The sequence below is a fragment of the Aegilops tauschii genome, chromosome 4, assembly GCF_002575655.3.
Source record: "Aegilops tauschii subsp. strangulata cultivar AL8/78 chromosome 4, Aet v6.0, whole genome shotgun sequence".
In the NCBI taxonomy this organism is placed as follows: Eukaryota; Viridiplantae; Streptophyta; class Magnoliopsida; order Poales; family Poaceae; genus Aegilops; species Aegilops tauschii.
In genome coordinates, this window is record NC_053038.3 from 497747385 (window position 1) to 497819473 (window position 72089).

The 72089-nt window shown below is 45.3% G+C and overlaps 1 long non-coding RNA gene across 1 annotated transcript; it reads right to left on the minus strand.

Moving 5' to 3' along the window:
• Window positions 1-19353: 19353 nt before the first annotated feature.
• On the minus strand, window positions 19354-22859 carry LOC120962617 (uncharacterized). The gene is made up of 5 exons (XR_012182891.1): window positions 22703-22859; window positions 22404-22529; window positions 20681-20860; window positions 20122-20175; window positions 19354-20020 (listed from the first exon to the last, which is right to left on the minus strand). It is a non-coding gene; the product is annotated as an uncharacterized lncRNA (long non-coding RNA).
• Window positions 22860-72089: the final 49230 nt, after the last annotated feature.

Genomic DNA, 72089 nt, shown 5'->3' on the forward strand with positions numbered 1-72089 from the left:
TACATGACACCTGTGGTGACTAAAGTCGGGTCGGCTCGTAGGAGTACCCGCAAGTGGATCTTTGTGGCGGAGCGACAGGGCAGGTTGAGACCACCTAGGCGAGAGGTGGGCTTGGCCCTGGACGGCGTCCGCGGTTCCTTCAACATAACATGCTTAACGAGTTCTTGGTATTTGATCTGAGTCTGGCCATTTGGTCTATACGCACTAACCAGCTACGCGGGAACAGTTATGGGCACTCGACGTCGTGGTATCAGCCAAAGCCTTCGTGACGTCAGCAACTGAGTGGCGCGCGCCGGATTGGACTGGAACGCAACTAGGCTAGGTCTGCTTCCGGCCGCGTTTGCAACGTGCAGGTGTGCAATGGGCGATGGGCCCAGACCCCTGCGCCATAGGATTTAGACTGGCGTGCTGACCTCTCTGTTGTGCCTAGGTGGGGCTGTGACGTGTTGATCTTACGAGGACGGGCATGACCCAGAAAAGTGTGTCCGGCCAAATGGGTTCGAGCATGTTGGGTTATGTGGTGCACCCCTACAGGGAAGTTTATCTATTCGAATAGCCGTGTCCCTCGGTAAAAGGATGACCCGGAGTTGTACCTTGACCTTATGACAACTAGAACCGGATACTTAATAAAATACACCCTTCCAAGTGCCAGATACAACCCGGTGATCGCTCTCTAACAGGGCGACGAGGAGGGGATCGTCGTGTACGATTATGCTATGCGATGCTACTTGGAGGACTTCAAGCTACTCTCTTCTACATGCTGCAAGATGGAGGCTGCCAGAAGCGTAGTCTTCGACAGGATTAGCTATCCCCCTCTTATTCTGGCATTCTGCAGTTCAGTCCACTGATATGGCCCTTTACACATATACCCATGCATATGTAGTGTAGCTCCTTGCTTGCGAGTACTTTGGATGAGTACTCACGGTTGCTTCTCTCCCTCTTTTCCCTCTTTCCTTTCTACCTGGTTGTCGCAACCAGATGCTAGAGTCCAGGAGCCAGACGCCACCGTCGACGATGACTCCTACGACACTGGAGGTGCCTACTACTACGTGCAGCCCGCTGACGATGACCAGGAGTAGTTAGGAGGATCCCAGGCAGGAGGCATGCGCCTCTTTCGATCTGTATCCCAGTTTGTGATAGCCTTCTTAAGGCAAACTTGTTTAACTTATGTCTGTACTCAGATATTGTTGCTTCCGCTGACTCGTCTATGATCGAGCACTTGTCTTCGAGCCCTCGAGGCCCCTGGCTTGTATTATGATGCTTGTATGACTTATTTATATTTTAGAGTTGTGTTGTGATATCTTCCTGTGAGTCCCTGATCTTGATCGTACACATTTGCATGCATGATTAGTGTACGGTTGAATCGGGGGCGTCACAGAAACCTATCGCAGCAACGTAAAAACTTGCAACAACAATTAGAGGACGTCTAACTTGTTCTTGCAGCATATGCCGTGTGATGTGATATGGCCAAAAGGATGCGATGAATGATATATGTGATGTATGAGATTGATCATGTTCTTGTAATAGGAATCACGACTTGCATGTCGATGAGTATGACAACCGGCAGGAGCCATAGGAGTTGTCTTAATTTATTGTATGACCTGCGTGTTAATGAAAACGCCATGTAATTACTTTACTTTATTGCTAAACGTTAGCCATAGTATTGGCGAGACAACTTCATGAAGACACGATGATGGAGATCATGGTTTCATGCCGGTGACGATGATGATCATGGCGCCCTGAAGATGGAGATCAACAGGAGCAAAATGATATTGGCCATATCATGTCACTATTTGATTGCATGTGATGTTTATCATGTTTTTTACATCTTATTTGCTTAGAACGACGGTAGCTTAAATAAGATGATCCCTCGCTAAAATTTCAAGAAAGTGTTCCCCCTAACTGTGCACCGTTGCGAAGGTTCGTTGTTTCGAAGCACCACGTGATGATCGGGTGTGATAGATTCTAACGTTCGGATACAACGGGTGTAAGCCAGATTTACACATGCAAAACACTTAGGTTGACTTGACGAGCCTAGCATGTACAGACATGGCCTCGGAACACGAGAGACCGAAAGGTCGAACATGAGTCGTATAGTAGATACGATCAACATGGAGATGTTCACCGTTGATGACTAGTCCGTCTCACGTGATGATCGGACACGGCCTAGTCGATTCGGATCATGTATCACTTAGATGACTAGAGGGATGCCTGTCTGAGTGGGAGTTCATTAAATAATTTGATTAGATGAACTTAATTATCATGAACATAGTCTAAAATATTTGCAATATGTCTTGTAGATCAAATGGCCCATGCTAATGTTGCCCTCAACTTCAACGCGTTCCTAGAGAAAACCAAGCTGAAAGACGATGGTAGCAACTATACGGATTGGGTCCGGAACTTGAGGATCATCCTCATAGCAGCCAAGAAAGCATATGTCCTTGAAGCACCGTTAGGTGACGCACCCATTTTCCCAGCAACTCAAGACGTTATGAACGCCTGGCAGTCGCGCAGTGATGATTACTCCCTGGTTCAGTGCGGCATGCTTTACAGCTTAGAACCGGGTCTCCAAAAGCATTTTGAGCAGCACAGAGCATATGAGATGTTCCAAGAGCTGAAAATGGTTTTCCAAGCTCATGCCCGGGTCGAGAGATATGAAGTCTCCGACAAGTTCTACAGTTGTAAGATGGAGGAAAACAGTTCTGTTAGTGAGCATATACTCACTATGTCCGGGTTACACAACCGTTTGTCTGAGTTGGGAGTTAATCTCCCAGATGACTCGGTCATTGACAGGATCCTCCAGTCGCTCCCACCTAGCTACAAGAGCTTTGTGATGAACTACAATATGCAAGGGATGGATAAGTCCATTCCTGAGTTATATTCAATGCTGAAATCAGCGGAGGTGGAGATCAAAAAGGAACATCAAGTGTTGATGGTGAATAAGACCACTAGTTTCAAGAAGGGCAAGGGTAAGAAGAACTTCAAGAAGGACGGCAAGGGAGTTGCCGCGCCCGGTAAATCAGTTGCTGGGAAGAAGCCAAAGAATGGACCCAAGCCCAAGACTCGGTGCTTTTATTGCAAGGGAAATGGTCACTGGAAGCGGAACTGCCCCAAGTACTTAGCAGACAAGAAGGCCGGCAATACCAAAGGTATATATGATATACATGTTATTGATGTGTACCTTACCAGCACTCGTAGTAGCACCTGGGTATTTGATACCGGTGCGGTTGCTCATATTTGTAACTCAAAACAGGAGCCGCGGAATAAGCGGAGACTGGCGAAGGACGAGGTGACGATGCGCGTCGGGAATGGTTCCAAGGTCGATGTGATCGTCGTCGGCACGCTACCTCTACATTTACCTACGAGATTAGTTTTAAACCTCAATAATTGTTATTTAGTGCCAGCTTTGAGCATGAACATTGTATCTGGATCTCGTTTAATGTGAGATGGCTACTCATTTAAATCTGAGAATAATGGTTGTTCTATTTATATGAGAGATATGTTTTATGGTGATGCCCCGCTGGTCAATGGTTTATTTTTATTGAATCTCGAACGTGATGTTACACATATTCATAGTGTGAATGCCAAAAGATGTAAGGTTGATAATGATAGTCCCACATACTTGTGGCACTGCCGTCTTGGTCACATTGGTGTCAAACGCATGAAGAAGCTCCATGCAGATGGACTTTTGGAGTCTCTTGATTATGAATCATTTGACACATGCGAACCATGCCTCATGGGCAAGATTACCAAGACTCCGTTCTCCGGAACAATAGAGCGAGCAACCAACTTATTAGAAATCATACATACTGATGTGTGCGGTCCAATGAGCGTTGAGGCTCGCGGTGGCTATCGTTATGTTCTCACCCTCACTGATGACTTAAGTAGATATGGGTATGTCTACTTAATGAAACACAAGTCTGAGACCTTTAAAAAGTTCAAGGAATTTTAGAGTGAGGTAGAGAATCAACGTGACAGGAAAATAAAGTTCTTACGATCAGATCGTGGGGGAGAATATTTGAGTCACGAAATTTGGCACGCACTTAAGGAAATGTGGAATTGTTTCACAACTCATGCTGCCTGGAACACCTCAGCGTAATGGTGTGTCCGAACGTCGTAATCGCACTCTATTGGATATGGTGCGATCTATGATGTCTCTTACCGATCTACCGCTATCATTTCGGGGTTCTGCTTTAGAGACTGTTGCATTCACTTTAAATAGGGCTCCGTCGAAATCCGTTGAGACGACACCATATGAATTATGGTTTGGGAAGAAACCTAAGCTGTCGTTTCTGAAAGTTTGGGGATGCGATGCTTATGTCAAGAAACTTCAACCTGAAAAGCTTGAACCCAAGTCGGAAAAATGCGTCTTCATAGGATACCCTAAGGAAACTATTGGGTATACCTTCTACCTCAGATGCGAAGGCAAGATCTTTGTTGCCAAGAATGGATCCTTTCTAGAGAAAGAGTTTCTCTCGAAAGAAGTAAGTGGGAGGAAAGTAGAACTTGATGAGGTACTGCCTCTTGAACCGGAAAGTGGCGCAGCTCAAGAAAATGTTTCTGTAGTGCCTGCACCGATTAGAGAGGAAGTTATGATGATGATCATGGAACTTCGGATCAAGGTACTACTGAACTTCGTAGGTCCACGAGGGCACGTTCCGCACCATAGTGGTACGACAACCCTGTCCTGGAAATCATGTTGTTAGACAACGATGAACCTTCGAACTATGAAGAAGCAATGGCGGGCCCAAATTCCAACAAATGGCTTGAAGCCATGAAATCCGAGATAGGATCCATGTATGAAATCAAAGTATGGACTTTCACAGACATGCCCGATGATCGGCGAGCCATAGAAAATAAATGGATCTTTAACAAGAGGACAGACGCGGATGGTAATGTGACCATCTATAAGGCTCGACTTGTCGCTAAGGGTTATCGACAAGTTCAAGGGGTTGACTACGATGAGACCTTCTCACCCGTAGCAAAGCTGAAGTCCGTCCGAATCATGTTAGCGATTGCCGCATTCTACGATTATGAGATATGGCAAATGGACGTCAAAACGGCATTCCTTAATGGTTTCCTTAAGGAAGAATTGTATATGATGCAGCCGGAAGGTTTTGTCAATCCTAAGAATGCTGACAAGGTATGCAAGCTCCAGCGCTCAATCTATGGGCTGGTGCAAGCATCTCAGAGTTGGAACGTTCGCTTTGATGAGATGATCAAAACGTTTGGGTTTACGCAGACTTATGGAGAAGCCTGTGTTTACAAGAAAGTGAGTGGGAACTCTATAGCATTTCTCATATTATATGTGGATGACATACTATTGATGGGAAATGATATAGAATTTTTGGAAAGCATAAAGGCCTACTTGAATAAGTGTTTTTCAATGAAGGACCTTGGAGAAGCTGCTTACATATTAGGCATCAAGATCTATAGAGATAGATCGAGACGCCTCATTGGTCTTTCACAAAGCACATACCTTGACAATATATTGAAGAAGTTCAATATGGATCAGTCCAAGAAGGGGTTCTTGCCTGTATTGCAAGGTGTGAGATTGAGCACGACTCATTGCCCGACCACGGCAGAAGATAGAGAAAAGATGAGTGTCATTCCCTATGCCTCGGCCATAGGGTCTATTATGTATGCCATGTTGTGTACCAGACCTGATGTGAACCTTGTCGTAAGTTTGGTAGGAAGGTACCAAAGTAATCCCGACATGGAACACTGGACAGCGGTCAAGAATATCCTGAAGTACCTGAAAAGGACTAAGGATATGTTTCTCGTTTATGGAGGTGACGAAGAGCTCGTCGTAAAGGGTTACGTCGATGCTAGCTTCGACACAGATCTGGATGACCCCAAGTCACAAACCGGATACGTGTATATTTTGAATGGTGGGGCAGTCAGCTGGTGCAGTTGCAAGCAAAGCGTCGTGGCGGGATCTACATGTGAAGCGGAGTACATGGCAGCCTCGGAGGCAGCACATGAAGCAATCGGATGAAGGAGTTCATTACCGACCTAGGAGTTATTCCCAATGCCTCGGGCCTGATGACTCTTTTCTGTGACAACACTGGAGCTATTGCCCTTGCCAAGGAGCCCAGGTTTCACAAGAAGACCAAGCATATCAAGCGTCGCTTCAACTCCATTCGTGAAAATGTTCAAGATGGAGACATAGACATTTGTAAAGTGCATACGGACCTGAATGTCGCAGATCTGTTGACTAAACCTCTTCCACGAGCAAAACATGATCAACACCAGAACTCTATGGGTGTTCGATTCATCACAATGTAACTAGATTATTGACTCTAGTGCAAGTAGGAGACTGTTGGAAATATGCCCTAGAGGCAATAATAAAATGGTTATTATTATATTTCTTGTTCATGATAATTGTCTATTGTTCATACTATAATTGTGTTATCCGGAAATCGTAATACATGTGTGAATAGATAGACCACAACATATCCCTAGTGAGCCTCTAGTTGGCTAGCTCGTTGATCAATGGATGGTTACGGTTTCCTGACCATGGACATTGGATGTCGTTGATAATGGGATCACATCATTAGGAGAATGATGTGATGGACAAGACCCAATCCTAAGCATAGCACAAGATCGTGTAGTTCGTCTGCTAAAGTTGTTCTAATGTCAGGTATCATTTCCTTAGACCATGAGATTGTGCAACTCCCGGATACCATAGGAATGCTTTGGGTGTACCAAACGTCACAACGTAACTGGGTGGCTATAAAGGTACACTACAGGTATCTCCGAAAGTGTCTGTTGGGTTGGCACGAATCGAGACTGGGATTTGTCACTCCGTATGACGGGGAGGTATCTCTGGGCCCACTCGGTAATGCATCATCATAATGAGCTCAGAGTGACTAAGGAGTTAGTCACGGGATCATGCATTACGTAACGAGTAAAGAGACTTGCCGATAACGAGATTGAACAAGGTATTGGGATATCGACGATCGAATCTCGGGCAAGTAGCATACCAATGGACAAACGGAATTGCATACGGGATTGATTGAATCCCCGACATCGTGGTTCATCCGATGAGATCATCGTGGAACATGTGGGAACCAACATGGGTATCCAGATCCTGCTGTTGGTTATTGGCCGGAGAGATGTCTCGGTCATGTCTGCATGATTCCCGAACCCGTAGGGTCTACACACTTAAGGTTCGGTGACGCTAGAGTTGTTATGGGAATTAGTATGCGGTTACCGAATGTTGTTCAGAGTCCCGGACGTCACGAGGAGTTCCGGAATGGTCCGAAGATAAAGATTTATATATGGGAAGTCCTTATTCGGTCACCGGAAGTGTTCAGGGGTTTATCGGTATTGTACCGGGACCACCGAAAGGGTTCCGGGGGTCCACCGGGAGGGTCCACCTGCCCCAGAGGGCCCTATGGGCTGAATATGGAGGGGAAACAGCCCCTAGGTGGGTTGGGCGCCAAAACCCCCTAGGGCCCATGCGCCTAGGGTTGGGGGGAAACCCTAAAGGGGGCGCCCCCCTTGGCTTGGGGGGCAAGCCTCGCCCCCTTTGCCGCCGCCCCCCTCTAGATCCATCTGGAGGGGGCCGACCCACCTCTCCCTTGCCCCTATAAATAGAGGGGAGGAGGGAGGGCAGCAGGACCTCATCAAAGGCGCATCCCTTCCCTTCTCCAACACCCCCTACTCCTCCGTTGAGCTTGGCGAAGCCCTGCCAGAGAACTGCAAGCTCCACCACCACCCCGTCGTGCTGCCGGAGTTCTTCCCCAACTTCTCCTTCCCCCTTGCTGGATCAAGAAGGAGACGTCCTCGTGCTACACGTGTGTTGAACGCAGAGGCGCCGTTGTTCGGCGCTTAGATCGGAATCAACCGCGATCTGAATCGCTGCGAGTACGACTCGTTCATCTGCGTTCTTGTAATGCTTCCGCATCGCGATCTTCAAGGGTATGAAGATGTACTCCCCTCTCTCTCATTGCTAGTCTCTTCATAGATTGATCTTGGTGATGCGTAGATTTTTTATTTATTTCTGCAACGATCCCCAACATGCTCCCCTGTCTTTGCCAAGCTTGTTGAAGGTCATTCTCCTCCGGTCAACTTCGAGGTCAATGGGCGGCACTACAACAAGGGGTACTACCTAGCTGATGGCATCTATCTGAGATGGTCTACGTTTGTGAAGACTATCTCAAACACTGTGCCAGGAGGCAAGAAGTCCCACTTTGCCAAGGTGCAGGAGGCTTGCAGGAAGGATGTCGAGCGGACATTTGGTGTGCTCCAATCTCGATTTGCTGTTGTCCGGTACCCTGCTCAAACCTGGTCGAAAGATCAAATGTGGGAGATCATGACTTGCTGTGTTATCTTGCACAACATGATCATCGAGAGCGAGCAGGAAGAGCCAGTGTTTGACACTGAACCATACTACAGGCAGGGTCCTCTAGCCGAAGTTGATCACCAGCTACCGGCATCTGGACTGCCTACCTCAGTATGCGTCAGGAGATCCGAGACCCACAGGTGCATCATCAACTGCAACAGGATCTAGTGGAGCACCTATGGAGGATCAAGGGCGACGCCTAGCTCGGCGTGTGATGAGTTTTTATTTGTTGAACTATATAATTTGTATTGAACTATTTGTTGTTGCACTATTTTGTTGAACTATTTGATTTTTTGTGATGAACTATGTGATAAAAAATATTTATGTTGAGAATTCAACGCCGAACCACGTCGAATATGGGCCGATTCTCACCCATATGGGGCCTTTATTCGTCGAAAGTGGGCCGAAAACTGGGCCAATCTCAGCGCCTGGGGCCGACCTGGAGGCGACGGCTGGATGCCCAACCGCCCCAGCGCTGATTCGACCGCCGGCTCGCCCCTAGGCGGCGATTTTTATGCCTCCACGGGGGGGCAACGGCTGGAGATGCTCTCAGGCAACGCTCGAGTCCATGTTTCCGGCGCTTTTCTCTCATTCTGTGTGCCCCAATGCATGTGTTGTCGTGGTCCTGGGGTGGCTTGAGGGTCAGCTCCAGCCGTGGCTCTCCTCGATCGCCCGCGCTGAGCTGGTCTGCCTCAAGGCGGAGCTTCGTTGTGTGGCCCTCCGCACGGGCGTCCCGGACGAGCGCTTCCTGCGCCTCTCCGGGGCCAGATTCACTGCCAGGGGGGTGTACCGTGCCGCCATGGAGGTGCACGCAATTGATGTCTTTTCGCCGACCATCTGAGGTAGTTTCGCGCCTCGGAAGTGCAAGTTCTTTCTCTGGCTCTGTCATCATCGCCGGCTGCTGTGTGCTGCCCTGCTTAACAGGAGGCACGTTATTGACAATGCCGCCTGTGTGTTGTGGGGAAGCAGAGACCGTAGAGCACCTGTTGTTCGAGTGCATGCATGCCCGCGCAGTCTGGGCTCTGGCCTCCCCGGGCACCCCAGCGGCCCCGTCGGTGGAGGCCCTGTGTTCGGCTAGCTCTGGGGGGGTTCGGGGTTCCCTACGCCACCTCGTCTGTGACCCACCACCTGCATCGCCGTCGTCTGGAATATTTGGAAGAGCAGGAATGCCGAAGTCTTCCGCGCGCAAAACCTCCTGCCACTTGATGTGGTCCGCAACATCTCTGCTGATGTCTCACTCTGGAGGTGGCGATGCTCTCGCACTATCTGTAAGACGATCTTGGAGTCATGGGTCCAATGTCTTACTATGTTGCACTAGCCCCCTCCACCTACTCTCTCTCTCTCTCACTGCCCCTCTGTGCAGCTGTAAAAATCCCTTCAATCTTGTCTGTCATGACTTAAAGTTTAATGAAAATTCTCGTGGGCAGTTTTCCTCTGCCCCCGATGACATTTAAAAAAATAAAAGAGCGCGGATGTAAAGCAAGGGAGAGTAGGGGCGGAGTGAAAGAGAATGGGACCAGGAGGGGAACTTGAGTGGGCCGGGGGTGTTGGAGTCCTACGTGGCTCATGTTCGGACTCCCGCAAAGGCCCCCAGCTCGCTTCCAATTTGCAGGAAAAAAACGCGTCTGGAGTGGTCGGCGGACCGATACAGATCCGTGTTGGACGGTAAAATACATCCGGGCCGCGCGGTCCGAATGGTTACGGGCGGTTTGAGGGTCCGTTTTGGAGATGCCCTAAGACAGAGTTCTGAGGGCATCTCAAATGCGGACCCCTAAATGCTCGCAATCGTCCAGACCAAGCGGTTTGGACGCGATTTTCCATTCAACACGGCACCCCAATGATTCGTGGACCAGTTCGGTTGTTCGTTTTCCCGTGAACTTGGGACTTTGCCGGCGTCCGAACCTCTGCCACGTACTCGTCTAACACCTTGGTCCCTCCCGAAAATGGTTTCCCTCTCCCGTGCGAATGCACCTCCAATCCCCGCGTCGCATTCACGCCGGCCAGAGTAGCCACGACTGTTCATTGCAACTGTCAATGAAGGGTGGGTGGGGGGCGCCGGCCAAGAGCGTCGAGCCGGTCTTCGCGCTGTTCAATGCGAAAGAGTCTTGAGGGGAGGATCTCTACACATTCAAACCAGCTGCCCATGCATCCCTCCGCCTGCCAACACTAAACAAGCACGACAGCAGAGAAACCCACTTTGGCGCTTGCATTCATACAACCTATCGCTTGGCCTGACTGGCTCCTGCTATGTATACGTGGCCAGAACCGGCGCGATCCTCAATGCACCACCTCGCTCCTGATCCTCCTCTGTGCACCATGTTTGCCATGATCGCGAGCTCCAAAGCGTTGTGGGAGAACTTGTGGGCGGAGCAGAAGCATGAACTGGGCGACATTGCGACTGGCTGGCTGGCCTGCCGTGGTAGTCGGATAGAGACTAGCTTTCTAGCGTCGTCCCCGAGTGTTAATGATGATGACCGACCGATGGACGAGGGGTCCGAAGATGAGCTTGGGCCACCGTCCGTGGCCGTCCATGCCGACTTCACCATGGATCAGGCGCAGACGCACTTCAACGTTGTAAGGGCAGAAGAGCAGATGGTGCTGCTGGTGTCAGCGTTCTAGCAGGTGCAGGAGGACAAATGCTACAACCTCCGGCTCCTTGATAAGCACCGGCACATGGAGGGACAAGTCACCATCGAGCAGGTGAACGACAATGCCATCACAACCATGCTGACCGAGTTTCCAAGCTTCCTGGATGAGCAGCGGGTGCTGCTCCTGTCCTACCACAGCGCCCGCGACATCCAACGTGAGTGATGGCGGCTGCGCATCATGGCGGAAGAGCATGACACACGGTTCGAGAAGATCGCTGCGGAGGCGGAGGAAGAGGAGGCATAGGCGAACATGGAGGTCGTCAGCTCCGCGTCGGTCGTGCCTCCCCATGCATTCGCGCCCGACCGCAACGACCACGAGGCCAACCCGTCCACGACCAGAGATGTCCACACGACAGACTCTGGCGATGAAGAGTAGGAGCTGGGACATGGACACGTCGCCATCTCATGCCCCATGTGATATTCTTCCCCTCCGGCAAATTCACTCTCCAGGGCTTACAACCATTGAGCTTGCCGGACATAGGAAAGACAGAACATGGAACAAAGACACCTCCATGGCTGGCAACAGTTTTAGACTAGGTTTAAAAAGTGTTGTACACTTATTTTAGTTGAAATATGTCAAAAATGTAAAGAATTTGGTCCGGTTTAAATGAAAATTCACCTTGAAATGTATGTGGGCAAGATTGGATGGTCGACTCTCATATCACTATGTATAGACACGTCCAGACGTGTCAGGAGACAAATACATTGTCTATTGAGGGTCAGCGTTAGAGACGCCTAAGAGGACACCTCTGGCATGGTGGGGCTTGCCTGCTCCCTCTCAGTGCTCCCCAGACATCCAACGGTGTACATCTTTTCCCTCAGACACATCTTTTTCTGGCCGAAAGGAAACCGCACAGCTCCGTATTCCCGTCTCTTCCTGTACGTATTCCCATCCTTCCCTTTGGATTACTCTTTCTACAGTCGATCATCCCTTGACCTCGACAGAGATAGCCTATGAACTGGCTACCGTCCGTCGGCTCGATCTCGTGCTTCTCCCGCGACCGCCCCCTTCTGAGGTCAGTACAGAATCAGACCTGGGTCGTGTCCGCAGGAGGTCGGCGTGAAGGAGTACGGCAAGCCGGAATTCGGCTTGAAGCTTCTGTCCGCTCCCGTGCGCCGCCGCGGTAGTTCCGCCCCCGTTCAAGATCGGAGATAGTATGGATGAAAACGGAGCGGAAACGAATGGAACTGGGTGCTATCATATTTGTTTTCATATTTTTTTCCGGAAACGGAAACGAATACAGAAACCTCGGAAACAAATACGGAAACAGATACTATCGGAAACAAAAACGGAGCGAATACGACACGGAAACGGAGACGGAAGCGGATGTTCACCGGAACAAAGAACCCTTGAACCGTAGAAAAAAACACAATGAAATGAACAAAGTTGTCAAAGATAAGATGATTATAAAATATTATGATATATTGTGGATATATTATTAGATATTCATTTGTGCATAAATATTCAACTTTGCAACAAAAAAACTTGGAAGCCATCCAGCAACCAAACATCGCAGCTCAAATCACAATAGTGCTCAGCTTTAATAGTACTAGTACTGTAGTACACACTTCAACTCAACAAGAAAAGTATCCATGATGCAAATATTTGAAACTTTAAATATAGTAACTAACAGTTCCATTCCAGCACTACAACATTCAATCCTCCATTTCCTCATCCATGAAGTCCTCCAGGTCATCACAACTATCATCCTCTTGTGGCTCCTCCAACTACATAGGCAAGCATACAAATAGATTTCAAGTTCTGTAATATGAGTATTAGACATAATACAAGTCAAAAAAATAGATAAAATGCAAACCATGTGCACCAAAGTTGTAAAACGTTCCTCCAAGCTTGGCATGTCCATGTCTTTGACAATAGATGCAATGTCACTACCTGAATGATTGATAATAATAATTATTAGTATGATTATGTCAGAGGGTGCACATGAAGTTGAGATAAAATTTAAAAGGTTACCTTTTGATGCACCAATCCAATTTTTAGTACAAATTAAAGCTTCAACGGTTTCAGGTTCAAGACGACCACGAAATGGGTCAACAACCTGCCCACCAGCACTGAATGCCGACTCCGAGGCAACCGTGGACACTTGCATAGATAAGATATCTCGAGCAAGTCGTGACAGAATAGGAAACTCAACTTGATTGACCTTCCATCATGATAGTATATCAAAATTCGAATCTTTTCTAGATTGTAACTCTTGCTCCATGTATACTTCCAACTCAGTTTTGAGAACACGGTCTGATTTTTGACTTCTGCTACTCAAGAACGAGTCTAAACCATCATCTAGATCAAGATCAACAGAAGGTGTTTCACACATATTAGTATCACTACTGTTACAGGTTGTCTTCTTTGATGTAGAGACGTAAGCTTCAAACAACTGGGTAATAACTTTTGTAAACTTCTCAATCTGTTGGTCATGGGTGGTGGGGTAAATGGTTGGTGCATAGTATTCTATCACGTTTCTCTTGTATCTAGGATCAAAGAAGACTGCCACGGAAAGTGCCATGTTGGACTTCTCCCAATACTTATCATATTAAGTTTCATGGAACGTGCCATAGACTTAATTACTTTGTCAGAGCTAGCACACCAGCCATCAATTGCAATCTTAAACTTGCAAAAGGTGATAAAAAACTTATTTGCAGTTGGATATGTAGTTCCAGAGAACAGCACAGTAGCATCCTTGAAAATCTTCAGGTGATCACATATCTTCAATGCCATAATCCAATTCTTCGAAGTTGGAGCACACTTCTTATACTTCTTTTTATGCCGAAGAAAAAGCCTATCGAAAGCATCTCTAAAGTAAAGTGCCTTCTGCAGCATATCATACGTGGAATTCCACCGGGTAGGAACATCCAAGATCAGTTCAGATTTTGGATTTAAGTCACATTCTGAAGCACACTTCTCAAACTCTTCCTTCTGCTGTGGAGAATTCCTCACAATTGATATGGTATTTCTAATATTTGCATTAGATGCTGCAATTGTCTTCAAACCATCTTGAGCGACCAGGTTTAGGATGTGATTGAAACATCTTACATGAAAAAATATGCCATCACAGATTAGACTATTCTTACTGAATTTGGTTAGTAGCCCCTCAACACACTTATCATTGGCTGAAGCATTGTCCAAACTGAGTGAAAGCAATTTCCTGTCAAGATTCCATTCCACTATGCAATCATAAAAGTGTAAGCCAAGATTTTTTTCCTGAATGGTTTCCCTGTACATGATTAAACTTGATAATCCTCTTTTGCATGCACCAATTTTCATCTATCCAATGAACAGTGATGCCCATGTATCCTTTGGTTTGTCCAGATGTCCACATGTCCACGGTGGCACTAAATCGGCACTGCACTGTTTTGAAGTACTCATACAATTTCTTCTTTTCCTCTCTAAATATGTTGACTATGTCTTTCTTCACAGTAGGGCGACTTTTAATTGGAAAAGTTGGACGCAAAGAATGGATAAAGTCCACCAAGTACTCGTGGTCAACAATATTGAAGGGGTACTCATGCATTATAATTGAGAGATAAAACTTCTTCAAACTGGTAGACTCGTCATACCTAAAGGTCGCAGGTGCTACCATGGACTCATTGCCTTCAACTTTATTCAGTACAAGTCCAGTAATGATCTGATGCTTGTTCTGCAAATGAGACTTGAAAACTGTTGTGCCTCGATTGCCTCGAGCATTAGTACGAGGGCCCTTGTAAGTGCACCCTTTGCTATTGCATCTAGCCCATTTCTCTACAACCTTGTTACCATCCTTATCCGTCGTCGTTATCTCATACTTGGTGAAATGTTCCCAAACATCAGAGGTGAGCTTCTTACATCTCTTCACATCAGGGGCTGCATCTTCAGTTCCATTGGCCGTATCCGAACTTGCAGCTGCTGCACTTGTATTAGTAGCATTGGGAGGCTGCTCCGATGATGATTCAAGCACAATCGGAGATGTTGCGCTTACACTTGCACTGCTACTTGCTGTAAAAAAATCATCCATTGCAGGTTGGCAGTGCACTAACACTACGGCCAGACCTGTAACAGGCTAACAACATTAATTAATTATGTATAAGCAAGCTAAATACAACTGTACCACTAGCCCACTAGTGCACTGTGAAAGCACAAGGATCCCAATATTAGTTCTGATAGACTTACTGTATGTACAGGGCTACAGGCAATTCAACATAGTGTGTATCATGGATTTTCGCAAGATCTGCACGAACATTCATAAGCTATCTTGCTTGGTAATCTTACTCTGTATGTGCAGTAGTGCAGGACTGCAGGTGCAGCCGTGAAGGTGTCATCAGCAGTGGAGAGGGGTGTAACTGCGGAGGGATTCGATCGTGTTGGAGGGGCGTAGAGGTCGGAGGCGTCAGAAAGGCGGCTTCAGAGGGGCGTAGAGGACGGAGGCGTCGGACGGCGGCTTCAGAGGACAGAGGCGTCGAACGGCGGTTTCAGAGGACGGCAGCGTCCCACGGCGGCTTCAGAAGGCAGCGGCGTCCGACGACGCCATGTCAAGTCTGGGCAGGCCGGCCAAAGATGCGACGGCAGTGGCGGTGGCGGCGTGCTCGTCTGCTTGATTAGGGATAGATTATTTTTGAGCGGTGATTAGGGATTAGATTAGGGATTCTGCTCGCCTTGCTGCGGTGCCTGGTGTATTGTTATGCTGAAGTTGGGCCATGGGCCATTATTCTGCTATGTAACTCTGTAGGGTCTTATTATGTGTTGGGCTATAAAATAGACATTTGCTCGTATTAAAAGCCGAAAGTTCCATATTAACGGAAACGGAAAATTCCATTTCCGCACTTGTTCCGCCGGAAAACATTGTTTCGTTTTTGTTTCCGTTTTCGCATAAAAAAATTCCACTTTTGTTTTTGTTTTGCAAAATTCCGTTTCCATCTCCGTTTTTCCTCTCCGTTTCCTTTTTTTCGCCGGAAAAGCGGAAAGTTTCCGTTCCATTTTTATCCCTAGGAGATAGCAACCACAGACCACCAACCTGGCTGATGTTTTCATCGCTTTAGGCCTCGCGCCAAGTGCTTCAAGCCGACGAAACAAACTTAACAAATCCTGGCGCGTCGAGAGCCACACAATTCACCGAGCTCTAAATGCCGCTGGTTTGTAGGTTTTCTAGCCTCGATCGTTTCAGCCAGCAGCAAAAGTGTGCAAGGCTGGACTGAAGAATCTTGACCAATTTACTAGCAGCGGCAGAATACATACACGTGAGTTGCATGGAGCTAGCTTTGCTCTAGATCGATTCTCTGGCACGTCCTTTATGCCGTTGCCGTCGTGGCGTACGTCGCGCATGCGTCGCGCGCAGTGAGGCGGACTCTGCCGGGGAACACTCTTTTGCTACTGGTACATGCCGACGACATGGCGACATGGTGGTGTTCAAGTACCGGCTTGAAGCTGTTGCTCGTGCCTCTGGCGCTGGTGGAACCACGTTGTTTCCTCTACTGGCTGCGTGTGTGCGCGCCGCGACGAGGCGCGTGGATCTCCAGTGAAGGAGGGCGGTGCAATGCTCGTGGCGACGGTGGCCAGGCTCGTTGCGACCCATCGGAGAAGACAACGAATGGCCTGTATTTCCGTTTATACGGATGGCGGGATAAGGAAATACAATGATTCTTACCTTTTTCTCTAAAAAGGGACATGGGCCGTTGGATGAAATCGATTGAGCGGGGAGCACGGATGGAAGCACCGGGAGGGAGCAGGCAAGCCCCATCCGGTAAAGAGGATAGTGTGGTTGTCTCCCAGGCTAAGGTCACCACATGACGGGGTATACCTGTGTAGAAGTGCACGTCAAATTCTTATTGAGAGAATTATGCCATCAACTCCAAACAATTTGATATTTCTATTATGTTATCACTAACACTTTGCAGGCATGGAGAAGTATCAAGATCTAATGAAGAAAATATGTTCACTATCCTTGGGAAGGCCACGAACACTACATGCCTAACTTAGGCGCGATTATTCTACTCCAGCTTGCCCGCCAGGTAAATCAGATGCATGGCGACATCACTTACGGAGGATTCATGCGTCATCGTCTTGGCCATTGCCCTTTGCCTCTACATCATTGGCTTGGAATCATTGGGAGGTAACCTCTTTTCAATATGCATCATTGGCTTGGAATCATTGGTCGTCACTATATTTGTATCCCTAGGGTTGTAAATTTGCTGCCCACTCCCATGCTAAACGCCTCTCGATCGATGATGGAATTTTGCATTAGACTGAAGGGTTAGTTCTTCATTCATCTAAGGAACCATGTGAAGGGAAGAGGTAGAGAAAAGAAAAACATACAATGATGACAGGATCGACTTCATAAGGTCTCATGTGTTGGTTTTGATCTGACGGCTTAACATGCCAGTTAGATCTATTAGTCTAACAGAAAAAAAAAGGGAAAAGATAACGTTAATAAAGAGGCCCCACGTACCAACGTACGTGGGCTTTTATCCCAACTAAGGCGCCCTGATCGGGGGCACCCAAACCAACTGATGGTTTTGGTCCCCTGTCGCCAGCGCTAGATAAAAGGGGGTACGGGAGAGGGTTGGCAGCCTGCGCGATCATAATTCTCGTACGGTTTCACTCCCCTCCCGATATTCTCTCACCCCATCCGATCAGGGGGAGCGCTGCAGCGACGGGAAGACCTACTCCAGCCGCCTCTGCCGTCCCCGGCCAGTCCCGGTGGCGTCCTGAAGGAATCAGGACGTCGAAGAGAACCTCTGCTTCGAGTACATCACCCCTGCATCACGTCTGCACCGAGCAGGCGATCATGTCCACTCCCGTGACATGTAAAGGATCTCTAAACCCTTCTCTGTTCATGTTGTTAGGTGATCTAGATGCAATTTTGATTCTGCTAATGGCATCCCATAGATGCATAATTACTCCAACATCATGATGGAGCCAGTATACACGGATGATGAATAGAAAATCTCTCGCATATTTTTGTTGAATCATTTGTATTTCCAGAAGTTTTGCACTTAAAGAAATTTTGCTTACATATGGCGCACCAGAGTGGTTGATCTGATGGACGCGTGGGAAGGGTTGGTTCCTGGCAGAGAGAGTCTGGGCGGTGAGGGGTGAGCTCGATGGTGTAGCTGTGTCAGGGGCACGTGAGACGAGAACAGGGCTGGGAAGGTGAGATTACTGGGGGAGAAATTGGCGAGGTGTTTATGAGGAGAAAGCAGAGAGAGAAAAATCGGGCTTGGCTGATGTATTCAGCGACTGATTTCGTAAGAATATTAACTATGGGATGAAAAATATATCAACATCACGGGAGTGGTCTGATGAATGCTTCCCGTCAAACGGCAGATAGAAAGGGTTTCCCTACTCCATCCGGTTGAGTTTATAAGTGGGCATATGTTTTAGGTTTTCAGTTTGACTAATAAAACACGTATAATATGCTAAAGAAAATATAAGATTAGAAAATTCATTGGACAACGAATCTAAAGATATATTATTCATATAAGATATAATGTATATTTTCTAGTCAAATTGAAGATGTAAAACCCATGTTTGATTTATAAACCAAAGTGAAGGAAGTATTAAAATTTCAGGCTCTAGCACTGCGTGAGATGGCATGATGGATGGCGAGCGATAATTAAAGGTGGCACGCTATTATCCTGAAACTATTCGCGATCGGGTATGGAGGGCGGGATCTTCATGTAGGGGAGAAAACTATTAATTCTTGGGCACACACACCATAATATTCTACTCTAGGTGTTCTATTGACCCCAAGTGCGTATCAGGTGATACGGGAGGTGGGATGCTCCCATGCTCCAGGAGCTTCTTTTTTGAAATGGCAGGATTCATGCATTCATTATGAAGAAAATAGTTGCTCGCTTAATAAGGGAAAACCTAGCAAAAACCAAATTGCCTAGTCAATTGTGGAAAATTGGGCGAAAAGCCATCGCAACCGCTGAGCCGCACATATAAGTACCCCACTCACACCACTACAAAGAGGGTCTCGCGGAGATAACACGTAAGTGTCATCGTCATCACTCCTCACCTCTAGGGGAGGAGTGCTCGATATTGATCCCATCTGCTACTACTATTTATTTTACGAGACAATTGCAACAGTTAGGCATGTGGTGAAAGCTCATGAGTCAGGACCACATGCACCTAATCGTCTGAGACTCTCGGTACAAAAGGTGAGCAACATCATTGCTCTTCTGCACTTTTTTCAGCATTGCTTTGCAACAATAATAGTTCCAAAAAGCATATAAGCACATCTCATAATTTTATTAGGCGACTACAATTTGATGACAACGAGCTTTTTTAGCACATCTTATCTCACACAACCTCCAGGTCCACCATATAGGCATTCAGCATGACCAATAGGAGTAATAGAGTGGCATTTGTTATTCGTAACTAACTTGGGCCAATCTGTCGTCATTGGACTGCTCCTACCATCTTGATCAATGAATCGAAGGTTGGTGAAAGATGCAGCGCGACCTTGGCCACCATTTGGGCGGATACCACTTCCCATGGGAGGAGTTGGAAGTGTCTTATCGGCTACCACAAAGGCACCAAAAGCCATTCCATTTGCCTTTTGTGCCAAATAAGTGAATAACGACCTTGGGAAGTATCCCACCCCTGTGGGGTTGCCATTGAAACCATAGTACACCCACCAGTCTCCACTTGCTTTGTCTTGCCAATGATTTTGGATTTATTTTAAGTAAACATTCTAATAATATTTTGTTAAAGAGTCATATGGGCTCGTGAAATTTTTGAGTGACATTGACTATGTGAGGGCTATATTAGTTATGTTAGCATGATTATAATAAAGTCTATGCAATCATCAATTATGATACGATTCGATGGAGAAAATGATGCTCAAATAAATAACAAGAAACATGCAAATGCTACCTTAAGCACTTTGAGTGTGACATTTTGTACAGGTTCATGGACACCTGAAATTGGTTTTATAACATCACCCGGAGCTACCAAGGCGCCATTTGCCCGTATGAAACCAGGGCAGTTCATATTGAAGCAGCCGGTTGCATCATATCCATCTCTCTGTAGCATGTATGATAGTGCATGGGACAATAATCTTAGCACTATATTTGCAGTGAGAGTAAGATCACTTGTTAGAAGATAATTTAGGGGATTAGTATTACCGTCCAGTAGGTATAGAAGTGGGGACGTGAGTCGCCGTAGTTTTCTGGATAAATCTACAAACATAAGGGGTAAAACCATAAAAATAAAGAAAAATTTACCTTGCAATCAAATGGTAAAAATGTGGTAGATTTGATAAAGAATTTCAATAAACATAGAAATTAAATATGTGGTACTCTTGCTATTTTGAGAAGGGATAATTCCTTAATCAGAAATTGTTAGTTACTGCAAAAAAGTGTCTATGTGTTTTATTGCAATGGAGAACACATCATATTGGATGGAAATTCCAAGATACCCTCACTTATTTGAAGATTTAGTTTTAGCTCATAAATGCATAATAAAGCGAGCAAGTCATTTTTCATTTTTTTTATGCACAATTTAAGTGAGTTTAATGATATGCTGAACATTTCGCCTTATTGGAATGGAGCCTTTGTGCCAAGTCATTGTCGCATTATTATGCTCGTACTATTTTTCTTGGACTATATCCTACTTGTGGTAGTTGACCACTAGTACCCAACCATATGTCTGAACTGAACTCTTGCTTCGAAAAAAGATGCTTACATGCCAGCCAACTTGAATTGCATTAAAGCTTGATTTAACACCATCTCCGCTATGGGTAACAGTAATATAAGTTGAAGTCAATTGCCCGGGTTTAAGTTTGTGGCCATACACGCCCATGGTGGCGTGTAAGCCATAGTAGTTGTCGGTGGGACCTCCAGAGGATGTTTGGTGTACTGCAAACTGCAAGAAAAAATCAGCCAGATAAAAAACACACACATCTGCATAAGAAGGTGAGCAAAACATGCAACCATAACACCATATTGCATACACCGCAAACAATTCCAAAATTTTGGTAACACTTCACAATTTGCACAATTTTGGTCTTGTGTTAAAATATGCTAAGATAAAGTTCCTAGAAGTGCTGGTGGTGTTACTTATGCCCATGCATTATTAAGCTAACCAATGTATTCCTTTTTTTTTGCGGGTGAACCAATGTATTCCTTCTCTACCTAAATTGTCAATAACAAACCATATTTTTTTAATTTCACATTTGTTTTGGTTCGCCTAATAACAAAATGCCTTCATGTTCCCTTAGGAAGAATTTGTGTCATCTAATAATATGTCAAATACTCTCATTCTATACGTAGAAGTCACAACCAGGTTACTGCATATCAGTTTTTAGGGGCATAACAATGATTATAATGAGAATTAATCACCCATACGATTACTGTGATTAGGTTGAAGATTTTTAACACAAAATCTAAATGAATATGAACAATAAATGTGTGGAGACAACAACATTTACATTTATATGCATAATCATGTTGCTTTGTGGTATTGAAAGATCTGTCTTTATCAGTTTTATGATGTCACATGAGAAGCAGTAAATGCTAGGAAAATACTGACAGTAATGCATGGGAAACTTAAATGCTAATATATATTGAGTAGGGCGTTTTGGTGCCCAGGCTCATCTGCACCCGGTTAGAAAAAAGTTCGTAAAAAATTCAAAACAAATTCAAAAAAATCCAAATTTTTTTGTGCGGTAGAGAATTTGATGCGTGAGGCCCGCTCCAAATTGCAAGTCATTTGAGCATTTGAGCAGCTCTCCGCAAAAATGACAAATCGGACAAAAACAGTACATGAACAGTAAGCATTTTTACAGGCCCTCAATTTGTCTTTTTTATGAGATCTCCTCAGATCTCCAAATGACTTGAAATCTAGAGTGGGCCTCACGCATCAAATTGTCTACCTTACAAAAATTATTATTTTTTTGAATTTTTCTAGTATTTGTTTTGATTTTTTTTTGTCAGCGTGGGTGCAGATGAGCTCGGGTGCAGAGATGGATTTTCGAGAGTAGTGCGTTTCGGTGCCCAGGCTCATCTGCACCTAGTTAGAAATTGTTTTGTAAAAAATTCAAAACAAATTCAAAAAATTCCAATTTTTTTGGTGCGGTAGCGAATTTGATGCATGAGGCCCGCTCCAAATTGCAAGTCATTTGAGCATTTGAGCAGATCTCCGCAAAAAAGACAAATCGGACAAAAACAGTACATGAACAGTAAACATTTTTACAGACCCTCAATTTGTCTTTTTTTCTGAGATCTCCTCAGATCTCCAAATGACTTGAAATCTGGAGCGGGCCTCACACATGATATAATATATTCCTTGTTATTGTCTCCAGCTCCTCACTTCCGTACTGTGACATCTAATAACAGCCATAGATAACTCGTGGAACATAATCTGCGATGTCACACTATGTTATATGATACAAGGAAGCATAACTCACGTAAGTTTGATCCCATGAACTTGAATCTTGTCCAGAAGTTGTTGTCTCAATGGAATTTGACTTCAAATATGTCAAATTTTGTTTGACTGGACCATAGGCCAAAGCTCGCGCCAATGAAGTAGGTTCCTTTGAGGAAAATTTTAAATACACATTAGTAGGTAAATAAGTCATATGGATCAGCTTAAAAAATTGGTTGCCCTAACATCAGATGTAATGACTCCGCCTTGGATCAACATGAGGCATACCAAGTAGCACCTTCAGATACATAATAGTAATATACAACACATAATAGTGTGTACCTCATGAATAGTAGAAGACAACCGAATGCCTCTAATTTGAACTGCATGAAAGAAGAGACACAAAACAACTGCTCGTCGAAGTAGAGTAAGTCTAAACATTTTTTTATGTGAAAGGATGAGGATTCACTATACACATCAAAAACTATATATAGACCCGGTGTATCCTAGAGATGGGGATACAAATATTTTGATATAACTATCCTTTATTTATGCCAGCAAACTCATTAATGTTGGTGTGAAATACTTATTTAATGCCAACTAAACCATGCAATAATTATTTTAAAAGGTGTATCTTTCTCCAGTGCCAACTGAACCATAAGAAGCGAATATATGCACAAATCTTTCTATTAATGTCAATAATACATAATAAATTAATTCACTGTAGAAATATCTTTATTTGCTGCCAAAATAAGTTTGTTAAATACGTGCAAGGTCACTCTAGGTAGAATATATTACTTGAACATCTGCGTACAATATTAATTTAATACCAAGTTAGCCATATGATAATTCGTTTACAAGATGTATCTTTCTGTACTGCTAACCAAACCATAAGAAATCTTTACCTTTTTATTTTGAGGTAATAAGAAATCTTTACCTAGTATTAAAGGACGGAGGCTTTCATAATTCTCCACATGTCAATCATTTATTAGTGGATCGCTCAACTGGGCCTTCCTTCTGTTAATTGGGCCTTATGTTAGTTCTCCATACACGTAACCCGTGTGTCGTGTTGGTACGATCAGCATAGCAAAACCGTATTGGAGACCAACACATATAAATTGTACCATGCCGTGACTCAAAAACGTTCTCGGCGTTGGAGAAGTCGCCAGTCTGCAGGAGCGTGCTCTTGGGGAAGTTGCCGGTCTGCAGGAGCGCGCCGTTGGAGAGCAGGGCTGCAGACGAGCACCATGGATTGGTGGCGAGCGGGTACGGGTGCAGCGCGTTGGAGCAGATGTCAAGGAGCACCGAGTGCACGGAGCAGTCGGTGGCCGCGGTGGCGGCGTTCAGCGCCGCGGCCGAGGCGGCGCACGAAGCCGGGTCGACGAGGGAGATGTAGGAGGGGCCGGAGTCGGTGTGGTCGAACATGAGGACGAAGTCCTCCGCATGGAGCTGCATGTGCATGGCCGACAGTCCGAGAGGCCGATATTGGCGTGCAGGAGCCGCCACTCGCCGGCTAGCGCAGCCGCCGACGTCGGCTGGGAAGGCTGCAGCTACCACGCCGCAGCGTTGGCGCCAAAATTGGCGGTGCGCCTGGTGACCAAGAGGAGGAAGATGAGCAGGGGAAGGAAGGGCCCCGCCGGCTAGGCATTGTGACCAGGAGGAAGACGATGAGCAGGGGAAGGCGTTGCTGGCCTTGCATGCCTGCTCACGTAACTTCAAAGTACATGATGAGGTCCACGACAAGCTCGATGTGCTTCTTCCGCCATGTTGCCGTCTTTGTGGCCTTCAATGACGTGTAGCCGGTGGCCGAAGCACTCCCACCTATCTACACACGATTTTGAGACTTCGAGCAGCACAAAAAAGTTATACCTCCACTGCTGCTCTACTGCCACAGAACGAGCTGGCGAGCAACCATGCTGCTGTTGCTGCTGCCGCTGGAGCACATCTGCGGCCCAAGTATAGAGAGCGTGCACAGCAACGGAGTTTTGGCCCGGATGAAAGAAGGGATACAGAGTTCTTAGCAATAATTTTCAATGAAAAAGTGTGTGGGGTGAGAAAAAATTACTGGCACCGTATGATAGGCCGTACAGATGAGAGCTCCACGGTGGGAGCAGACAAGCCCCATCCCTTCTGGCTGCCAGTTACATCGGATGTGCAAAACAATCATCACGCATGTTTGCTTTACTCATATGCTAAAGAAGTTGATTTGACTTCTATACTGTTTAATTAATACACCATGCGCTTATACAGTATGATTTCTCTCTTTAATTTACTGTTGTTGTCTATACGAAACATGAGCGGTGATCTTTTAAATTTTTTTTTGCATCAACGGTGATTATATGCAACTGTTGGATTGTTGATAATTGATTACCTGCCGATATATAGCACGTGCTTATGTCTTTATTTTGGCCTGATGAAAAAATATATTAAAAACATCTTAAAATACAAAAATTCCACATCAAAAAAGAAAATAGTTGTGTATAAAAAATCACTTTAGAAGATGACGAAATAGTCTGGTGCATATTTGCTGCTAGCGACGCAATACGGAATAGAGCCCGTATTGTGCCGCTTGGGTCATTTGACCCCAAGTGGCATTAATGAGGAAATAATAAATTAAATAATTATTTATAACAAATTGTTAATGTTGAATTCAAGGTGTGATGAATGTGGCCTGATTTAAAATTTTGGCTGGCTTCATACCGAAGTCCGTGTTGATCCGCGAATGTCGAAAATGATAGTGGAGGTGGGATTTAGGCTTTAGCTGAGCACAAATTCTGCATTAAATTAAATGATAGTGTCGAAAATGATAGTCAAGGCGGAATTTTGTATGAACCGCATTTATGTTTTGTACATACAATCCTCATTAAGTTTGAATGCACATAAAAAATATCTCCCGTTGCAACGCACGGGCATATGTGCTAGTTAATATAATATACGCACAAATCTTTCTTTCAATGTCAATAAAACCTAATGAATTAATTGAATTTATAAATATCTCTATTTGTTACAAAAATAATTGTGTTAAATAGGCGCAAATTACTATAAGTAGAACTCAATTAATCACCTTGATATCAAGTGATTTCTCACGGATCACCATGGTGGAAAACACACATCACTGCAGCCACTCTGAATCCTGGCGTGAAAAATAAGAAAACACAACAATATTTGATCCTATCAAGAAATGATTGTGTACAACCACATCAATGCATAACATCAATTGAAACTAAATATGATGCAACTAAGAAACAAATGTGGCACAATATGAAACAAGAAATGATTTTGTACATCCTCAGTTGTGTGCAACATCATTTGTGTAAGGCATTGACTTCTAGTCATATGTGTTTACTTCTAGGATGAATTCTCAATGCCAAGAGTCCCTTATATGGTGGAAAGTGAATTCAAACCTCAAAGCAAATAACAATAACAAAATTTTGTCATCATAATCATTGGCATATATGCAGTCCAACAAGAGGTGAGTCTTTTCCTTTAATGCGTGCAATTAATGAAACAAAAATTTGATAGTTTTTTTTGACGCGTCAACGGCGGACTTACGCCGGCCTGAACTTATATTGCCAAACCAAAGTTGTTACAGAAGAGAGTTACAGGAGGGGAGGGAAAGAAGGGCAGAAGAAGAACTAAAAAAAGATTACATAGGTCTAAATTCTCGCAGCCAGGTGGGGCAACATAGTACTCGAGTCCCGGAGAAGCGACTGACGTTGTGTATTGCCACATCCGTGAGACCAGAGAGCAAGATCATCCGCCGTGGCCATGGCAATGTGGTGGATGCCCAGAGTTTCATTGCGGAAGACTTTTGCATTGCGACGTTTCCAGGTGTTCCAAAGGATAGCAATTATCACCGTCGAGCGCACCTTATTAGTCATAGTGCCTCCCCAGACGCCCTCCAGGTCGTCCAAAGGCCCAACACAAAGGCTGTCCAGCTCTTCCCAGAGAGGTCGGAGAAGAGTGCAGCTAAGGAGAAGGTGGGAGATGCTCTCATAGCCACCACAAAAAGGGCAAGCATCAGAGGTTGCGATTGATCTGCGGAGTCGTCTCTCATTAGTGTAGACGCGGTCTTTGCGAGCGAACCAGAGGAAGATTCTGCATTTATTAGGAGCGTAGTTCCTCCATATTGCCGCAGCCATTGGGTCAGTTGGGGTTGTAAGAATATTTGGGAAGCGTTAAACCCTTTTCTCGGGCCGCAGTTATATTTATACTGATGTTGCCGTGGCTTACAAGCAGATCGACCGAGAGACCAATCGGGAATACAGAGAGAGTCGGTAACGAAGGAGAGAAACAGAAGAAGAGATAGAACAGGATTCTAGTTCAAACAACTAGTCCTATCTCATTACAATGTATTCTAACACTCCCCCTCAATCTAAACCTAAGAAACTCCATGGTTGAGATTGTTCTTGAATTCCTCGAGCCTTCTCATAGTAAGTGGTTTTGTGAAGCCATCAGCTAGTTGATCACCAGGAATAAACCTTATGTCAAGTAACTTGCGTGTTACTCTTTCTCTGACAAAATGAAAATCAACTTCAATATGCTTTGTGCGTGCATGGAAAACAGGATTAGCTGAAAGGTAGGTTGCACCAAGATTATCACACCATAACCTAGCAGCTCGTGGAGTTTTAGTTCCAAGCTCATAAAGTAATGTTTGAATCCACATCACTTCAGCTGTAGCATTTGCTAGAGCTTTATATTCGGCCTCAGTGCTAGATCTTGAGACTGTAGCCTGTTTTCTCGCACTCCATGATATAAGATTTGTTCCCAGGAACACAGCAAATCCACCTGTGGACCTTCTGTCATCAGCACACCCTGCCCAATCCGCATCAGAATAGGCAGACACAAGCACAGAGGGAGACCTGACAATTCTTAGTCCAAACACTTGGTCACATTGAGCTCATTATGATGATGCATTACCGAGTGGGCCCAGAGATACCTCTCCGTCATACGGAGTGACAAATCCCAGTCTCGATTCGTGCCAACCCAACAGACACTTTCAGAGATACCTGTAGTGTACCTTTATAGCCACCCAGTTACGTTGTGACGTTTGGTACACCCAAAGCATTCCTACGGTATCCGGGAGTTGCACAATCTCATGGTCTAAGGAAATGATACTTGACATTAGAACAGCTTTAGCAGACGAACTACACGATCTTGTGCTATGCTTAGGATTGGGTTTTGTCCATCACATCATTCTCCTAATGATGTGATCCCGTTATCAACGACATCCAATGTCCATGGTCAGGAAACCGTAACCATCCATTGATCAACGAGCTAGTCAACTAGAGGCTCACTAGGGACATGTTGTGGTCTATCTATTCACACATGTATTACGATTTCCGGATAACACAATTATAGCATGAACAATAGACAATTATCATGAACAAGGAAATATAATAATAACCATTTTATTATTGCCTCTAGGGCATATTTCCAACAGAGCACTGTAGCACGTTGATGCCATTGTGAGTTCCTAGCATACCAAAGAAGGAGTGCCAAATCCAGAGGTCCTATGTGGCCACCGCCTCAAGTACCACACTGCAACCGCCTTTGGCGCCTTTGTACATCCCCTGCCAAGCAAATGGGCAGTTCTTCCATTTTCAATGCATGCAGTCGATGCTTCCAAGCATCCCAGGAAATCCATTTGCTGCATTCTGTGCTAGGATCCGAGCAGTGTCTTCCGCATTGGGTGTTCGCAAGTATTGCGGTCCAAACACTGCCACCACTGCCCGACAGAACTTGTAGAAACACTCAATGGTGGTGGACTCGGCCATGCGCCCATAGTCGTCGAGTGAATCACCGGGAGCTCCGTATGCAAGCATCCTCATCGTTGTCGTGCACTTCTGGATCGAGGTGAATCCAAGTTTGCCGGTACAATCCTTCTTGCACTTGAAGTAGTTGTCGAACTCTCGGATGGAATTCACAATCCTGAGGAAAAGCTTTCGGCTCATCCGATAACGACGCCGAAATGTTTTGTCGCAGTGCAGTGGAGCGTCGGCGAAGTAGTCGGAGTAGAGCATGCAGTAGCCTTCGAGACGATGCCGGTTCTTTGCTTTCATCCGCCCGGCGCCGAGCCACCTCGCCGCGGCTTTTCATTGCTCGCCAGCAGGCCGGCGAGGGCGGCGAGGACCATGAGATGTTCCTCTTCCTGGACATCGGCCTCGGCTTCCTCCTCCAGCAGCGCGGCGAGCGATTCCTCGTCGTCCGTGTCCATTGCCGAGGCAGGCAAATCGACGAACACCTTACGGGCGCGGTGGGCGCGTACCCGCCGCTACACTGCCCCTCCGCGGCCGGAAACGCCGGAAAAATCGCCCACCTGCTGGTGGAGGGGCTGCCTCAGCGAAACCTCTGCTCTTTTTCCGACGGGGATGGGCTATCTAGCGGTGGCGGGCGGTGGGCGCCGCCGGGATACAGCCGGTTGGCGGCCGAGCGCGCGGGGGGTGGGAGGCGAATCTGAAAAAAGACTTGACTTTTCGCCTGACGGTGTGGGCCAGACGTGCTTTTCCCTTGCACCGGAGCCCCCGAGCGCCCCTCAGTGCGCCGGATTCGGCCTGCGATCGTCGGGCCCAAAAAGGGCCGAACTGGCGGATTACGGCGTCCTGGGGGCGCGACTGGGGCGTTTTTTCGATGCCGACGCTGAAAAAATCGCATGGGGATGCCTGTTGGGGACGCGGCTGGAGATGCTCTGACCACACCATAAGTCCGCCAGAAAGCCGTTGCTCACAATTCCCAAGAAAGCACCTGGTGCAAGCACGGAAACCGAATGGCCGATGTGATCTTCCCCAGCGACCCGGCATGTTCAGGTGACTCATATACTAGCTTTTATGATAACTTGGCATGCATCATTTACATTTTGGCTAACACTTTATATCTATAATGCCGAATATTTAATATTTAGTGGTATTTCCCTATGCGCCATGTTTCCTGTCTTTCCAGAAATCCACGAACTCAGTTGTTACAGTAGAAGTTTTGTTTTTCTCCTCACTGGTAGCCACTTATTTACTGGCCTCTTTTCCCCCTTATTTGTGTGTCATTCCCTTATCTTTCGTAGTGGACCTAATGTCCAAGCTGCAGACCACGGAATCACCGCACATCTCAAGTGTTTGCCTGTAAGATGTGGGAATACTCAAGCCCCTATTTCTGGGGATGTTTTCGCTATGAGGTTTCACTACTTGGCTGAAAATGACCACTTGGTAATCCCGTTCAAGGCACGTGTATTTATTTGGGAGATTGCCGTGTACGAATATGTGGTGCCCCTACGTTTTGGTTTGAAATTTTTTGAACGTGTGCACGTGTTAAATTGGTTCGCCTAGCCTTTTCTGCTGTACGCATGGCATGCCCGCATGCACGGTCAAATGATGCAGCGACATTTACTCGAATGGAAACACACCGCGACATGCAGTGCTGCTCGCCTGCACTCCAACGGAAATACACCGAGGCATGCAGTGCACGCATGCGCTCCAATGAAAATACACCGAGGCATGCAGTGTACTCATGCAATCCAACATAGGCATGCAGTGCACGCATGCACTCCAACAGAAATACTAGGCATGCAGTGCACACATGCACTCCAACACAAATACATCCACGCATGCACGGTCAAATGATGCGGACGGAGCTTGCCTGCTCCCTCGAACGTGCTCCCATCGGTGCTCCCGTTCCACCATTTTCCATCCGACGGTTACACAAATTCTTCATCCCACCTCTCTTTTCTTGATAAAATAAAGGACTTAAACTCCAGTATTTCCACCTGTCTCCCCCGTATAATACTCAAACAGCCACCGTATTAGCTTCTCCCAGCGGCGAGCCGTCCAAGCTGACGGTGAGGACCTCACGGCAGTGACGACCGCAACGTGGCCAGCGCCCCGCAGGCGGCGTATATGGTACAGAGGTTGATGCCGGAGGTAAGCTGACCCGGACGAGGACGGCGTACTTTTTGACGATCGCGGCGTGCATGCCGGCGTAGTCCTTACGTCAACGCCGCAGGTCAATCAGTCTGCCGCGCGTGCTAGGACGGAAATAAAGGCTGTGGATGGCTCGGCATGGGTGGCGGCACTTGTACGAGGCTCGCAGAACTCCTCCACGTCCACGCAACCGTGGTTGTCGGCGATGATGCGTGCGAGTACGATCATGGTGGACAGCTCGTCGCACGGCATGGTGATGCCCAGCTTGCCCAAAGAGTTCCCTGTCTCCTCCACGCATCTATCACCGTTCCGGTTGAACAGCTCGAACATGCGCCGCGCGGTCTGCCGAGCATGGAAGAGCTGGAATGCGGTGCTCAGTAGCTGTACGCTGGTGACCTGCTCGGAGATGGCCAGCTGGTGGCAGGAGCATGGCGAGCTCGCCGTGGGAATGGTGGCCTTGACCTCATCCAGCGCCAGGCGTGGAAGAGAGAAAACATGTAGATGTAGCCGTCCACTAGCTGCACACTGTCACCGGTGATCTTCTCGGAGACGGCGAGCCGGTGGCGGGAGTGCGGTGAGCTCATCGCGTGGGGCACGACGGCACAAGAGGCCATTCACGCCAACATCAAGATAAGATGCGTATTACTCCTAGATTAATGTGGTTGCATTACGGAAGGAATGGGTAGTACTATATCGGTATTTGTGATTTCTTTTGGTGATTAAAAGGAACGTGGGGTGAGGAAAATTACTGGCACCGTACGATGGCAAATTAACGGAAGCGGAGCATAGATGGGAGCACGAAGGCGGAGCAGGCAAGCCGCGTCCCGTCCGTGCACTAGTGGGCGTAGGAAAAGGTCATGTATTAGTTAGTGGGTTAGTGCGTGTGTGAGTCACTTGTGTATATGTATGTCATATTCAGTAATGAGAAAGAAGCCGTGAGGGCTGGGAGAAAGAATGTAGTCCATGTGTGTCTCACCGGGAGTAAAAGCAAAGCAGGTTTATTCTCCTTAGTGAAGTGTGTACGATGTGTGTGTTCCCGTGGTGTGTGTGCGTTCATGTGTTCTTGAGAGAAGAGAGAAACTACAAGAGAGTTGTGCGAGGCAGCTCAAGGTAGAAGAAGAAGCGGCGCTGCGAGAGGGACGGCGCCAACACTGCCGCTGCCCCAGGCCTCGTCATCTCCATTGACCTTCTTTGCAGTGCTGGCGGGCCTTGTGAGGATCGGCCACAGCTTCGGCTCCGGCATCGCCCTGAGCCCGTCGAACCGGTCGTCCGCGGCCGATGGTTACTATGTCGAAGACGTTGTCGATCGGCTACGGGCTGCACGGAAACCGGGTGTCCCAGCGGCCGGCACTTGCGTATCCCCTTGGTGGGGCCACGGTCTCCGCTCAGACGTAGTACGACGCCCTCTTCAGGGAGCACGGATGCTGCGGCAACAACCTCTTCGACAACGACGATGGCATCACCACCGCCGGAGCATGATCACTTGCCAGTGCGAGCAATGTGACGGTGTCGAGGGCGGATGCTCCTGGTGCGCGTGCGCTCAGTGGCGCCGAGAAGAGGTTAGGTTGCAGCGTCGGGGCGGAGGGGAGAGGCGGTGCAGCTGACAGCATGATGGTCTCGAAAGCGGCCACGCCACGCAGGAGCGAGTGGAGCCGGAGTGGTCCGTTGTCAGCCAGAATCGGCTGTTGCTGATGATGATGCGAGCATGTGGACGAGTACGTGGATCTCAACGTGAAGACGTCCATCAGCAAGGCGCGTCCTGGCGCTGCGCACTGCACTGCTATGTGATGCTGTTGAATATGAAGTGCACTCAGACCGCGATGCATGCCATCCGCGTTGTATCCCCTTGAATGGTCCGACGAGGTTTCACGTGCGTCCAGGTTCGTGTGATCTCTCTCTCTCTCTCTCATATTTTTTTGTGCAGCGAGGGAGATTTGCAAGTGGTCCAAATTCTGGTGCTATCATTGCTATGTAATAATACAAGGTTTCTCCTAGTCCTCTTTCTTCTTGATAATCCATATAGGGATTGCTTCTGTGGATTATTGTGAAGCCTTTTCTTGTAGACTAAAGGTTCAGAGATGGCCACTAACTGATTGGTGTTATTACGCAAGCAATTGCAAGGTATTAACAATCTGTTTTTCTTACTGAAGCTGAACAACATGATGCATTTTAATGGCCCTCTTCACCTGCTGCTTATATTTAGAATGAGCTTGGGCCAGATTTTATTCATATGAAAAATGTAGGTTGGGCCAGATTTTATTCATATGAAAGATGTAAAGGTTGTACTCTCATATTTTAGCTGTGTTAAAATGCTTATCATGTCAACAGGACAATGCAAGGTGGTGTTGTGAGTTGTCATTTTCAGTGTTCATTCGTTTCTGCACCAGCCCAACTATACGAAGACAGCTTACATTATTTTTCTCCCAGTGTATGATTTGGAAAGCTTACCTTCCTCTTCCGGTGCATATTTTGGAGAGAAAAAACTTAGTTCATGAATCAAGCTTTGTATGTGCAGTCAACTGGGTTTATACTCCCATCACTGTACCTTTTCTTCGTGTGGTGTGTTCCCATCGCCCTAGCTATGTCTCCCTATGTTGTATGTTTCTTTTTCCTTTTAACGTTGTAAGATAATTGTCACTCTAAAAGCTTAGTGAAATGGGTCTACTTTTGCGTTGCTTCTGGCCGAGAAAATGTGTTTCCAGTTGTTTTGTCATGGATGCAAGTTAGTCATCGGTCTAACAGATGGGTATACCTATTAGTATTTTTTCCTATATATACATAGAAGTCGGTACTTCCAGTTTTATACGCAAATAATATCTTGATGTATAGCTATATAAAGTCCATGATCATGGATTACTGATTCAAGCATAGGTTCCTGCACATTGTTTGCCCCATATACAAACTCTATCGTGTTAACTACTGATGTGACACTTCCTCAGCTATCATTTCATTACCAACACAAAACCAATGGGCAGTCAAACAAGGATGCTTTGAGTTACCAAAGAATCAAAATTTATCATGCAATATCAATATGTATTCCCTTTATGTACAATTGATGTACCGATTCTTTTCATTCAATAAAACTTTTCTTTATGAACGATTAGCATTTGTACCAACATAATTTTTGTACATACACCATAATATAAAAAATTGAAGTGAACACGCAAAAAGTCAATAAAATAATAAAATAATTGGTAGATGAAGTTTAATATTATTGTACACAGAATTTCTCACATAAAGTATCAATAGGCGCGGCGTGCCACCGGGCGGGCATGAAAATTCAACATGGCTCGCCAGCAAGTAAGTACCCAACATAATGAATTTGCAAGACAAACAATGATCTTGGCGAAAATATGCAATAATTTCTCCGACGTGGCACTTCTTCGCATGTACCCCAACGTCCTCACAGAGATGATCCCATCATTGCACACACAGGAGCAAAGATACCACGTTGGACAGGTACATGAATTTGCAAAAACTCTTTACCACTTCATTACAAACTATCCTACAGGGGGCTACATTAGGATGATTTAACTCAACTAGACCATCTGCAATCATTTACTTTCATGCAGTTGCATCATTGTATATGATATGTTCCATAGAACGGTCTGTATATTGTGCCAATAAGTAGACCTTATTAGTAGCGTGTACCCTTCCGTTCATCAGTATTTATCATACATGGTTGCAATAAATGTACTCATTTTCCATCTTTTAGTACTCTTTCTGGGTTTTAGTCATGCGATTCTAGCATTAAAAATATAACAATGGCCTTTACGATCCATATAAATACAATGCATCACCAGGCGCAGCGTGCCGCCGTGTGGGCTATGCTAGTATAATCCATCCAAAGCCATAATTTTCCTTTGCCTGCAAGTGCTTCTGTAGTTCTGTGAGTAAAGTTATGTTCCACTTCCATTGACTGTTATTGTACTAATAAAGATTTTTTTCTGAAAAAGAGGAGGATTATCCCCGCCCTCTGCATCGAGCGATGCACAAAGCCATCAGTAATAAAGATTGTCGTTGTACTACTTCCACAGTTCCACTGATTCCACTGAAAAGTAAGTGTTGCTTGGAGTTCCAATCTTTCATTTTCAAAATTTCTAGTTCTTACGACTTCAGACTTCACAAGGGGTACTGTTTGATCAAACCTGGCTATGTGTTAGGATTTGAGGCTTCAACTGCCTGATCGGTGTACCTAGTCACAAGTCACTCAAGGTGGAGTTTCCTGATAAGCTTCCTTGAAACCGCAACGCACTAATCTTGTACTCCATTTCCAACCTCTATTTTCAATCTAGGAGTATATAAGATGATTCCTTTCTGTTTATGGACTCCTCGTCGCTGCCGAAGCAGAAAGGGGTGATGGTGGAGGATTCCATCCCGGTTTTTCTCCGCTAGAGCCTTTGCCTCGTCAGAGCACTAAACCAGCAGGTCGTGTAAGATCTTGTGGAACCTCTTTGTGTGTGTGTGTGGGTTGAACCTATGTTGGATATTGTGCTCTGGCAGTTTGCTTTATATATAAAGCGGGCCGAAAGCCTTTTTCGGTAATACTGGAAATTGCTTGCACACTGTAATTCATGCATTTTGACGTTGTAAATTAGAGCTAACGGGCAAGTAAAAAAGCTAGGCATCATGGCTTAGAATGAAGGAAATGTTGATCAGCTAAGCCAACGTGTCTTAGCAATAGCACTCAGCCTTCAAATATAGAGTTGTCAAGTTATATAGAAGGTGTGGTAAACTAAAACCTCTTTAGCTGTGCTTAGGCAAATCTGGGAAATATTCTTATAGTACATTAAGTTAATTCTCATCGCATAATAATATTCTCTTTTGAGCTGGTGTACTTTCTATTAATAAGTTCCGTGGAGACTCTTCTCCCTAGAGGAAAATGCACAGTGGCGGAGCTATGTTGGGGCCCACTAGTAGAAAACAGGGCTTTGGTCACAGGGTAGTATTCACATTAGTTCCGGTTCAGTCACGAACCGGGACTAATGTGAGCATTCGTCCCGGTTCGTGCGGCTAAGGCATTAGTCCCGGTTCATCTGGGCCCTTTAGTCCCGGTTCATCTGGGAACCGGGACTAAAGGGTGCGATGCCCATTAGTCCCGGTTGGTGGCACCAACCGGTACTAATGGGCTTTGAGGCATTAGTACCGGTTCATGGCACGAACCGGTACTAAAGGTCCCATTTTCAAACTCTAACCCCCCCCCCCACCCGGACCGCCTTTTCAGTTTTAGAAAAAACAAAAGAAAATGATGGAAATGTCAAAAAAATAAAATAAAATAAGTTTCCCATGTGATATGTGGTCTAGTTGTTGCGAATATTAACAAATATGAATTTCGACTTTATTTGCAAAATCTCTCTGGAATTTGTAAAATGGGCATAACTTTTGCATACGAACTCGGATGAAAAGGTTTTTTAATGAAAAATCATCTACTCGAAAAGTTACATCCGTTAAACATTTTCAAAATCCTCAAAAACCTAACAGAAAAAAGTTACGGGGCTTTTAAGATCTAGAGTGGAAAAAATCAAAAAAATTTCAAACTGTGGTCAAACAATGGTCAAACTAATTATTCTAGAATATTAGTGTTACTAAATAATTATTTCAGTTATTTTGAATTTTGGTCAAATATGGTCAAATTGTGGTCAAACTGTGGTCAAACAATGGTCAAACTAATTATTCTAGAATATTAGTGTTACTAAATAATTATTTCAGTTATTTTGAATTTTGGTCAAATCTGGTTAAACAATGGTCAAACAAATTATTCAAAAAATATTAGTGTTACTAAATAATTATTGTTTTTTAAAACAATAGTTTCAAACTCAAACAGTGAAATGTGTCACTTCATGCTCAAGCAAAATTCCCGAGGGTTAATAGGATTGACATCTTACTATTGTCAGAAAAACAACAAGTGCAGACTTGGAAACGAGGGAGAATAGAACCCGGAAGTTAAGCGTGCTCAGGCTGGGGGAGTGGGAGGATGGGTGACCGTTCGGGAAGTTAGATGATTAGAGGATAAATTGAGTAGTGATGAGGGGTGATGATTAGAGATTAGAGGTTAAAATAATTCAGAAATTTGAAAATCAAAAAAAAATTCAAAAAAAAATTTCAAAAAAAAATTCATAAAATTTCCTTTAGTCCCGGTTGGTAAGGTGGAGCTCCACGTGGCCGCGGCCTTGAGTCCCGGTTCGTGTAAGAACCGGGACTAAAGGGGAGAGGCATTAGTAACGACCCTTTAGTCCCGGTTCAAAAACCGGGACTAAAGGGCCTTACCAACCGGGACAAAAGCCCCTTTTTCTACTAGTGGGGGGGGGGGGGCACTGCCTCCCCGGTCTTAGATAAATTTCTGAAGAATTTTTTTAGGGAGACTTAGATTAGAATTGTTTTGACACTTGACCCCCCCCCCCCCCCCCATATGACAAATTGATTGCTTGAGTACGAAAGCATGACATGATATTCGAGCAGATGGCAAACTGATTGATGTTTTTTGGGGGTAGCAAATTGATTGGTTGAGTAGGAAATCATGCTATTCAAGTATATGAAAAATTAAGATGATACCGTCCATGCTATCCGATTAGTTCTTAAACTAAGAGGACAATAGACAAGTTAGCATGATACTAGCAGAAGAGTTCGTGCGTTGCAACGGAAGAAAAAAAAAATATAACACGCCTCTAATCCAATAACAAAGGCTCAAGACCGCAACAGTTCCACATTTTTTATTTCAACATGGCATTAGCAAAAGAACCTGCGCATTGCAACAGGAGTGAAAAATAATACCACACGCTCCTAACCCAATAATCATGATTTAAGACCCCAATAGGTCCACGTGCATCCCATCTGTGTTATGGCTCCTTCCCACCCTCGCCGATGGTGACCTCGGTGCTCACACAACTACAACGAGTTTGAATGTGGTCCATCCTAAGATGTGTGTCGCTCTCTCCGCATAAGATGAGAGATCGGCTTTCTTTTTTCCCTGTGATGTTTGCCGAAGCGTGAATGCGAGCTGCGAGATTATAGATCTCCGATGTGGTTTTGGTGAGGTGTTGATTTACATTACGGATCTACACCGGTACGAAAAAAGACAGATCATGTGGTATTGATTAAGATTGCACCCTAAATAGCATTTTTTTTATATTTAACAGGTGAATCAACATAATATTCAGATTCTACATATTTTGTAATAAATTTTCATACATACAATGATAAAATTTAAGTTACGGTTTTAAAGATATGGACATTTAAAAAAACTATTTTAATCTGTTCATGGACTGCGGGTTTATTAACCAAAATACCAAGGTTTTTTCTGCAAAAAAGCGAAAGGTTTTCTGGACTTACTTAAAGTAGGAGCGCGGGTCGATTAACCAAAATATCAAGGTTTTTTTTTGATGAAATGAAACATTTTTCTATTCTATATTCACTTAAAACAGGACCGCGAGTTGATTTCATGAAATTGCAAGGGGGTTTCTGTAAAAGGCATGACGACGGACGGGCAGAAGCAATAGACCCTTTATTAGTAGGTAATAGATTTGTAGTTGCACACATGTATACGTCTAACTTCTGTTATTTGTGGTTACATGATATTTGTAGTCGGAACCTGGAATAGATAAGTTAGAAAGCAACCAGGTAAAACCTCTTGTTTTGCTATTTTTTATGTCTTGTTTCATTGACTTTTTCTCGTTAGTGTTGTTCATCATTGCTAACTCGGAGTATACAATTTTCTTTTAGCTCCAAAATCTTTGAATCTAGTTTTTTTTCTGGATCGAATATTTTCCAGTGTACTACACATCCCCAAGACCATGGTTTACAAAACTGATATATAATCAATGAAAGAAGTCCATATAACCCCCTGGAGTTTGATAAACCGGCTTCAACTTGAAGGCATTCCTATGGGGAATAACTTCAACTTGAAGGCATTTTTTGGGAAACATATGAACTGAACAACAATCTGTACTTATCGTTTTTGTTAGAGTCCATTGCTAGCCAAAGGCACTAGGATCCCTTGAGTATTATTAATTTGAATGTACACTTGTGCTCGACCAAGTTTCTTCTTGTCCTGGGTCCTAGCAGCTCGTTTTGAATCTCGACATAACCAGATCAAATTTGTCGTTTGTAGTGTATAGCAAGTTTGTTTGATTGACAATCACACATATATTTCCTCTGAAGAACACCGTATATTTCTTCTGAAGAACATTGTATATTTATATATCCATCCATGCTATGCATAACAAGTTTATTTGATAGATAGGCAATTTTGTTTGATTGAGATGCATATACTTCCTTTAAAGAATTGCATATTTATGTATCCATCCATGCTTCTCATTCCTGGTGCATAACAAGTTTCTTTGGCACATATATTTACTTAACCAGTAGAATGTCATTTGAGTGAGTTGAGAAATTAGTTTTATTTGTATATGAGCTACCAGGAATTGTTTTCATGATTCATCTTTATAAATTTATTACAAGGGCAACCATTCTTTTTGATGTTTTAGTTTTATGGCACATCCAAGTTTGAGTATACCGGAAGTATTACAAATGACTAAGTGCGCTATCGACATGCTCTATATAAGTCGTAGGAATATAGAAAGAAAGATAACCATTCTTCTTTTGATGGATGACAAAATATCTAGCAACTATGGGTTTGGACTTGAATTTTATGATCGGTGAAACACTATATTTTTCTACAGATCGTATTCATATATTTGATATACTTATTGGAAAGGTGTACAAATCCAAGAAACTTTTCTGGGTTGTTTAGTGCATCTAATATGTACATAGGATAACTTGTTGATTTCTGTGCATGTCTCATAGTTTATAGCTTCTCCTGCCTTGTTGTTGCTTAACTGTGTCATAGCATAGTGTTTAGTTTATTGTTGGCAGCATGAGAAGAATATTTTTGCTATTATGTGACATCCTTTGGTCGTTTTCTTTTCAAATTATGTTTTTTTAATTAATTTATTCATCTACTGCTTGAGTTAACTTTTTGTTCATGTGCATTTCTTTGTTTGTAATGTAATCCCTTTAGTGATCTAAACGCTCTTATAATTTTTTATGGAGAGAGTAGTTCAGTAATAACACGGGGCTGTGACAGCAGCGACGACGACGGCGGCGTCAATACGGTGTTGCGACGGTGATGAAGACATCGACACGAGGTTGCAACAGCAGCAACGACGACAACGACATCGACATGAGGCTGCAGTAGCGACGACCACAACCTCACATGGTAGTGCGTAGGACTTGTGGATCTCGGCAATGTATAAATACTAAATGTATGGACTGGATGTATGGATGAGACGTCTGTATGCATCTATGTATGTATTTGTTAAAATTTGTAATCATGTGAAACATATTTTTTTGTGTGAAATTTTTAGTGGTGGCGTGGGAGTGAGTGTGCACCTCACTAGTACCATGGGTATAGTGGTGGTGTTTGAAAATATGCCACGACATAGATATTATAAGTAGTGGTGGCATGAGTGAACAGTGCCACACCATTAGTAACAAAAAATACCGATGGTGTGGGGCCTGCACGCCGTTGGTATTTGGTTAATAATGGCGTTATATTGGTAGCATCGGGTGTCAACGCCACCAAGGCAGTTTTTGGAACTCCGGCACTTGTGTTTTCCGCACTAGTGAACTTCCATTCCATATATTTATTAGTTACAAAAAGTATCAGTGTTTGTATACGTATTACTCCCTTCATTCTCTTATACAAGGCCACTATAAAAAATACATTTTGCATCTATACAAGGCCACCAACAATAATCGAGGCAAAATTTAATGATGTTTCCTCGTACTAACAACTTGTTTAATAGTTGCATGCAAGTAGTCATAATGACACTCAACTATTTTCTTCTCATTCCTTCCTTGCATGCATGCGGCTATTTAATGATCTAGGTTAACAAAAATAAAAATTGGTTTGCAAAGCAGTCATTTAGTTTTTACCTGTAATATGAGTTTGTGTCCTTGTATAAGGGAATGGAGGGAGTAACTTAAAGTGTGTTGTGTTTGTATGTACTAGTCAATGTGCACGTGCAATGCCTGTTAATTTGAAAGTATATTAAGTGCATGCGGATATTAAATAGGATATTATTTGCGTGTTATTATGTGATTAGCACTATATTTGGCATGAAATTAACTGCACGCTAAACGTGTTGAGCGCTCGACATTGAAGCAGTCTAGGTCGTTGGATTGACATGATTTGATGGCCGAGATTAATTGGATCTGCCCCTTTGGGTCTATTTATATTGGTATAGATATAGACTAGTCAATATGTAGGTGCAATGCACATTAATTTGAAAGTATATTAAGTGCATGCGGATATTAACTAGGATATTATTTGAGTGTTATTATGTGATTAGCACTATATTTGACATTAACTGCATGCTAAACGTGTTGAGCGCTCGACATTGAAGCAGTCTAGGTCGTTAGATTGACATGATTTGATGGCCGAGATTAATTGGATCTGCCCCTTTGGGTCTTTTTATATTGGTATAGATAAAGGTTTTGTAATGTTGTGGGTAGTTTGATAAATTTTATGAGAAAAAAATTCAGCACTTTAGGTATATGAGCTGCATTCGTGGATAAATACTCCAGTCACTTTCAGATTTTTTTTGGGATCATTATAAGAAAGTAAATTGAGCACTCTCGGAACTATACACAATTCCTTGAGCAGCACATAAAAACTTTGCTACATTTTTTTACTAAATAAAGTGATTGCACTAGTTTTTTTAAGACAATACAGATGCAGATGCTCATGCATACACTCTATAGTCGACGGTAACATGTCCTCTCATCGAACAACGTCGACGGAAATAATCAATAGTTTTTCGGCCCTTCAAAGATGTAATAACAATGCCAGTGCAGCAACACGAAGAAGTGGTTGCACTAGTTGTTTTGATTGTTACCATGACGAATGTGAATGTTACACATGGGCATGAATATGTGACGAGTCGCCTCCTCGTCTACGCACAACGGTGTAACAGACCGACGAGGGGGTAATTTCCGTCATCTGAGGTGCTCCTCTTGCGCCAAGTGCGCATGTTGTTCCGCGTAAATGGAGCCAAATAATGCATTCCCTGCACGTCATTTGGCTCCATTATGAAGTGAAATAGGCGAGCTGGTGGTGCCTGAAAAGAGCTATGAGCGCCAGATCTCTCGTGGTGACGTGGCCAGATGGCGAAGGGATCCTCCTTCGCGCCCATATATTGCGAGACCGGCGCCAAGTCCAGACGCTTATGGAGGCTAAGCACTACGTCCACACAGTGAGCTATTCAGATATGGCAATGGAGCGGGATGAGAAGGCTAAAAGACAATGAGCTATTTGGGCATGGAGTTGTCACCTATTCGTCCATGGCAAAGTGTAGGGATGTGGAGGCTGTGAAGGATGAATTCTTTGGTCATGGCGACAGTCTTCTTATAGACGCGAGCGGTGGGCGCCGAGCGGGAAAAAATGGCGGCAAAAGTTGGCTGGCTGAGCGGAAAAAGTTGCGTCAATGTCTGATGGCAACTTGCACGCGGCCGACTCCCATTAATCGCCACACTGTGGCACTGAAACGTGGCATTTTCCTTTGTCAAGGCGATGCGATGAGCCGAGCAGACCGGTAGACTCTGCTAGACTTACTAAAATAAAGGAGTACCAGCTATTTGATCGAGAATTGATCATTACCGTACTGGCATTGCAATGTGTGTGTTTTAGTGCACCACTTCCTACGTTCGAGCCACAAGAAGCACACTACTTTTTAAGTATCAATGTTTTCTTTACCCATTTTAAATTTGATAGTAGGGGTTCGCCAATTTCATTTCAATACATATTAATTTATTTAAATTATAGGGGATCGTTGCAGAAATTAAAAAATTTCTACGCATCACCAAGATCAATCTATGGAGTTTACTAGCAACGAGAGGGGAGTGCATCTTCATACCTTTGAAAATCGCGAGTCGGAAGCGTTGCAAGAACGCGGATAAGGGAGTCGTACTCGTAGCGATTCAGATCGCGGTAGATTCCGATCCTAGCGCCGAACAACGGCACCTCCGCGTTCAACACACGTGCAGCCCGGTGATGTCTCCCGCACTTTGATCTAGCAAGGAGGAGGGAGAGGTTGAGGAAGAGGGCTCCAACAGCAGCACGACAGCGTGGTGGTGATGGAGTGGCAGTTCTCCGGCAGGGCTTCGCCAAGCTCACGCGGAGGAGGAGAGGTGTTGGGGAGGGGCTGCGCCTTGGATGTGGTGCTGCAGCCCTCCCTCCACCCCTCTATTTATAGGGAGAAGGGGGAAGGGGGCCGGCCCCTCTAGATGAGATATAGAGGGGGGGCGGCGGCCAAGGGGGAGGAGGCTTGCCCCCCAAGCAAGGGGGGCGCCCCCTTTAGGGTTCCCCCAAACCCTAGGCGCATGGGCCCTAAGGGGAGGATGGCGCCCAGCCCACTTAGGGGCTGATTCCCTTCCACCTACAGCCCATAAGGCCCTCCGGGGCAGGTGGACCCTCCCGGTGGACCCCCGGAACCCCTCCGGTGGTCCCGGTACAATACCGGTATACCCCCGAATATTTCCGGTGACCGTATGATGACTTCCCATGTATAAATCTTCACCTCCGGACCATTCCGGAACTCCTCGTGACGTCCGGGATCTCATCCGGGACTCCGAACAACATTCGGTAACCACATACAAATATTCCTTACAACCCTAGCGTCATCGAACCTTAAGTGTGTAGACCCTACGGGTTCGGGAATCATGCAGACATGACCGAGACCGCTCTCTAGCCAATAACCAACAGCGGGATCTGGATACCCATGTTGGCTCCCACATGTTCCACGATGATCTCATCAGATAAACCACGATGTCGAGGATTCAAGCAATCCCGTATACAATTCCCTTCGTCAATCGGTACGTTACTTGCCCGAGATTCAATCGTCGGTATCCCAATACCTCGTTCAATCTCGTTACCGGCAAGTCACTTTACTCGTTCCGTAATGCATGATCCCGTGACTAACTACTTAGTCACATTGAGCTCATTATGATGATGCATTACCGTGTGGGCCCAGAGATACCTCTCCGTCATACGGAGTGACAAATCCCAGTCTCGATCTGTGCCAACCCAACAGACACTTTGGGAGATACCTGTAGTGCACCTTTATAGCCACCCAGTTACGTTGTGACGTTTGGTACACCCAAAGCATTCCTATGGTATCCGGGAGTTGCACGATCTCATGGTCTAAGGAAATGATACTTGACATTAGAAAAGCTTTAGCAAACGAACTACACGATCTAGTGCTATGCTTAGGATTGGGTCTTGTCCATCACATCATTCTCCTAATGATGTGATCCCGTTATCAATGACATCCAATGTCCATGGTCAGGAAAACTTAACCATCTATTGATCAACGAGCTAGTCAACTAGAGGCTCACTAGGGACATGTTATGGTCTATGTGTTCACACATGTATTACGATTTCCGGATAACACAATTATAACATGAACAATAGACAATTATCATGAACAAGGAAATATAATAATAACCATTTTATTATTGCCTCTAGGGCATATTTCCAACAGTCTCTCACTTGCACTAGAGTCAATAATCTAGTTACATTGTGATGAATCGTACACCCGTAGAGTTCTGGTGTTGATCATGTTTCGCCCGTGGAAGAGGTTTAGTCAACGGATCTGCGACATTCAAATCCGTATGCACTTTACAAATATCTATGTCTCCATTTTGAACATTTTCACGAATGGAGTTGAAGCGGCGCTTGATGTGCCTGGTCTTCTTGTGAAACCTGGGCTCCTTGGCAAGGGCAATAGCTCCAGTGTTGTCACAGAAGAGAGTCATCGGCCCCGATGCATTGGTTATAACTCCTAGGTCGGCAATGAACTCCTTCATCCAGATTGCTTCATGTGCTGCCTCCGAGGCTGCCATCTACTCCGCTTCACATGTAGATCCCGCCACGACGCTTTGCTTGCAACTGTACCAGCTGACTGCCCCACCATTCAAAATATACATGTATCCGGTTTGTGACTTAGAGTCATCCAGATCCGTGTCGAAGCTAGCATCGACGTAACCCTTTACGACGAGCTCTTCGTCACCTCCATAAACAAGAAACATATCCTTAGTCCTTTTCAGGTACTTCAGGATGTTCTTGACCGCTGTCCAGTGTTCCATGCCGGGATTAATTTGGTACCTTCCTACCAAACTTACGGCAAGGTTTACATCAGGTCTGGTACACAGCATGGCATACATAATAGACCCTATGGCTGAGGCATAGGGGATGACACTCATCTTTTCTCTATCTTCTTCCCTGGTCGGGCATTGAGCCGCGCTCAATCTCACACCTTGCAATACAGGGAAGAACCCCTTCTTGGACTGATTCATATTGAACTTCTTCAATATCTTGTCATGTGCTTTGTGAAAGACCTATGTGGCGTCTTGATCTATCTCTATAGATCTTGATGCCTAATATGTAAGCAGCTTCTCCAAGGTCCTTCATTGAAAAACACTTATTCAAGTAGGCCTTTATGCTTTCCAAGACACTACAAAAAAATACACTTCCGTGATGATACGTGTTTGTCACAGTAGGTCGCGTTTTTTGTCATGCATGTACATCCATGACAAATTTATGACAGAAGCAAGATAGTCATACCTGTGCTGTCGTAGAAGTGTTCCATGACATTACCAAAATTATCATCATGGAAGTGTCCACTTCCATGAAGATAAATCGCGCGTCACGGAAGTGCTTTCGTCAAGGGTGACCGACACGTGGCATCCACCGTAACGGAACGCCGTTAAGCTATCAGGTCGGGTTTTGGATCCGATAACCCGTTAACAGCCCCGACCAATGGGGATTTTCCACGTGTAAAATCATCATTGGCTGGAGGAAACACGTGTCGGCTCATCGTTGGGACAGATGTCATCCACTCATTGGACAGAAGGCGCCTATGATACGTCGACACGTGGTACGACCCAACAGAGGCCCATTCATGTGAAAAGGCCGGCCCGTTTGACTTGGTCAAAAGGTGGCGGGCCGGTCCATGGAAAGCCTGTTAACGGCCTATTCGCATATAGCCCATTTACAGCCCGCTAACCCAAGGCCCGTTACGCCCTATCCGAATTAGGCCCAGTAGCGTCATCTGGGCCATCCAATATGATTCCAGCCCGTTTTCACTTCTGGCCCATGTATGGCCCATGACGTCTTTCAGCCCATATGAGGCCCTATGTAACTCTTGGCCTATTAACGGCCCGTGGTGAAACTGGCCCGTAATGAACAGTTTATCACTTTACACCCATTAATGGCCCGTGGTGAAACTGGCCCGTCATGAACAGTGTATCACTTTATACCCATTAACGGCCCGTTATTCCGTTGGGCCATTTCCAGCCCATGTTATCTTTCGGCCTTCTCAGAGCCCATTTATTCTTGGGCTCATTTCCATCATTCGTTTACTTACGGCCCGTTACTGTCATTTTCTGCTCTTGGGCCAAATTCAGCCCGTGGTTACAGTCGGCCCGTTTGTGGTTCGTTAATACGTTGGGCCGTTTTCATAGCGTCATCAAATACGGCCTATTAATGATGGCCCGTTATGGTCGGCCCATGAACGGACGATTCCAACTCTAGCCCGATTACAGCCATAATGCGGCCTGTTATTGGCCCATGTTTGCCCAATCGATCATACGGCCCGTATAAGGCCCATTGATGATACGGCCCGTAGAAGGCCCATTGTTTCTACGGCCCGTAGAAGGCCCATTGTTTCTACGGCCCGTAGAAGGCCCATTGTTTCTACGGCCCGTAGAAGGCCTACTGTTTCTACGGCCCGTAGAAGGCCCACTGTTTCTACGGCCCGTAGGAGCCCCAATGTCACTACAGTAAATATTAGCCCATGGTTATTGTGGCCTAGTTTTAAAAAATTGGTTATTGCGGCCACTAGCAAACCGCGGAAAAAGAACTGCACTGACTATAAGCAAACAAATAAACAAGACAACAAGGAAATAAATAAGCAAGCAACTTATGCTAGGCTATCACGGCTATTACACATATTACATCCACTGGGCATCAAAGTTCGCCACCAGTGCAAATATAGGGAACAAAGCAGCATATAAACGCCGCAGCAAAACAAGTCCAGAACTGAAACCACTTCAGAAGAGTTCAAGAAACAATATCCTGGGTACCCATAATGCTGGCAAGATGCTTAGCAAGCTTATTAACTTTCTCTTGTTTGGCGCTTAAATCCTCCAGCGCTTGCTGTTGCACAAGAAAGTACGCATCTGAATTCTGCAGGGACTTCCTCAGTCCTTCGGCTTCTTGCCGCAGCACAGCTAACTGATGCCTTTCAGCTTGTAGCTGAGACTGAAGAAGCCGAAGTGATTCAGGCAGGGAGTTCGAAGAGCTTGTGCCAGCGGTACTGGCCAGTAACTCGAACACTACATCAACGCAGGACTGTGGGGTTTTCTCACTATCTACAAGATCGTTTTTATCACCTTTCTTGGAGACCAACAGGGTTGTCTCACTATCTTGAACCTTATCTGCATTACTTTCTCTACCATTGCATAGTGGGGTGCTCTTCTCCAATATTCTGTTTGCATACTACAAGAGAAACAAGCAGACACATCACAGGTTTAGCTTGTAGTATACGAAACTCATTTTGGTAAACCGGTTCAGTAGTAAGGTGGACAGGATAACAGCATGAAACAAACATATATCTATGTACTATGGTCACTGTATTGTCCATATCATTCTAGTTTATGTTCCCTAATCAAGATAGAGACACAGTTCAACTCATATATTTTTAAGACACAACAGCATAGACAGAATATAAGTGTGAGAAACTACACAGCATTGGTAGCACTTGTAATGTGCATCACATGAGAACATAACTGTTTATACAACTTAAACTGAAATCAACATAGAGCAACAAGTTAGAACAGCAATCCAGTTAAAGAAATAGGTTTAAAACATACCTGTTGCGCCATTGGAGTTTCAATTGGATCCTTCAAATTCGAAAGTAGTTGGTATGAGTAAATACAGTGATGCAACAACAAAGGAGTATGGACCATAGCTACGTAATCTACCCTGAGAACAGTTGCTCTTCTGCTTTAAACGTGGAGTTTGGGTTAGCTGTGGTGGTCTTCGTGCTTTGGGCACTGCAGTAGCTTTACAAACTGCTCGTGTGGGGGTACTCTGTGGTGGACATGGTGCTTTGTCAACTATAAGTGGGTTATTATCCGCTGGGGTTGCGGTTAGATGGGTTTTAGTTGGTTCTTTGCCCAACGGTGTAAGTGTGCAATCTGGAAGAGTCTCGATTATGTGTGGTGGGGCTAGTTTGTGGGCCAGTACAACCATGGTTCTATCTGCATCGACGGGTAGCACTGTCTTTTGTGAAGAACGGGTTTTTGCTCCCTTAGATACTGCCATCACCCCCTCCAATTCAAATGGCTGATAAAGAAGAAAAGAAATTGAACGTACAGACATTGTATGATAGACAGATGTGGTAATTCACATATATGTTGTCTAACCAAACAGGACAGCATGACACAATTTCACATATATGATGCCTAACTAAACAGGATAGCATGACACAGTTTCAGATATATGATGGATAACTTAACAGGATATAATGGCATAATTCAACATATGATGAGTACCTAAACAGGATGACATGACAAAACTATATGATGTCTTTCTAAAAGAGGCTGGGATGAAATAATTCACATACATGTTGTCTAAGTATACAGGATGGCATGATATAATTGACATAATTGATTCATATACTAAGCAGCTGGCACTCGCATGTATGCTCTCTAAACTAAGCAGATAGAATTCAATATTGTGCATATGATGTCTAAACTAAGCAATGTAAGACACCATATGCATCATATGAGAAATATAAACATTGCAACTTAGAGCATACACCTCAGGTGGGATATAGGACTGGTCATCTGTCTCTGAATCCTCCTCTGAGGAGCTCCCTGTAACCATCGAGATATATGCTTCAACAGGTACCATTACCTGCTCTGAAGACCTTGTTTTCACTCCAGATTTTTTCCATAACTGGCTCAAATGGCTGATACACATGAAGAGTAGTTCAATATACACAGATTGTCGACAAATGGAATACGTAATGGAAAAAAAGATGGCATGAGATAATTCACATATATGATGCCTGGCTCCATGGCGGTGCATAATTCACATATATGATAACTGGCTGAAAAACATGGCATTGCATAATTCACATATCTGATATAGAAAGCAAACAGGAGGCATTCACACAAAGCATGTCTAATCTAAGCAGATGGCATGGCAATGCAAGACACCATATGCATGATATGAGCAATATAACCCAGCCAAGTTAGAGCATGCACCTCAGGGGGGAATACGACTGGTCATCTCTCTCTGAATCCTCCTCTGAGGAGCTATCTGTAACCAGCAAGAAATCTGCATCGACAGGTAGCACTGATTGCTCAGAAGACCTTGTTTTCACTCCAGATTTTCCCATGACCGACTCAAATGGCTGATGCACAGGAAGAGTAGATGAATGTATAAACATTGTTGACAAATGGAATACATTATGGAAAAAAATATGGCACAATACAATTCACATATACGATGACTGGCTAAACAGGATGGCATTGCATGATTCACGTATATGATGCCTGGCTAAAGAAGATGGCATTGCATAATTCCCATATACTCCCTCCGTTCCTAAATATTTGTCTTTTTAGAGATTTCAAATGGACTACCACATACGGATGTATATAGACATATTTTAGAGTGTAGATTCACTCATTTTGTTCCGTATGTAGTCACTTGTTGAAATCTCTAAAAAGACAAATATTTAGGAATGGTGGGAGTATGATATAGAAACCAAACAGGTGGCATTCACACAAAGCAAATCTAAACTAAGCTGATGACATATAAGATGTATAATGTAAGCAATGCAAGGCGTCATATGCATGATATGACCAACATCAGCATGTCAGGTTAGAGCAAACACCTCAGGTGGTAAACAGGCGTGGTCGGCTCCTTCTGAATCTCCATCTGAACAGTTATCTTCCTCTGGAATACAATCTGGAAATGCAGGAGGGGGGGCACTTCGCCCACCATGGAGCGGCGTCTGCATGACATTATATTCGCACGCAACGGTCTTCTCTTTTTCTCTACATGTTCAGTACGATTGTGTACAATATCTGACATGCATAATAAAAAAATAGTTAGATTTTGTAAGGCCTAAGGGGTGCATGCAAAAATCAAGACTGATGGTAGCAAACGAGTGGATGGATCCAAAACTAATGATAGCAGGTAGATTATAGCTTCAGTTTAAAAAGATAGACAATGGATCATCTATTGTTTATTGCCCACTCAACATGAACCACATAGAAGACCCCAGATGAACCAGATAGTAGACAGATACTATTCGTTGCTAGCTCGATATGAGACCCATGGGCAATTCAAAACTCAAGATTGAACGATAAAGTAGCAGGTAATAATAACCGATGTATAACGTAAGCAAACACGAAAGACTGCGACCTCTCTTCCGGAACTGTGTAGTCCTCGGGTTCATCTGCTCAGTCGATGATGGTAATGCAGTTGGCGTGGCTGCCGGCAACGGGGAAGATGATCTGAGGCGGCGAAAGGAAGTCTGCAGGGGGGATCTTTGCTGCAGTGAACGCTTCAGTCGATGGTGCACCTCAGGTGGGGTGGATGACGGCACGGCAGGAGCAGGACATAACACATAGAGTTTTCTTTGACGCCTATCTGAAAATGAAGTAAATCTGTAAGGGCTCCTTAGAATTGGAGGATTCTATAAACGCAGGGACAGGAAAAACACAGGAATAGGATAGGAATGCACGTGCAAAACAGAGCATTTGGAAACATAGGATTTCAGTCAACCTGGGTGTTTGGCTCACATGAATTGGAAGAACAGAGGAATGGAGAAACAAAGTGATGCGACGAGTGTACAACCTCTTTGGCATAGCCTTGTGGACCTCAGCATCATTGGGTTGGACGTGAAGGATGGTGATGATGCTGGTGTGACTGTCGGAGGCGGGGAAGAAGATCCGAGGCCTGTGGAAACGGCGCTGAGGGTACTGCTCCGCTGTGATGGACGGTTCTGTCGTTGGAGCAGCTTCGCTAAGGTGTACGGTGACGAGGCTGAAGCATGACAAGACAGACAATGTTAATCTGAAGTGGGACCCTAATATCATTTGCAATAGATGATGTAAAATACATCATCAAAAAGTGCTAGATGTAAAACGCATCAGCCGCGCCACGGCCGCTCCGACAGATGCTGTAAGTATTGTTCACTCTGAACTTAACTGAAGAAAATGAACTTCACAGTCGAAACTGAATTTTACTGTCGAAACTGATTGAACTAGTAACAAAGCATTCCAATAGATGTTTAGGGCGTTCGAGCACTAGTAGCAGAGAAGCAGCGATCTAAATCAGCAGACGCTCGAGCAGGGAATGCACTAGCAGAGAGCAAGTCATGCAATAGCACCGCGAGCGAGTGCTAAAGCAGCAACTCCTGTAGCTGCCGGAGGTCGTGCAGCAGCAGCAGCAGCGGCAGTGCAAGCGAGAGCAAGAGCAGAGCAGCAGCATGAACGAAAGCAGGAGCAGTGCAGCAGCGCGACCGACAGCAAGAACAGAGCCGCATCGCGAGCGAGAGCCGGAGCAGCTGCAGCTAGTGCCGTTGTGGAAGTCGCCGCCGAGGAAGCAACGACATGGGGGAGAGACGCCGTGGATGATGTGGCCGGCGATGGCGCCGTCGATGGAGACACGCCATGTCTGCTCGGTATCGAGCACTGGCAGCCCCGTGAGATCGAATAAAAGATAAAATACAGCGGTGAGTGCAGAACCTCCTTGGTGGCGCCGAGTTGGCCTCAGCTTCATCGGAGGAATTGGTGAGGGTGCTGCGGTTCCGGTGGGGCAGGTCAAGACGGCGCTGTGGGGATTGAGGTGGCGCGATAGACGAGGCGAACGTCAGGGCAGCTCCTTGGAGGTGGAGGACGGGGCGGCTGATCCAGCGGGACAACGAGATTGACAACGAATCCTCATCCGGTGCGGTGGATGAGGGACGGCGAGCTGTTGCGGTGGACGACGTAGTCGGGGAAGAGTCTCCGGCTGGGCAGCGGTCGGGAGGCCGACGGAGGAGCATGGGGTTTCGCGGGTTTTGGCGGCCTCGGTGTACGAATGGGGGTGAAGAGGGAGGCGGGAGCCAAGCTTAGGGACGCGCTTGTCCAAAATGTAGGGTAAGTTACCAGCGTACCCCCACCGGTTTTGACACCGCGACGTGGAGCTTCATTTCTGGCTGAGGGGTAGAAGGGGGATTTCGCGTGTCTGGGCTGCGGAGCGATTTCGGATGAGGAGGGAGTTCTCGCGCGCGTCCAAATTTCGGGATAATAAGGCGCGGCGCGGGTTGAAGAAGCGGGAGTTTCAAAGCAGGTGAGACAAAAGATACTTGAGCTTGAAAATTTCGGGATAACAAGGTGCGGATTCCTTGTTCGGCAGAACAAACTTAACGTGTAAAAAAACAATTCATACAAGACACAGGAGAGTCATGTCCCCTTTTACTATATTGCTATAGATGCCATTGAAAAAACTACAAGAAAAATGTAAAAAAATCGGGAGAACAAGATTACCCTGCACAGTACCAAATCGATTCGCACTTCCCTCAACAACAACAAAAAACAAATCAATTCCCACCAAAGAAAGAGTAATGTCCCTTTTTATATGATTACAGATGCCATGATCTCGAATTTCAATTTTTGAATCCACGTTATGTTGAATTCAAATATATCGTTAGGTGACCTTGCAGTTTATAATTGATGTAGTCGTACATTTTGATCTTCCATCATATATGAACATTTTACTCCACCATGTGAACATATATATTGTCATCTACCATATGGACTAAATTTGAATCAATTTTCCTTATTTGAATACGATTGTTGTCAAGTTATACAATAATTTAAATATTATCTTGATAACAAAAAACATACATATAGCAGTAATCATATTTCACTATGAACTACATGTACCATACGCTCTCCAATTCAAATATTTGTATCCATTTTATGTTGAATTCAAATCATAGTACATTATTGGTCTAGGTAGCGAGATGTTTGGGATAATCTAAACCCTGTTTTCATACGTATAATTTTTGGCTGAATTGGGACAAGTTTTGGTATAAGCCTCTTGCAAAACCGGAGATTCTCTCAACAAGCCTCGTGGTTCCGAGAGGGAACGTGTCACCTTTGTGTGCGAAGCGATATACGCTGCCTCCCCCTTGATTTTATTTACAGAGGCAACATAGAACTATATGAGTGCCCTGTTAAATTTTGGAATTATTTCGGGTTCATTTGGCCTTTTTATACATTAATTGAGTTTCTGGACTTTTAATGTGCATAATCTAAATATGAATTGCATGCACATGCTCCGGTGCACCAAAGTGGGTTGAAAAATCACATGTGTGTCCTTGGTTGAATTTCTAGGTCCCATGGAAGAAATGAGAATGAAATTCAAACATCTGGGCGTCATGACTTGGCCGAGAACATCGAGAAACTTTGATTTTAAATTCATGTAAATCCAAAACTCGCCTGGAAATCATGAAACTTGGCATGGTGTCATGTCATGGCACTAACATGTTGTGGTAAAAAATTGGGCCGATTTGGAAGCTCGTGGTTCTAAGAGGGAACGTGCCACCTTTGAGTGTGAAGCGATATACGCTGCCCCCCCCCCTTGAGTTTCTTAACAAAGGAAACATAGAACTACATTAGTGCCCTGATAAATTTTGGAATTATTCTAGGTTCGTTTGTCGTTTTTATACATTAATTGAGTTTCTGGTCATTTAATGTGCATAAGTCAGATTTGAACTACAAGCACATGCTCTCGTGCACCAAAGTTGGTTCAAAATTCACATTTGTGTCCTCGGGTGAATTTCTAGGTCCCATGCAAGAAATGAGAATAAAATTAAAACATCTGGGCATCGTGGCTCGGCCGAGAACATTGACAAACTTGGTTTTAAAATTCTTGTAAATCCAAAACACGTCTGAAAATCATGAAACTTGGCATGGATGTCATGTCATGGTACTACCATGTTGTGGTAAAAAAATGGCCGAATAGGAACAGATTTTGGTATAAGCTTCTTGCAAACCGAAGCTTCTCTCAAGAAGGCTCGTGGTTCTTAGAGGGAACGTGCCACCTTTGAGTGCGAAACGATATACGTTGTCCCCCTTGAGTTTATTTACAAAGGCAACATAGAACTACATGAGTGCCTTGTTAAATTTTGGAATTATTCCGGCTTCGTTTGGCCTTACTTACACATTAATTGAGTTTTTGGTCATTTACTGTGCATAATTCAAATTTGAACTACAAGCACATGCTCCCGTGCATCAAAGTTGGTTGAAAAATCACATTTGTGTCCTCGGGTGAATTTCTACTCCATCCTTCCATCTATATAGGTCCTAATGCGTTTTTTCGAGGCTAACTTTGACCAAACGTTAGAGCAATAATATATGACATGCAACTTATACAAAGCATACCTTCAAATTTGTATGTCAAAGGAGCTTCCAATAATATAATTTTCATAGCATCTCATGTGCTATTAATCTTGTCAATAGTCAAAGGCTGTCTTGAAAAACACATTAGGCCCTATATAGATGGAAGGAGGGAGTAGGTCCCATGCAAAAAATGAGAATAAAATTCAAACATTTGGGCATCGTGGCTCGGTCGAGAACATTGAGAAACTTGGTTTTAAAATCATGAAACTTGGCATGGTGTCATGTCATGGTAGTACCATGCCATGGTAAAAAAAATGGTCGAATAGGAACAAATTTTGGTTTAAGCTTCTTGCAAATCGAAGCTTCTCTCAAGAAGGCTCGTGGTTCTGGGAGGGAACGTGTCACCTTTGTGTGCATAATTCAAATTTGAAATACAAGCACATGTTCCAGTGCACCAAAGTTGGTTGAAAAATCACATGTGTGTCCTCAGGTAAATTTCTAGGTTCCATGCAAGAAATGGGAATGAAATTCAAAATTCTGGGCGTCGTGGCTGGGTTGGAAACATTGAGAAACTTAGTTTTTTAATTCCTGTAAATCCAAAACACACATGAAAATAATGAAACTTGGCTTGGTGCCATGACATGGCACCAACATGCTGTGGTAAATTTGTAGTCCGATTTGCGAAGGCGCACACATTAACAATCAACAAAGTCATTTTGGAACAAGTGCTGTCACGTTACAATCGGAAACACAAGTATTATTGAAACCGTGGGCGTTCTACTTACTAGTACCATTTACGTGCCGCCACGCGTCCCCATTTTTTATTAGCTAGGAGGCGCCGTGCAGGGTAGCTATTTGAGTACGAGAGGCGTGCGATCAGACCCCTGCGCGTGCTTATCGGGAGGAGAGCCCTTTGACCACCATCTGCCGTCCACCTCTCTCCCAAGGTCTCCATTAATGGCGCCTGAGCCTCTGTTTAATGGCGTGGCTATGTCTCACTCGACTGAGATTTAAGAGAGAGAAAGGAAAATCTGAAAGCACGGATCTTGATGTAAGATCCGACGGACCTATATAGCATCTACTGCGACTTATAGCAAGACTGATGAATATATAAGGACGATTAATTTTTTTTTGATCAAAGAAGGGCTTGCCCCTTCTGATTTTCATTACTGAAAACCACCACAATTCACAAGAAGTTCAGCACAACTCGTTGAGAAACCACAATTCAAGGGGCGGAGGCACAAGGGGCAGTGGAGCACGGTGAGGTCCATCGAGACCTTAGAGAGCTCCATCGTCGGGTCATGGTCGGTCTGCATGATCTCGCACTCCTCGTGCACAACCATCTCTCGACTTGGGCCAGGGTATTACAAAGCTTTACCGTCACATATTTTATACTACTTCAAGGTGCATTAAATCAACACATGCAAGTATCATAAGGAGAGTCACGGCATGCATGCATGCGTTGTAATTAATGCATCGGTAAACGCAAATTATTGAAACATATCGAGTGCAGTGCTTTGATGTGTCGCGTCAACTCGTACATCAACGAGAAGTTTGATTATCCTCTCCCTCGCGGACTTAACTGTACCTGCCTTTGGTTGTATGACAGGTTGGCCACACACCTGTCAGGCCCACCTGTCATACACGCAAAGGCAGGAGCGTCCCTCCCTCGCCCATGAGCGTGGTGGCTGGCAAGACTAGGAGAAGTTTTCCCTACACGCTCTCCCTCCCGCACGCGGTGGACATGCAGCAGTTCAATCGGTGTCAGATGGCTAGAAGCGTACTGTAGTACTCCTCCAGTGCAGTAGTACTCCATCATTGTTTGACTTCCCGAAGAGGCGAAGAGCCAAGCGCAGCCCAGACGCTTGTGTGGCAGTTTCATGTGTAGAGTAGTCTAGGATAGCGTGTACCGTGCCTGTAAGCTTAAAATCGTTGGGGTCGGCTCCCTGCTATGTGGCCGTCTCGAAGTTTAAAAAAAATTAAAATAGTCTTCTGGCCCTACCTGACACCCTGGTGATTGTAGTTTGCACGCTCATCTGGTCAAGACATGAATATATATTTTAATTTGTTTTTTTTCGAAAAGGGGGGACTCCCCGGCCTCTGCATCAGAACAATGCATACGGCCACATATATTTTAATTTGTGGTGGGTAAATGTTAGAGGTTGCAGCAAATATATTGTACAATTCGGGTCTTTCAGCCAAATTTAGAGGCAAGCATGTGGGGACAGTGCTATGATGTGTCGCGTCAACTCGTACAACGAGGAGAAGCTTGATTTTACTACACGCCTTCTCCCTCACCCATGTGCGTGGTTGCTCGCAAACGAGGACAAGCTTTTGCTTAGTAGTACTTCTACAACAAGCTATCCGTCCCGCTCGTGGTGGACGGACATGCAGCAGTGGATTCGACACTGTAGAAGCAGTAGTAGTAACATCATTGTTCGTCTTCTCGAAGAGGCGAAAAGCCAAGCACAAACCGAACGTTGCACTTGCAAACATTGGAGCACGCATATAGCCAGGCTCTTGCATGAGACAAATTTGCTATGTGAGCCCACTATTGTACTAGTACGTACAACTACTTGCTAGTATAGCCCTGTAAACCAGAAAGGAGTATTTGCCCTTCTAGAGATTTCAACAAGTGACTAGACTACACCGAGACGGAGTACATATGGAGCAAAATGAGTGAATCTGCACCGTAAATAAATACGTACTAGTTCTATCGTTTTCCTCTCCAAGGTGCACAATATTGAGTATACTGACTAGTCTCTTTTTGACACGCATTTACGTTTTTTTACACAGTACAGACGCAAGCGCTCATATACACGCGCATACACTCACCCCTATGAACGCACACACGCACGGCACTATCATCTTGAAATTTATGAAGTCACCATAGGCACCTCGTCGTCGACAATGTGGGAAAATTATGAGGGGGGTCTCTCCAACAGTGTTCCTTGGCTCGAACCTAGCATCACGGTGGTTGAACTTGGAGTCATTCATCTGGTACACGTGGCATTTCAGATCTGGACACAAGGTGACGCGACCTCTTACTTCCTCCGCCATTTGAAGCGGCGCGCCGGTGGAGGGCTAGCATACTCCAATATTAGATTGGCTCTATGTGATGTGGCAACTTCATATACTAACCGGATGCTGGCTATACTCCCTCTGTAAATAAATACATGGTGTATTGTTTTATTCCTATCGGCGAGGTAACTTAATGTCTTTTTGCTACTTAATAGGATTACATGCAATGAACTAACCACCGCATGTGATGTTTGGTAGTCTCAAGTCATTGAAAGCATGCACGGGCACGGAGGGGGACGCAGCTTCATTGACTTACTGCACCTGCCTTTGGGTGTATGACACGTGGGTCCAACGGGTGGCTGGCCAACCTGTCATACAGCCAAAGGCAGGTGCAGTAGAGGGGCGAGGAGTAGATGGCCAACACGCACGTGAATTCAACGCAGTCTGCACTTCTCATATAAAGGCTCCCGCCAGTCCAATCTACGAAATCCTACGCACCTACGCACCTAAGGGCAAGAGTGATCACTCCAATCGCAAGATCAGTTGACTAGAAGCTAGACCCATGGAGGCGATGAGCGCGAGCATCAGCCGGCTGTGCCAGATGGTCCACGACACCGGCCTGCATCCTGGCACCGAGGAATGTCTCCAGGTAGTGCTTGAGGCCGCTAGGGCGAGGGGCCGCTTGGACGACAGCTTCGTCTCCTTGTTCGATGAGGTCCTCGTCGGCTTCCTCGACAAGTTCACCGTCGTCAAGAAGCTCGCGGACGACCTTGACGTACGCCTCCAGCCCACGCTCCTAGGCTCTGCGATGCCTGCCAACCTCAACAGCCTCTATGGTGACAACCTCTTCGACGCACTGGTGGCCCTGCGACTGCCCGCCGTCGCACCGGAGAATGTCCACCTCGAGGTCGCGCTCGCCGCGCAGCGCCTGGCGCAGCAAGACACCATCGACATAATCACCCATGTCTACGCGCAAATCATCCACAAGGACTACTACATGCAAGAGGAGGACGATAGGACGCTGGCCTTCTTGGATCGCAGGGCAACCTTGGACGGCATTGTTTAGAAGCACGTTGAACTTGCCGCCAACGCCGCTGCTCCTCACACGTCGGTTGGTGACCCGGTGCACTAGGGCGTGAGGATGTCGTTGATGGATCCGTATGTATCTTTATCTTTCCGTCAAATCCATGTAGTAGTATATGGTGGTACTAGTAACTATCTTACCTTTCACATCAACTTCATAATTTTCCTACGTACTCCATGCATGAACCATGCCAGAACCAAACTTCTCATTACTCTAGGGAAAATCGTTATTTCTATCTATCGGTCGCCCCATGGAGCAGAACCAAATTTTAGAAGTTACAAGTTCAAAAGGAAAAGCCTGTCGTGTTCGCGTCGCACCCCCACACGGTTTGTCCGGCACGCCGCTCAAGGGGGAATGTGTGCTGTGTTGCATTTTCACTTACAAGTGGGACCGCAGTTGAGCAAACCGACTATCGGCAAACCCCCACCCCGCCCACCGCGAGATGGCTGAGAAAACAGGAGGGAGAAGAGATGGCTGTAGCTAGCACGGACTCCAAGAAAATTGGTGTCGGATGGGACTCGTGTGGGTGGCGTGTGCCGTACTGCTAGACATGAATGCTAGTTATGGCCCATGCCACCCCACTATATCGAGGTGCTAGTTACTCCACTATATCGAGTACGTAGAACAAATTTCCTGGAGTCCGTGCTCGGCCCTCCTCTATCTCTCTTCTCAGCCAGCCAACAGACGTGCGGAGCCCATCGTCTGTTTGCTCATATGCGGTCCCACATGTCAGTGAAAACGCAAGAGGACCCACTGAACCTGCACATCTTTCACCTCGACGTGTTGGTGATGAAAAACAAATCCAATAAAGATCTTCGGTGGCCGCTTTTGGAGTTACTCAAGAGTAGTAAGATTCTATTTATAGTTTAACCCAAGATGCACATCACGTGGCTTCACCTACCACTCTATTTTCTTGCATGACACAACCTGGATGCTGGATGTCCCACGTGTCGGCAAAAAAAGGAAGAACTCGACCAAATCTTCGGTTGTGCTCTCGGATTAGACTAGTTGTGCTAACTTCAAATTTTATTGTGTAGAATGGATGCAAATTTTGGTATTGGGAAGAAGAGTACAATGATATATTGATAGAGCACAATTTAGTAGATGTTCTAGCACTTTTAGCTAGCATAGAGGCTAGAGATGAGACTAGTGCACTTGTTGATAGAATAGAGGCTAGACACGTCTACTTCTTTACACTCGAAGAAGAAAGAAGCACGCAAGATCGAGCCTCCGCAGATCAACAATGAATGCATCGAGAAGGCACTAATCCAACTTACAGGAGCAGTTATGGAAGTTGGATATCTTCTGAAATGTATTCTTGTGGTTCTTGTTTTCTTTGGTCTTGCTTTTCTAGTCAAAATTTTGGTGATGTATTTCCATGTACCAAAAAATCAATGATGAAAAAAAGATATGTGTTTGCAAAGAAAAATGTACGCGGCCGGGATGCGGTCGCGCGTTCGGCGCACGACCACCGCATCCGAGAAATGGCCCGGACACGACCCCATTGCCCTGCCCAAACGGACAGAATCCGGGCAAAACAGAGGTCCGTTTGGGGTCGTGCGTTGGAGTTGGCCTTACAAGTGGGACCGCAGTTGGTCGATAGCCATTCATAAATTTAGTAAGTTTATCACAGGCATATCATTTATTACATAGAACAGGTCATCAACCCACAACAACAACGAGGATAGATTATAAATACTAAAGTTTTCATCACACAACAAATAACAAGCAATGAAATGAACTTCAACTCAACCAATCCCCGGCGTTGGAAACGCTTGCTTTGAACCACAAGTGATTCTCTGGGAAGGGCCAGCTATTGTAAATCTCGAGGCCAACGCATGACTGATCATCTAGGCTGAAGCGGCCTACTATATCACGACCAGGGTAGGTAACCACCGAAATGTCCGACGTATAGATACAGTTGCTTCTCATAAATGGTAGTAACGTTGTGTCAACCGCAGCTGGATCGGCTTTCACCATCATTGGATAGTTTTGTCCAAGGAAGAGCGAGTTTACTCCAAGAGTACTAATAAATAACTTTGATGTGTCCCGTCAACTCGCAGAACAACGAGAAGCTTGCTTACTACGCCTTCTCCCTCGCCAACGCGTGCGCGGTGGCTCCCAACACGAGGAGAAACTTTTGCTTACAAGCGGTGGACGTGCAGCAGTTCATTTGGTGTCAGATTGCCAGAAGTACTACTGTAGTACCATCATTATTGTTCGACTTCCGGAAGAGGAGAAGAGCCAAGCGCAAGGTCACCTACTAACCTAGTACAGTACTACTATAGCCAAAGCTGGTCCACCTTTTTAGAGCATGGTTAATAAATATAGGCGGCTCTTGCAGCGGCACATCATTTAGAGCAAGTACTCTCTTCGTAGGAACAAAGGAAGTGAAAAAAAAGTTGGAGTGGATGCTAGATTGCCAATTAAAAGATGATTACATAGGAAAAAAAATCCTATAGCATTCTATCCTATGAATCAAACGACCAATGTAGGAAAGTTATGAGGGGGGTCTCTCCAACAGTGTTCCTGGGCTCGCACCTAACATCACGGTGGTCGAACTTGGAGTCATTCATCTGGTACACGTGGCATCTCAGATCTGGACACAAGGTGACGCGACCTCTCATTGATTTTTGAGCAATATCCATCCAGTCGAACCACGAAGGACGGCAACAAGCTTGTCGAAGATAGCAACAACTTGATAGTTCTTGTAATTCCAAGAGCGGTTGGGAACTCGACAAATTGCTATCTTCAGTAGACGACAGTCACCATGATCGTATTTGAACGTACGTAGATCATCTGTGTGCTCAACCTCAGGGCACTCGGAGATTTTTAGAAGTGGAATCCGCTGACGAGTGTACACATTCGCAAGTTCCCACTCGCAATTGTACCCAATATAAACAACCCAATCTCCATTTGTGCCAGCCCAGGACTTACCCTTAAGCGATGGCATCTTGACATCACACGTATCATTATCAAGCGGCATCAACTTGCACAAGGCGAGGCATCCGTCGTTCGCGCCCATACGAACAGGCTTATAGCGAAGAAGATAAGGGAGATCAAACCGCTCCTGGACCCTTGGGTTCCTTGTAATGATGTTATTAGTTGAGTCGAGAATGGGCTTGAATGAACCTGCCATGCTAGCCGAGGTGATGACGTCGCACCGATCAATGAGTTCCCCCATCACGTCATCTTTCAGATCGGGGCAAGAATAACGGGGTCGTTTCCGGCTTGTTCCCTCCATGGAGAAGACGATCGAACAATGGCAGAAGGAAGGGTCAAGGCAAATGGAGGAGGGAGGAAGAGCGTGCGACAGCAGTTCCAAATCGAGAGGGAAAGGCGAAGAGTCAGTGGACGGTTGCCAGTTTGCCACGGTACACGAAGAGGCGCCCCGGCCTACACGTCCTTTCGGAAATTGTACAAAAGGACTCGCCGTCGTCTCACTGACATGTCGGAACGGGACCACATGTCAACGAAACATCGTATGTAATTTCTCGTGCAAAATGCGATCTGGCCGCGTTGGCCTGAGGTGCCGCATTATTTCTCGACTTTATTTTTTAATGGCGTGCCATTCAGTTTTGAAGCACGACTAACTGGTACTGTTTGCAGAGAAAATATAAACTACTCTACCACTACTCCACCTCTAGTACTAGTAGTATAAAAAAGATATATAGGCTGGAGCTTCAGAGCTTTCTTGCTAAGGGCTGCCCACTTGCTTCTCACACTATCACCCTCTCTCCAGATCTAAAAAGACGACCTGTCTCTCCCTCCTCACCGGTGGTCATAGATCCGCCGGGGAAGAAAAGGACGTGCAGTGTTGACGCACTCGTCATCGGCGAGCGAGGTCACGCACTGACGACAAGGCCGTCCTCTCAGACCTAGCTCCCGCGCGGGATGGCCTCCGTCCCCAAGCTCGCTGTCGTAGTGCGTGTGGAGGACGATGACCACGAGCGAAGCCACTTCCCGTCGACCCTCAGGTATGCTACCTCTTTTCGAACCATACCCTTGTTCTATTGCCCCATCTACCATGTCGCTGCATGTGGATCTTTTTCCACTCCACCATCTTCCCAATTTGCTATCCTCTGCTCTGCTGGTCACGCAGATGAAAACCTTAATTTGCACTATTAAAGGAAACCCTACTTCATGCAGACTAATCCATGTCTGGGTTGAATAAGGAAAGGAAGGGAGACTCTACTGTCCAAGAGAGTAGGCATCGAACCCGCATCTAGGTTGAGAAGGGGAAAATCGGTAGCTAAGGAACGAGTCTCGTGTCTCTTGGTTGAAGAAGGGTAGAAAGGCATGACAACGCAATAGAGAATGACCAGGTCGATCGGTTTGTTGTCCTCACATAGGAAAAAGGTGGCTAAACATAACAAAAATGGGACGTAATCCACATATGCTGCCTAGATATTTGTTGCTCTGGGCAACCATACCTCCCTCACCACTCTATGCGCCCGTGGAGGTACATCGTACTGGTGCGCCCACTGTCCGAATGGGCCTCGCATGCTCTTAGTCTAACTTTTTTGCTGTTAGTATAACGCCAGCAGTCAAGTCAAGCAATGCTACTGCTAAAGTGATGCCACATTTAACTAATGCCGCACTCAGTCTAATGCCACCGATAAATTTAAGCAATGCCATTTAATGTCACTGGATTATTTCAGGGTTAGCTGTTGATTGTGGATGTATTAAAGATTTTTCAACTAAGGCATTCTAATGATGTTGCACAGCCAGTATACCAACGATGAAACTTGTTACTACCTTCAGATTTTTGCACTGTTAATGCTTATAGATTACATACCTCACTTTCATGAGATAAGTTAATTTTTTTGTACAGTGTCACCAAAATGCCAAGGCGCTGATGTCATTTTATTTTGGTTAAACTGCACAAAAAATTATGAAGACAAGAGGAAAGGTTAAGAGTGGGCACCTCCTCCTCCGGCTGTTCTCTTGATTCGTTCGATCAAGTTTTTATGTTTGATCGATTATCAAGATTGGGATAGCAATTTTTAAGGTCCCCCCGAGTTCGAAATGATATTTACCTTGGAGGTACATGGTTTGCAATTTTTTTATACTGTCATTAGTTAATAATGCTAGTTACCTTCAGACTTTTGTATTTGGTTTAATGCTCATGCACAGCTAGTATACCAATGCTGAAACGTGTTACCTTTACATTTTGTATTGTTAATTCTTATAGAAATCTTCCAGTGCCAGAGTTTATTGAAATCTGTTCAGTAAAACCATTGTACTGTACCCTGTAATAAAATAACTACTCTACTGTTGCACTAGCCACTGGATTAGTGTATATTTGTAGTATTCAAAATTTTGAATGGTGTTGCATTAGCGTATGGACATAAATAAAGGGTGGCAAGCTTTCCCAGATATGTGCTCAAGAAAACTACTACCTGTTTTTCTAAATACTAGTAGACGTTTGGGTACTTTAAACTGAACCGCAAAAACCTCTTATATTAAGGAACAGAGGGTGTAGAGTTCACTCAAATTATCCCGGTAAAGCTAGTCACACCTTTGTTAAAATTAATGTTCATTATGTTATCGGAGGAGGTCTGTAAGTTTGTCTCTAATGCCTGTCGACTACATACCTGACATCATGATGTAATGTTAAGTCATTTCCTTTTGTACAGTGTCACTGAATTGTCAAGGCGGTGATGGCATTTTATTTTAGTTGAACTGCACAAAATATGCTTAAAAGAAGAGGAAAGGTCAGGAATCGATCATCCTTTCAGAAAGAACTATATATGCCTTTCTGACATCAGCCTCTGTTGCCTTATTTATTCGTTCAAAAAGGTGGTTAGAAACAGTCTTGCTACCTTTTCCCATTAAGAAATTGGAATGCTTATATTTGTGAGTCTATGCTTCAACTAGTGCCACTTTTATAGTAATCACACTTTGAATATCTATGCAAACAGGGATGCTCGAGTTTAGTGGAACTGCACAAAAAGTCCAACTGGTTCAACATTAGGAGCATGTTTTCTCCCAAACCTTTATATCCAATTGGTGGCACTATGAGCTGTTCATTAAGAAGGTACATGGTTTGCTACTATCTTGCTACTCTTTTTGTACTGTCATTAGATAGTAATACTAGTGGTTTGCATGTGAATTTATTGGCAGGGTGGACCTACATTGGAGGTGCAGGACATGATTCAATGACTAGATGCTCAATTTCGGTTGTATCGATTTCACCTCTTCCATCACTGCGAACATGGATATCCTTGGTCTGATGAAGAATAGGCGCTATATTTCTGCTCTGAACAAGCAAATCAATTCAGTATGAAATTGTCCAGGGCAAAACATGACTGTATCAAATTGTCCAGTGCAAAACATGACAGATCTAAGCGGAAGAGACATGTTTAAACCGAAAATACAAGGTGGGTATATGTTTACTAGCTGCTTGATATTTGTGCAGACAGAGATGTCTGCCCGTTGCTATTTAGCAAACACACAAAGTGACCGCAATTTTGGTTGAACTGCACAAGAGAATAGTATAGTCACTGCATGCAGTGCCATTTGAAAATAGACACAGAAAGATTGGATAGTCACTTCATGGACTGCAGAAAAGTAGTACTATACTATTTATTGGCCAACACTAGGTGCTTCATTGCTTTGGTCTGATTATACAATGGGCATCATTTTGCCTAAGTTAAAGTTTGTCTTCTGAAAATAGTCTCGCCATGTGATCAAGAGAAGACCAAATCATATTGCAGTGGATGTTCCTCCATCATGTGTGGTTCATTCCCATGGTTCCAGCTGTTGGTGAAACCACTTACGTTTGCAAGAGGAATTGTAGACTTCACTAACAAATTTGTCATTCAGTCTGTACTGAATGTTGGCCAAGAGAAGCATCCATGTTAGTAGGAAGAACATATGTTTTTTCTAGATCTTTGCTTTTGGAGCTACATATTTGTATATGATCAGTGAATCATTGAGATGCATTAACATGTTGATCTTATGTATGGGAATCGTACTAGTTGGTTTTAGTTGTGGCTGATCTTTGCTTTTGGAGCTACATATTTGTATATGATCTGTGAATCATTGAGATGCATTAACAGTTCCTTATATCTGTTCGCTCAGTGTTTACAAGTTACCGATCGATCACTAGCTAGCCTACTAATGCGCTCCTGGCTGTTTTAGTTGCGACGCAAGATCCGAAGTGGCAGTTTTTTGAATAGAAATGCCTACCTCTGAAGAAACTGACAAGCTGCTCTGAAGAAAATGTCATGCGAATCTGAAGAAACTGCTAGCAAAAACGTTCGCAAATGCCTTATCTCCCAGCTAAAGTTCATCAATTAATGCCCTCGGCTGCGACTCGTTGCATGCTGCTCCGCGTACTGGCTGCGAGCGATTTTGAGTGCCCGCATGTAGCTGGCCGTAATTAAGGCAGCTAACTGATGCGAAAAAAGATGCGCTTTAATTGTTGCGGGCCTTTTAAATCCGTGGAATCATTATTGACAAGGAGGGAGATGATTCGAGTGCACTCGTTTGACCGTAAGGCCGGCGTGCGACCCAGCACGGACGGGACGGGATGGCACAGTCAAAATTTCAGTTTCTCTAGTTTTCCACGGCAAGCTGGCGCGCTAAGCCATGCCTGCTTCATTATGCATTGAATTCTGATGACGGTCGCGCTACCTTCCGCTTATAAGTACTGTTTCTCGGCCTTCTATGGTGGCACCGTGACCCAACTCGCCCTATCCTCATAAGCCCCCACCGGCCCGACGTTGCTCGCCACTTATCCTCGCTCTCGCCACGTCCGCCATGCCCCCGCACGACCGCGATAGGCGTGGCCGGAGGCGGTCACCGCCGGAACTAGTGTTCGGTTTTTCACCGGAAGGCAGACGGAGGGAGGAGGCATTCTATCGGTCTTTAGATGGCAATGCGGAGATCGAGGACTTGTTGGAGCGCGGCCGCCTGGCAGAGGAGCAGGAGTTGTTGGAGCGCGACCGCTTGGCGGATGAGCAGCGTATCGCCGATTTGCGCCGCCAGCGGGACATGGAGCAGCAGCGCACCGACGCTCTGAGTCGCGAGCAGAGCGCCCGCACGTGGGCCGACTACGTGGAGGCCGACGCCCGGCAAATAGCCCTGGAGGCTGTCGGGCACGCACGCGTTCGCGACGCCGATTTTTACTACCAGCTCGTCAAGTGGGTTTCCCGCTTAGAAGCCGAAGCTTCGGTGGACCACGCCGGCATGGAATGGGCCAACGCACGAGAGCAACGCGCCCTATCGCACCTCTGGCAAGTCCGAGGCGAGGCGGAGGACGCCGGTGCCGGCGTTTAGCGTGTACCGCAGATGGCGGCCGGCATCGTCTAGTTAGCTAAGAGTAAGTTAGTACTTGTACGCTACTAGAGTATTAGTGGAAGTAGATAGTTAACTTGGCTATGATGGTTGTCAACGTGGAAGTTCAGTACTCTATATGTGGATCAGACCTGTTACTTTGCTCTGAATGTTGAACTTTCTGTTTGAACATATGGAATGGGATGTTATTTTTTTAAATGGGTTGTACTTGTTCTCCACGGGTTTAGAGGCTGACTTGTGGGCCTACCAAGTTGACGCGTACACAACCAGGAGATGATTGTACGTGGAGAGGATGACAGCAGGGACCCGCCAAGGTCATGGCAGTACGCAAGCAAAGTGCCTCCTTATTTCAATCCAATAAAAAATGGCTCCTTGTAATGGATTTCTGACATCTGGGTCCCATGCCATTGTCAACGTAGTCAATAAACGAGAGAGTTGCACAACGAGCGGCTGACATCAGGGACCCAGCAGCTCGCCCAGTTATTTTTGTTTTGGGTTAATTTGATAAATGCCACTCCAAATCTGGTGTTTCTAAGAAATGCCATTGCAATTTCCAAACTTTGAAAAATGCCATTTCATGCCATCCCCAGTGGCATTTTTCGAAGTCTGGAGTGGCGTTTCTCAAAGTTTGCAAATTGCAGTGGCGTTTTCCAAAGTTTGCAAAAATTGCAGTGGCATTTTTCAAAGTTTGGAAATTGCAGTGGCATTTTTATGAATCGCCATATTGTTGGAAATATGCCCTAGAGGCAATAATAAATGGTTATTATTATATTTCTTTGTTCATGGTAATTGTCTATTATTCATGCTATAATTGTATTGTCCGGAAATCATAATACATGTGTGAATACATAGACCACAATATGTCCCTAGTAAGCCTCTAGTTGACTAGCTCGTTGATCAACAGATAGTCATGGTTTCCTAACTATGGACATTGGATGTCATTGATAACGGGATCACCTCATTAGCAGAATGATGTGATGGACAAGACCCAATCCTAAGCATAGCATAAAAGATCGTGTAGTTTCGTTTGCTAGAGCTTTTCCAATGTCAAGTATCTTTTCCTTAGACCATGAGATCGTGCAACTCCCGGATACCGTAGGAGTGCTTTGGGTGTGCCAAACGTCACAACGTAACTGGGTGACTATAAAGGTGCATTACGGGTATCTCCGAAAGTGTCTGTTGGGTTGGCACGGATCGAGACTGGGATTTGTCACTCCGTGTGACGGAGAGGTATCTCTGGGCCCACTCGGTAATGCATCATCATAATGAGCTCAATGTGACTAAGGCGTTAGTCATGGGATCATGCATTGCGGTACGAGTAAAGAGACTTGCCGGTAACGAGATTGAACAAGGTATTGGGATACCAACGATCGAATCTCGGGCAAGTAACATACCGATTGACAAAGGGAATTGCATACGGATTGATTGAATCCTCGACACCGTGGTTCATCCGATGAGATCATCGTGGAACATGTGGGAGCCAACATGGGTATCCAGATCCCGCTGTTGGTTATTGACCGGAGAGGCGTCTCGGTCATGTCTGCATGTCTCCCGAACCCGTAGGGTCTACACACTTAAGGTCCAGTGACGCTAGGGTTGTAGAGATATATGTATGCGGAAACCCAAAAGTTGTTCGGAGTCCCGGATGAGATCCCGGACGTCATGAGAGGTTCCGGAATGGTCCGAAGGTGAAGAATTATACATAGGAAGTCAAGTTTCGGCCACCGGGAAAGTTTCGGGGGTTACCGGTATTGTACCGGGACCACCGGAAGGGTCCCGGGGGTCCACCGGGTGGGGCCACCTGTCCCGGAGGGCCCCGTGGGCTGAAAGTGGAAGGGAACCAGCCCTTAGTGGGCTGGGGCGCCCCCCTTGGGCCTCCCCCCATGCGCCTAGGGTTGGGAACCCTAGGGGGAGCTTCCCCCTTGCCTTGGGGGGCAAGGCACCCCTTTCCACCCCTTGGTCGCCGACCCCCAACCCTAGATGGGTTTTGGCCGGCCCCCCCTCCCAAGGGGGCCTATATAAAGGGGGGAGGGAGGGCAGCAACCTACAGCCTTGGGCGCCTCCCTCCTCCCCTGCAACACCTCTCTCTCTCTCGCAGAAGCTCGGCGAAGCCCTGCCGGAGACCCGCTACATCCACCACCACGCCGTCGTGCTGTTGGATCTCCATCAACCTCTCCTCCCCCCTTGCTGGATCAAGAAGGAGGAGACGTCGCTGCACCGTACGTGTGTTGAACGCGGAGGTGCCGTACGTTCGGCACTCGGTCATCGGTGATTTGGATCACGGCGAGTACGACTCCGTCATCCACGTTCATTGGAACGCTTCCGCTCGCGATCTACAAGGGTATGTAGATGCACTCCCTTCCCCTCGTTGCTAGTATACTCCATAGATGCATCTTGGTGAGCGTAGGAAAATTTTAAAATTATGCTACGATTCCCAACAGTGGTATCAAAGCCAGGTTTATGCGTAGTTACTATGCACGAGTAGAACACAAAGAAGTTGTGGGCGTTGAGTTTGCCAATTCTTCTTGCCGCTACTAGTCTTTTCTTGTTTCGGCGGCATTGTAGGATGAAGCGGCCCGGACCGACCTTACACGTACACTTACGTGAGACAGGTTCCACCGACTGACATGCACTAGATGCATAAGGTGGCTAGCGGGTGTCTGTCTCTACTACTTTAGTCGGAACGGATTCGATGAAAAGGGTCCTTATGAAGGGTAAATAGAAATTGGCAAATCGCGTTGTGGTCATACGTAGGTAAGAAACGTTCTTGCTAGAAACCTACAAACCACGTAAAAACTTGCAACAACAATTAGAGGACGTCTAACTTGTTTTTGCAGCAAGTGCTATGTGATGTGATATGGCCAGAAGATGTGATGAATGATATATGTGATGTATGAGATTGATCATATTCTTGTAATAGGAATCACGACTTGCATGTCGATGAGTATGACAACCGGCAGGAGCCATAGGAGTTGTCTTTATTATTTTGTATGACCTGCGTGTCATTGAATAACGCCATGTAATTTACTTTACTTTATTGCTAAACACGTTAGCCATAGAAGTAGAAGTAATCGTTGGCGTGACGACTTCATGAAGATACAATGATGGAGATCATGATGATGGAGATCATGGTGTCATGCCGGTGACAAAGATGATCATGGTGCCCCGAAGATGGAGATCAAAGGAGCATAATGATATTGGCCATATCATGTCACTATTTGATTGCATGTGATGTTTATCATGTTTTTGCATCTTATTTGCTTAGAACGACGGTAGTAAGTAAGATGATCCCTTATAATAATTTCAAGAAAGTGTTCACCCTAACTGTGCACCGTTCCGAAGGTTCGTTGTTTCGAAGCACCACGTGATGATCGGGTGTGATAGATTCTAACGTTCGAATACAACGGGTGTTGACGAGCCTAGCATGTACAGACATGGCCTCGGAACACACGCAATACACTTAGGTTGACTTGACGAGCCTAGCATGTACAGACATGGCCTCGGAACACGGAGGATCGAAAGGTCGAGCATGAGTCGTATAGAAGATACGATCAACATGAAGATGTTCACCGATCTTGACTAGTCCGTCTCACGTGATGATCGGACATGGCCTAGTTAAACTCGGATCATGTTTCACTTAGATGACGAGAGGGATGTCTATCTGAGTGGGAGTTCATTAAATAATTTGATTAGATGAACTCAATTATCATGAACTTAGTCTAAAATCTTTACACTATGTCTTGTAGATCAAATGGCCAACGTTGTCCTCAATTTCAACGCGTTCCTAGAGAAAACCAAGCTGAAAGATGATGGCAGCAACTATACGGACTGGGTCCGGAACCTGAGGCTCATCCTTATAGTAGCCAAGAAAGATTATGTCTTAGAAGCACCGCTAGGTGATGCACCAATCCCACAGAACCAAGACGTTATGAACGCTTGGCAATCACGTGCTGATGATTACTCCCTCGTTCAATGCGGCATGCTTTACAGCTTAGAGCCGGGTCTCCAAAAGCGTTTTGAGAAACATGGAGCATATGAGATGTTCGAGGAGCTGAAACTGGTTTTTCAAGCTCATGCCCGGGTCGAGAGATATGATGTCTCCGACAAGTTCTTCAGCTGTAAAATGGAGGAGAACAGTTCTGTTAGTGAGCACATACTCAGAATGTCTGGGTTGCACAACCGCTTGTCTCAGCTGGGAGTTAATCTCCCGGATGACGCGGTCATTGACAGAATCCTCCAGTCGCTTCCACCAAGCTACAAGAGCTTTGTGATGAACTACAATATGCAGGGGATGGAAAAGACCATTCCCGAGGTATATTCAATGCTGAAATCAGCGGAAGGGGAGATCAGAAAAGAACATCAAGTGTTGATGGTGAATAAAACCACTAAGTTCAAGAAGGGCGAGGGTAAGAAGAACTTCAAGAAGGACGGCAAGGGAGTTGCCGCGCCCGGTAAGCCAGTTACTGGGAAGAAGTCAAAGAATGGACCCAAGCCCGGGACTGAGTGCTTTTATTGCAAGGAAAGTGGTCACTGGAAGCGGAACTGCCCCAAATATTTAGCGGACAAGAACAAGGCCGGCAACACCCAAGGTATATGTGATATACAAGTAATTGATGTGTACCTTACCAGTACTCGTAGTAGATCCTGGGTATTTGATACCGGTGCGGTTGCTCATATTTGTAACTCAAAGCAGGAACTACGGAATAAACGGAGACTGGCAAAGGACGAGGTGACGATGCGCGTCGGGAATGGTTCCAAGGTCGATGTGATCGCCGTCGGCACGCTACCTCTGCATCTACCCACCGGGTTAGTTTTAAACCTCAATAATTGTTATTTAGTGCCAGCTTTGAGCATGAACATTGTGTCTGGATCTCGTTTAATTCGAGATGGCTACTCATTTAAATCCGAGAATAATGGTTGTTCTATTTATTTGAGAGATATGTTTTATGGTCATGCCCCGCTGGTCAATGGTTTATTTTTGATGAATCTCGAACGTGATGTTACACATGTTCATAGTGTGAATACCAAAAGATGTAAAGTTGATAACGATAGTCCCACATACTTGTGGCACTGCCGCCTTGGTCACATTGGTGTCAAGCGCATGAAGAAGCTCCATGCAGATGGACTTTTGGAGTCTCTTGATTACGAATCATTTGACACGTGCGAACCATGCCTCATGGGTAAGATGACCAAGACTCCGTTCTCCGGAACAATGGAGCGAGCAACCAACTTATTGGAAATCATACATACCGATGTGTGTGGTCCAATGAGTGTTGAGGCTCGCGGAGGATATCGTTATGTTCTCACTCTCACTGATGATTTAAGTAGATATGGGTATGTCTACCTAATGAAATACAAGTCTGAAACCTTTGAAAAGTTCAAGGAATTTCAGAGTGAAGTTGAGAATCAACGTGACAGGAGAATAAAATTCCTACGATCAGATCGTGGTGGAGAATATTTAAGTCACGAATTTGGCACACACTTAAGGAAATGTGGAATAGTTTCACAACTCACGCCGCCTGGAACACCTCAGCGAAATGGTGTGTCTGAACGTCGTAATCGCACTCTATTGGATATGGTGCGATCTATGATGTCTCTTACCGATCTACCGCTCTCATTTTGGGGCTATGGTTTAGAGACTGCCGCATTCACTTTAAATAGGGCTCCGTCGAAATCCGTTGAGACGACACCGTATGAATTATGGTTTGGGAAGAAACCTAAGCTGTCGTTTCTAAAAGTTGGGGGATGCGATGCTTATGTCAAGAAACTTCAACCTGAAAAGCTCGAACCCAAGTCGGAAAAATGCGTCTTCATAGGATACCCTAAGGAAACTATTGGGTATACCTTCTACCTCAGATCCGAAGGCAAGATCTTCGTTGCCAAGAACGGGTCCTTTCTGGAGAAGGAGTTTCTCTCGAAAGAATTGAGTGGGACGAAAGGGAACTTG